Below are 71,183 nucleotides of genomic sequence, written 5' to 3'. Positions count from 1 at the left end.
AAGTTCAGATACTCAATAACCTAACATCCAATATTCAGCATCCAATAAAAAATTCCTAGACATGCCAGGAATCAAGAAAACGTGACCCATAACCAGGAGAAAAAAAAGAGTCAATAGTCAATAAAAAAAGATCCATCGATGACAGAGATGGTGGAATTAGATCACAAAACTGAATTATCTATTATAAATAGACTCAGCATATTTTTTTTTTAAAGATTTTATTTATTTGACAGAGAGAGACACAGCAAGAGAGGGAACACAAGCAGGGGGAGTGGGAGAGGGAGAAGCAGGCTCCCCACTGAGCATGGAGTCCAATGTGGGGCTTGATCCCAGGACCCTGAGATCATGACCTGAGCCGAAGGCAGACACTTAACGACTGAGCCACCCAGGCGCCCCCTAGACTCAGCATATTTTTAAAAAATATTTTATTTGACAGAGAGAGAGAGAGCACAAGAAGAGGGAGTGGCAGGCAGAGGGGAGAGGGAGAAGCAGGCTCCCCACTGAGCAGAGAGCCTGATGTGGGGCTCGATTCCAGGACCCTGAGCCGAAGACAGATGCTTAACTGACTGTAGACTCAATATATTTAAGAATCTTTAATATGAATAGAATGGAAAGAGAATGAAGATACAAAAAGAACCAAATGAAATTTCTAAAGATAAAAATTAAATTGGTGAAATGAAAAAAAAAAAACCACTGGATGGGATTAACTGCAGCTGAGACATAGGGAAAGAAAAGACCAGCAAACTCATAGATGTAGCAATACAAACAGTTCAATCTGAAACATAGAAAAAAAAGATGGAAAAAAATAAACAAGGCTTCAGTGACCTGGGGATAATATCAAGTGTTTTATTGTATGTGTAATTGGAATCCCAGAAAACTGTGATTTAGTGGGAGGGGAGGCAAGGGAGACAGAAAAATATCTGAAGAAACAATGACTGAAAAATTCCAAATTTAATAAAAACTATGAACCCATAGATCTACAAACCTTAATTAATCCCAAGGAGCATAAACATACACAGGAAATCACATCAAAGCACATTGCAATTAAATTGCTGAAAAATAGTGATGAAGAGAAAATCTTAAAATCAGTCAGAGAAACAAGGCACATGATGTACAGAGGACCAAAGATAAAAATGAAAGCAGATTTCTTTTCAGAAATGATGCAAGTCAGAAGACAATGGTATGGCATCTTTAAATTGCAGAATGAAAAAATAAAATCTGGGGGCGCCTGAGTGGCTTAGTCGTTAAGTGTCTGCCTTCAGCTCAGGGCATGAGCCCAGGGTCCTGGGATTGAGCCCTGCATCGGGCTCCCTGCTCAGCGGGGAGCCTGCTTCTCCCTCTTTCACTTCCCCTGCTTGTGTTCCCTCTCTCACTGTGTCTCTCTCTGTCAAATAAATAAAATCTTTAAAAAAAAAAAAAAGAAAAAAGAAAATCTGTCAACATAGGGTTCTATATCCAGCAAAAATTTCCTTTAAGATGTTTAACTTAAGGGGTACCTAGCTGGCTCAGTCAGAAGAGCATGCAACTCTTGATCTTGGGGTTGTGAGTTCAAGCCCCACATGGGGTGTAGAGATTATTTAAATGAATAAAACTTTAAAATAAAATGAAATAAAATAAAATGTTCAACTTAAGGTGGAATAAAGACTTTTTAAGGTAAACAAAAGCTGAGAGACTTTGTAATTGAATATCACTGAAATAATGTTAAAGGAAATTCTTTAGGTGGAAGAAAAATAAAACCAGATGAAAACTTGGATCTACACAAGGGAATGAAGAACACAACAAGTGGTAAATATGTGGGTAAATATGAAAGTATTTTATTTTCGTTAAAAAAATTCAACTATGTAAAGCAAAAATAAGCAAAATGTATGACAACAATAGCATAAAGGATGGAAGGGGAAAATGGAAGTATACTGTTATAAAGTTATTACATAGCATTCAAATTTTATTTAAAGTAGGCTTGGTAAGCTAAGGAGAAATGTTATAAACATTAGCACAACCACTAAAAACTAAAATGTAGAAGTATAGCTAATAAATCAATAGCAGGAAGTCGGTGGGGGGAGAATGAACAGAGAACAGATGGGAAGAATAGAGAACAAACAGCAAAGGACAGACAGGCAAGTTGGGGAATTGTTAAGGAAAACAGCAGACTGTTGAGATGCTGTGCACCACAAGAGAAGAACAGCTATCTTTCAGATGGGCTTATAGTTGAAGAAAGCAATAATCAACTGAAGGAACAGGTAAGGATTAAAGAATTATCATGGAACAGAAATGGGAAGCTTTTGCTTTTTGAAATATTTGGACTCAAGATCCATCTCCCAAGTTCTCAGAGTGTTAGGGGCTCCTGTTTGTGCCTACTCAGATTGATGCCCTTTCTTTCCTCAGGAAGAGAAGTGTTATTTACAACTGTTGTGTTGTGGGCTCCTATGGAAATGTACTCTGACCTCTTACACAACATTTTTACTTAAGCCAGAGCAAAGGAAAGAGTGGACATTGAGAGATCAAATGGCTGCCTTCCACTCTGTTCCCTTTAAAAATCAATAATTATTTTTTTCTTCTTAAGGAAGCTGCATCTGACTTTATAGAATTTGGCAGAGTTAAGCATCCTGTGCTAGTTATTTTGATATTTAAATATGAGTAAGATTGGTAAATGGCAACTAAAATGGAACCATTTGAGTAAGAATGGAAAACAGTGAAATGGAACCATACACATTTTGTTAGATTTTTTGTAGAGCATTTTATCCACCCTCCAATGTAGTAATGCAGATGAAAACATGAAATTATGTGATCAGACACAATTTTGCTGTTCAAACATTCGTGGAGCTTTTCTATATAATTTCTTATTTTGAAGTGTTAAATCTGATAGAATTCCTTTGTAATAGTGTTATATGGGGTCCAAATTAACACTCACCCTACAGATAAATTCTGTTATGACAGGATTGATCATATAGAAATATGTGTAGTGGACATGCATCTGCAGTTATGTGCTGAAATTAATCTTTGGATTAGATTTAGAAAGGTGGAAGATTAGATGCATACTTTTTCATTTATACCTCATCCTTAGAAATGCACCCATTTCCACAAACAATGAATCATGGAATACTACATCTAAAACTAATGATGTAATGTATGGGGATTAACATAAGAATAAAAAAAAATCTATCTAAAAAAAAAAAAAAGAAAGAAATGCACCCATTTCCAGGCCAAATCCAAGATTATGTCTCAGAAATTTGTGCCCATATGAAGCATGCTTAAGAAGACAGTCCTTGCCGTGAAGGCTGTTGACAGAATAACCTGAGTATATCCAGGGCAGGTGTCTGGGCTTCTAATGTCATGGGAGACTGTGTGCTCCCCGAATAAAATAAATTGTTTGATAATGCAATGGAATGACTTGTTAAAGAATTCAGTAATAAAAGTACCTTTCATGAATACATGAAATACATATACATGTATTGAAATACTCAATACATATATTGAGTTATTTCACAAATATTGGCTTAGTTTATCACATGTGTAATTGTTGACAAGTTTTGGATAAGGAAATGAAGTTAATAGAGGCAAGTGACTTTTCTAAGAGCTCATGCTGACTACCAGCATGTAACAATCAATCAATATATTTTGCTGACTGGACTAATAAAGTAGTGTAGCAGATCTTTCATTTCCTGCTTGAATTCTCACGAAATGTATACATAAAGGCAATCATGTCTGCCATAATATATGACAGTGTTAAAAAGAAGAAAAGCACAACAGAGATGTCACTTTTAGAAAACTTCTGTAGGACCTGGGTAGCCTTTTGAAGGGTACCTTTGAAAGCATGACCTATGTGGGGGAGCTGTCCCTGGTGCTGAACCTGCCATAAAGCAAGTAGGTCAAAGAACGGCCTTCACCAATTTTTTGTACATATTTTTTTCTGGGCTCCTCTTACCAATGACAATACTATTCTTTTTTTAAGATTTTATTTATTTATTTGAGAAAGCGAGAGCAAACGAGAGAGAGAGCATGAGCTGGGGGACAGGTAGATGGAGAAGGAGAGGCAGACTCCCTGCTGAGCAGGGAGCCTGATAGAGGGCTCGATCCCAGGACCCTGGGATCATGACCTGAGCCAGAGGCAGACACTTAACTGACTGAGCCACCCAGGTGCCCCACCAATGACAATATTATTAATAAAAATATTTATAAAACATTTTGAACATTTAAAGACAATTTTTTAGATTACAACCTTGTTATTTACACATTAAATTTACATTTTAAAGTGTAAATTCAGCATATTCTAGTATATTCACAAAGTTGTAAAATTATCATCACTATCTAATGTCAGAACATTTTATTACCACAAAAGGAAATTCTACTTCCTGTCTCTATAGATTTGCCTATTCTGGACTTTTCATATAAATGGAATCACACAAGTGTGACCTTTTGTGACTGGCTTCTTACTGTAACATCATGTTTTCAAGGATTATCCATGTTTTAATATGTATCAGTACTTTGTTACTTTTTATTGACAGACAATAATCCATTGTATGGATATACTACATTTATTGTTTCTACTTTTTAACTATACTGCTGCGAACATCTGTGTACAAGTTTTTTTGTGTGAATATGGTTTCATTTCTCTTGGATAGGTACCTAGGAGTGGAATTGCTGGGTTATATAATCTTTTCAATATCTTGAGGAACTGCCAAAATGCTTTTCCAAAGTAGATGCACTATTTTACATTTCCCGTCAGCCATGCATGGATATTCAAATTTTTCCACATCCTTCCCAACATTTGTTATTGTCTGTCTTCTTGATTTTAGTCATCCTAGTAGGATGTGAAATTTCACAGTTGTGAAATTGTGTCTCACTGTGGGTTTTTACTTGTGCTCACATTTCCCTAATGGCTAATGATGTTAAACATCTCTTTATGTACTTATTGGTCATTTGTTGTCCTCTTTGGAGAAATAACTATTCAAAACTTTTGCCCATTTTAAAAAACTTGGGTGATTTTTTACTGTGGAAGTGAAAGAGTTCTTTACATATTCTGGATATGAGTCCCTTATCAAATATGCCATTTGCAAATATTTTCTCTCACTCTATGGGTTGTCTTGTCACTTTCTTGATGTTGTAAAGGACTATTTTCAACACAGTGATCCTTCTCTGGTTCTTCCAAACCTTCCCTCAGCAACGCTACAAGGGTTTGTTAATAGAATGTAGTAAGAATTCCAATATCTGTGCTCTTAGTAGCACATTATGAAGCAGGGAACTCATTTACAGTACACTTGTTGGGAAATATCATATGAAAGAATATTTTTAGTGGCTCTCTGGTAAAAGACTTGTTTGTCAAAGTGGATGATGCAGAATATATGACATCTGTTCCCTGCAGAAGAGGCATGCCTCAAATGCTGTACTTTTCTCATTATGCTGAGCCTACTCTCTTTTTTTTTTTTAAGATTTTTTATTTATTTATTTGAGAGAGAGAGAATGAGAGACAGAGAGCATGAGAGGGAGGAGGGTCAGAGGGAGAAGCAGACTCCCTGCCGAGCAGGGAGCCTGATGCGGGACTCGATCCCGGGACTCCAAGGATCATGACCTGAGCCGAAGGCAGTCGCTTAACCAACTGAGCCACCCAGGCACCCGAGCCTACTCTCCTCTTAATAATACAAACTCTGCTTGAGAATCTTGCCAAGAAAAAAAAAAAGTAAATGGAAACATAGAACTGTTTTCTATCCTAACAAATATTAAGCTCTTATTTTCAAATTCTGTTCTTTGGCAAGAAAATACATTTCTTTTACACAATTAGAGAGAGATTAAACTATTTTTTAATTGGAAAATATTACCTTCTGCAAGAATTTTTGCCCCCTTAGTGGAAAGCAGAATAAGAAAAATAATCTAGTAAGTTAACTGAGGTCAGTTTTATGCCCTTGAAAGGTTCTAAATGCCACATTTATCCAACACTTACATTGAGTTGAAAAAATATCTTCTAACCCTCATAGCCCCGAGCCAAAAATATGTCTCCCCTCTATTGGCAGTTCTCCACTATGTGCTTAAGTTAAGAGAATCTTCTTCCTCCTGCTAAAATCAATAATTGCTATCAACATAATTGAAAAATCATTCAAACATTGAAAGCTTAATTTGTTCATAGGGTAAATTATATTTATTAATACTTATTTTAAAATGCTTATTTTGTTGGACAGAAATGAAACTGATATAGTAGTTTCGTGTACAAATATCTGAAATTCCCACTTAATTTATATAGTTTTCACTCTAGTATCCCGAAGTCATAACAGTTAGGGTCATTTATATTTTGCCCAAATAAATCTTGTGTAGATTTGCTTTTTAAAATAAATACATAGTGGAAGTCAGAAAACCTGAATTCTGTTCTTGTTTTAAGAATTTTTTTTTTAAGTAATCTCTACACCCAATGTGGGGCTTGAACTTACAACCCCCAGATCAAGAGTTGTAGCTTCACCTTCCGAGCGAGCCAGGTGCCCCTGGAGTTCTATTTTTGATGTCACCATGATCTCTAGAAGACAGTGAACTGCTGCTTTAATTTTACATCTTTTGAGGCTGCTGCATGAATGATTAACTAAAATTGGCTTTGAACTTTTCTCTAGTGCTATTACCAGAATTACAGTAAAGCAAGAGTTTTTCTTTTGTTTTGCATTGGGTTTTTTTTTTTTTTTTTTTGGTTGGTTGGTTTTTTAACCACTGTTCCCTACAGGGTTATGGGGAATTCACAGTCAACAACAAAAGCCCTGACTTAAGAGTTGCCTCAGCCAAGTCACCACTTGGGTCATTACCCTGTTCTACATAGCATCAGAGAGATGAGAGCATTCTAGAGGCCTGGGCTCTGTCAACCTCCACCCTCTCATTTGTCAAAAATTTCAGAGCAGGCACAGAGCTGATGAAGTTCGCAAAACCAAATTTTGGGAAGGATTCACTGGAAATTATTATGAGACCTGGAGAACAAATTTCCTATCACCTGGTAGTCTAGAGAATGTCACTCTGCTGGGATGTCTCCAAGAGCAACAGAGAGCATTGGCTAACTGAGTAACAATCAGACACCCCGAAATGCTGCCAGAGCTAACTTCCATTAAAGGAACAAGGAGGAAATTAAATTTCAAGAAAAATATTTTTTTAATTTCAAATGAACCAAGCAAATATTTACTTCTTACTTACTGTGTGCCGGGAACCAGGCCAGTCTTTATCCAAGGAGATCACATTATAATGGAGAGACTAATGGAAAACAAATACTGATAAAGCTGTTTTATACCTATCTACATTTGGAACCAATGGAAATGGAGAAATTAATTCTCACAGGCAATAGGAGAGTGGTAGTAGTTATAGTTTAAAAAGTAGGGTGAAACAAGTTGTGAAGAACCTAGAACATCACATCAATAATAAACAATGGGGAACAGTCATTTGAATTTTAAAAGGATGATTTGGGGGGTACCTGGCTGGCTCAGTCTTTAGAGCATGTGACTCTTGATCTTGGGGTTGTGGGTTCAAGCCCCACACTGGGTGTAGAGATTACTGAAATATAAAATCTTAAAAAAAAGAAAAAAAGGAATGACTCTGATGGAAGCATGGAAAATGGAATGAGATGGAGGAGAGACGCAGAGACGGGGAGACCGGTGAGAGGATTAATTGGAGATAGGAGGGAAAGAAGGGAGGGATTTAATATAATGAGGCCTTTTTTGATAACCTATGTAAAATGGCATATCCTATAACTCACGACCCTTTACTCTGCTTTCCCCCCCCATAGAACTTGCCACTAACACACACACACACGCGTGCGCGCACATGCATGTTAAGTATTAGCTATTGTTCATTTCACTACTGGAATATAAAATTCATGGGGAAAGGGATATCACTGTATTAACTGTTGTATCCCCATGTGCCTATCATGAAAGATGTGATATGGGATGAATGAAATGGCTAACTTACTATGTGGATTTCAATATCAACTAAGATAGGAAATGTAGAAGGAAAAGAAGGTTTGCAATGGATTCAGTGGGAAGCATGAGGATTTCAAGGTGTCACAGGGAATACATGGTCTGGAACTTGGTAGAGAAGATGGGACTGGAGATTGACATTTGGAAGTCATGGGTGCTTAGGTATCAGTAAAATAATGAATTTCTAATTAAGGAGACATGATATACTTCGTGTGGGTCTCAGAGTTCTGTGTGACTTCTGGCCACCAGAACTGTTGTCTTCATCATCTGCCTCACTACACAGCATTTGAAGATAATGCTTTACAGCTGCTAAGACCATTGGGAATGCAGTTCTGTGGCCGTGCCAAACACACAGCTGCCTGGCTATCCCTGTCTACTCTGGGATTAGCTCTAGTTTATTTCAGAGGTCACATGTATATATGTTTTCAGTCCTTTGGAGAGTTTTAATATTGTCCGCTGACCATGTCTGCTTTTCCATTAGCCACTTGAAATAACTACTCCCTAAATATAAAACACACACACACATGCACACACACACGTCCCTGACGAATCATGTGATAAACCTTGAAATGAACAATGAATACCACAGGAATAAGTAATTTGAAAACTCAAAAAAGATTCAGTGGAAATAAAGATGTTCCACAGTTCAATAGTCAAGACTCTTCAGCTGGCCGCCATGACATTCCTTGTTATCCAGGGTCAGCCAGAGCTCACATATTTTTATTCTTTAGAATAACAAGGGCATGATGATTTTGTAGTAAGCGTAACCCATGCCTGTTCCCTTCTCAAGGTATTTCCCAATGTGACTTTCAGTTAACAATTACTGGATGTGATAAGATAACTCAATTAGACTGCCGTTATGAATGTATCTTGAGCTCTCAGACTTCTCACAGTGATTTGATTTGAAATCACAACTCACAGTGATTTGATAGCTCATTTCATTAGAAGAATAAACTACAGTATAATTCACTCCACTGGCTTTTAAGCAAATCTGAATCATACAGTGTATTAAATCTCATTAGGATTTGGATATAACATTTGTTATAGGCTAAGACTATTTGTTATAAGTTAAGACTCATCTGTCAATGTACAAATTAGATGGATTATAGTGTTCATTTATTAGATGTTGTCATTACATTTCATTTACGATGGGATCATTGTTTATAAGACCATCAAAATATACTTTCCCAATGACCTCTATGGGTTATGCTCCTTTCAGGAAATGTTGCCACTTTAGAATGGCCATGTCTGTGCTTCGAGCAGAAGTAGTTCTGAACCTTCCCCAATGTCAAATGATTACTCTGTCAGATACCCTCTGACTTCCTCAGCTGCCTTCTTCCCTCTAAAGGCACCACTCACCTCCTAGACTGTGCCCCTTCCAGCATTTTTGCTGCATGTGTCAAGGTGGCTGAAATCTGAGTTGAAGGCCAAGGCTTGATGTCTAACATGCTTTATTGCTTCCCCCCACCCCCCCGCCCCACCACTTCTGGGCTTGGATGAAATGCTACGCTGTGCAGAATGGACTCTAGCCTCCCGAGTGGCCCACTGAGGGGCTGGATGATGTGACCCAGCGCAGTGGGTTAATCAGCTTTCTGTGGGGTGAATCTTGATGAAGAGGAAATAGGAGGTGGGGCTGGGGGTAGTCAGGTGGGCAGTGTCTTCCTCCCATGGAATCCTCTGAGACGGAGTTCTTTCTTGCAGTCCTTCTGGAGGCCTCCAATGTGCCAAGCAAGCATTGACTGGCCTTTTTTAAAAAAGGGATTTATAGAGGGGAAGCCAGCATGGTAACACATTATATCACTTCGCATCACCTCCTTCCTTGGCTCATTTTTTTCCTCTCTCACATTCATTCTTTTGGGTCTTCATCTTCTGTTATGGACTGAATTGTGTTCTCCCCAGAATTCATAGGTTGAAGCCTTACCCCCAATGTGACTAAATTTAGAGATGGGGCCATTATGGAGGTAATTAAGGTTAAATGAAGTTATAAGGGTGGGGCCCTAATTAATAGGACAGGTGGCCTCTTATAAGGAAGAGACACCAGAGAGCTCTCTCTCTCCATGTGTGCAGATGAAAGGCCATGAGAGGGCATAGTGAGGAGACAGCATCTGCCAGCTAGGAAGAGAGCTCTCACCAGAAACCAACCCTGACAGCACCTTGATATTGGACTTCCAGGCTCACTGTGAGAAAACAAATTTCTACCTTTTGAGCTACCTAGTCTGTGGTATATTGCTATGGCAGCCCAGCAGACTAATACAACTCCTAAATCAAGTATAATGTTCTGCTTTCTTGAAGACCTGCATTAAGACAATGACCATAGGGATGCCTGGGTGGCTCAGTTGGTTAAGCACCTGACTCTTGGTTTTGGCTCAGGTTGGGATCTCAGGGTCATGAGATGGAGCTTCTTGACAGGCTCCACATTCAGCATGGAGTCTGCTTAAGACTCTCCCTCTCCGTCTGCCCCTCCCCCCTGCACTCTCTCTTTCTAAATAAATAAATAAATCTTTAAAAGAAAAAAAGACTATGATCATAAAAGGGGTGCCTGGGTGGCTCAGTGGGTTAAGTGCCCAGTTCTTGGTTTTTGGCTCAGGTCGTGATCTCAGGGTTGTGAGATCGAACCTCTATGTCAGGCTCCATGCTCAGCAGGGAGTCTGCTTGAAGATTCTCTCCCTCTACCCCTCCCCTGACATGCCCTTGCATGAGCTCTCTCTCTCTCTCTCTCTAAAATATATAAATAAATCTTTTAAAAAACTGTATAAAAAATTGGGCGCCTGGGTGGCTCGGTTGGTTAAGCAACTGCCTTCGGCTCAGGTCATGATCCTGGAGTCCCGGGATCGAGTCCTACATTGGACTCCCCGCTCAGTGGGGAGTCTGCTTCTCCCTCTGATCCTCCCCTTCTCATGCTCTCTGTCTCCCATTCTCTCTCTCAGATAAATAAATAAAAAAATCTTAAAAAAAATAAATAAATAAAAAACTGTATAAAAAATAAAAAAGACTATGACCATAAAAAAATGTAGAGGACAATTTTAAACTTTTAATCAATAAATTCCCTTTTAGTGTGCAAATTTCAGGAGCTCAAACACTTTTCCGTATTAATGAAGATTATTTAGATCAGCATTTCCAAAATGTGGCCTGGGACCCTTTCAGTGGGTCTATGGAGTCAATATCAATTTCGATATCAGTTTTTAAATCCCAAAATGTCATTTGTCTCTTTTGTTCTCAATCTCTCATTAGTGTATTGTGGAGTTTTCCAGAGTATGGTATTGCAGCTGTTTGAACGCAGAAGCAGACCTGAAAATCCAGTTCCATTCTATTAAGCCAGACATTATTAACAAGATTTACAAACATTGAAACAATGCTACTCTTCTCACCACTTTTTTTTGGAAAATATATTCTTTTTTTTTTTAAAGATTTTATTTATTTGTCAGAGAGAGAGAGAGAGAGAGAGCACAAGCAAGGGGAGCAGCAGAGGGAGAGGGAGAAGCAGGCTCCCTACCTAGCAAGGAGCCCAATGTGGGACTCTATCCCAGGACTCTGGGATCATGACCTGAGCCAAAGGCAGATGCTTAACTGACTGAGCCACCCAGGCATCCCCAAAATATAGTTACTCTTCATTAAGATGTTATGCCAATGTATAGTGGGTTTATTTTTCAAAAGAATTAGTACATATTTTAAAAATCTATCCATTTGGGGGTGGCTGGGTCATTAGGTGTCTGCTTTTGGCTCAGGTCATGAGCCTGGGGTCCTGGGATCGAGCTCCGTGTTGGGCTCCCTGCTCAGTGGGAAGCCTGCTTCTCACACTCCCCCTGCTTGTGTTTCCTCTCTCGCTGTCTCTCTCTTTCAAATAAATAAATCAAAAATCCTTAAAAAGAATCTATTTTAATATCTAAAACAGTAAATATCAGTATATAGAACCTACATAAACAAAAGCTCATTGAGGTCCTATTTTAAAATGTGGGTTTTATTATCATTCGGGTAGGGTGAGGCCAACAGATCAGGAGATGACTGTTATTGAAGGAATAGTTCGTTCTCAAGAGTCGGAGGCATACCTTGCCAGACAAGGCCACAGGGGAAACACCAGAGTCAGTCAGGAGGCAGGAGGGAGGGGAGAGCCGAGGGGGGAGCCTTTACTGTGTTCCTTTATCACATAAAGGAACAGGTGAGTCAAGGTAAGCAGGTTTAGGTTTGTTAGTTTAATTCAGTAGGCTCTAGGGTGTAGGGGCTGTCCTGTGTTGTCCAGTGTCTGGCCCTGGGGTGATTAGGACAGGGGAATATTGGTCCAAATGTAAGAACCCTATGAAAGCCTAATAAAGGTGGGTGGCAAGGTATGGACTTTGGATTGGCTAGTTTGCATGTGAAAGGTGAGCTCACGGGTGAGTAGCTTGTTATCTCTAGAGCTAAACTAGCCTGGGCCTGCAAGGTCTCAGATGCCACAGCTTCAAGAACACAGAGAACAAATTGGTGGTTGCCAGAGGGGAGGTGGGTGGGGGATGGATGAAACAGATAAAGGAGATTAAGAGAACGCTCATCTTGATGAGCACTGAGTAATGTATACAACTGTTGAATCATATTGTACACCTCAAACACTGTTCTTAATAGTTTTAAAGAGTGTAAAGAATGTAGAGATGTTCAAAGACAAACCGTTTGAGAACAACTGGGCTAGGTAATGTACAAGAACAAAGAACCCCCTAAAGCTCAATGTCTTAACACAGTGAAGGGGATTTTTCTTTTTCTTGTGCATGCAGTCTTTACACTTTTGAAAGGCAGCATACAAAGGATAACTAAACACTAAAAAAAAAAAAAAAAGGCCAAAATGTCAGAACAAAAGAAAATTGCTTAAATTAATTACCTTAGCTTACTGAGAAACTCCTTTTTATCCTTATTTTTCTCATTTTTTTTCACGAATTAGTGAAATTTCATCACTACTTAGAAGGAGTTCCAGGACTAGATTTGGAAGTTCCTGATGCCTAGGTTAATTATGGATGGGCAGACATGAAGGGAAGACCCTACTTTGTTCACAGGCTGAGAGAAAGAACCTGGCAGAGCAGGGAAGTTGGAGACGTTGGAAAGAGACCCTCGGTGGGAATCCTGGAGGAGGTGAAAGGACAAGGGAGGGAATGGTGTGTGACAGGAGGACAGACAGACACATATTCCTTGGAACCTGGCTGCAGAGGAGGGTGAGAAGGTGCTCTTGATGATAAGTTAGTGAAGGAGAGAACCTTAGAGAGCTGCTTCTTTTTTTTAAAGATTTATTTTATTAATTTTAGAGAGGAGGGGGCAGAGCGAGAGAGAATCCAAGTCGATTCCCCACTGAATATGGAGCCCAACCCTGGTCTCAATCTCAAAACCCTGAGATCAGACCTGAGCTGAAATCAAGAGTGGGATGCCTAACAGACTGTGCCACCCAGGTGCCCTGAGAGTCTGCTTTTAATGGCACTGGTTTTCTCTGAGTCACAGGCAAGTTCATTGCTAAACATGGTGAGAGCAGGGAATGGGGAGGGCTTAAGGGCCACTGCAGGACATGGGGAAGGACGTGGACCAAGAACAGGCAACAGGTGATGGAGCAGAACTGAGGCCCAGTTGAGTTTAGACCTTAAACAGTAATAGCATGAAACCCATGGTAATTTTCTCCCACAGCTTCTTAGCTCTGACATTTAACAGACTAGGGGTTGGGGAAGTGTAGGGAACTGATGTTTATTGAAAGGCTGTGTAGTAGGATGGTTGAGGGTATGGCCTTTGAGGTTAGCTGACCTGGGTTAGAATCCTGACTCTGTCACTTACTTTCCTGTTCTGTGAAATGGGGCCAATAATAGTCTCGTGGTGGTGTTTTCATGTGGGTAATAATGGTTTTGTGGAGCTGAGTTGAGGACTAAAGGGCTTAATATACGCTATGGATTTCCCTTCCAGGTCCCCAGCTCCACCTAGCTTTTGTGGTTTTCTGCTTGGGTGAGTGTTGGGCTCTTGAAAAGCAACAAACCCAGCTTCTCTCCTGTCCTCACCCATTTCCTCTGAGGGCTTGCCCTGCTCAGGCTCTCCCTCATGGATAGTGGGTGAATAAGGGGCAGGTACACCCGGCTCTTTCCTATTGTCTTCTCAAGCTATATTTTGGCATAATCTCCAAGTCCTACTTTCCTTGGTCCTTCAGGTTTGCATCTCAATTGTCTATTTTATTTTTTAACTTTCAAAAAGATTTTATTTATTTATTTGAGAGAGAGATAGAGAGCACAAGTGGGGGCACGGGGAGGGGCAGAGGGAGAGGGAGAAGCAGACTCCCCGCTGAGCAGGGAGCCTGACACGGGGCTCAATCCCAGGACCCTGTGACCCGAGCTGAAGGCAGATGCTTCACTGACTGAGCCACCGAAGTGCCCCTCAATTACCTATTTTAGAAGTAAACACACCCTGCCACCAGGCCCACCCGTTCATCCATGTGCCCTCTGGGTAAGTACCTCTGGATACAGGGAAAGATCACAGATGTAAAAGATGCTAAAGATAAAAGCATGAAAATATATTAAAAAAAAAAATCTTGTTTCACCTGTTACCTCTCTTAAATCTATGAATAAATGTTCTCATCCCTTTAATATACCCAAGTCTGGTGCTCAGAGGGATTAATAATGTGCTCAGGATTACACAGCTCTTCATCAGTAGTAATTCAGTTCTTCATGCTCTCCCCCCTAGGTGCTCTGCATTGCCTGAAAGGGCCACGCTGGTCCAGGTGGGGGGCCTCAGGGATGGTGGCACTGGAGGGGTGGGGAGTGGGGGGGGCTGGTTGTAGGAGTTGATGAGTGAGTAGCTGCTCACTGTAACACAGAGGCAAGAAAAGAAAGGGGCTCTGTGGGTAGAGAAGGGGGAACTGATAAACAGGGAGAGAAGGAGGAATGAAGGAGCTGGAGGTCCCACTGAGATTGATGAGTGAGGGGGCGGGGGTAAGGAGAGGTGACTTCTGAGAGGGGAATGTGAGGTCGACAAGTTTAAGGGGGTTTACTTCCAGATGATGACAAGGTCTAGGGTGTAGCCATTGGACAAGCTAGCTAAAGAGAAGTTAAACACCGTTGGTGGGGAGGCCACTCTGAGCTGTGAGTTTCAGTCGTTTGAGGAATGTTGAAATGACGATATCTGGTGTCAAAGTCCTTTATAAATGTTTGAGAGTGATCTTGGAGTTGATAAAGAATCTGCAGGGGAGCAGAGACCCAGAGCAGATGCAAGGCAGGAGCCTCCCCGGAAAGAACCTTGGTTTTTAATTGTAGCACTTGGCAATTCTCATACATGACTTCCTGCAGTCCTCCTAGGAATGCTGTGGGAGGCACACAGGGCAGGAAACAGACCTTCTCCCGGAAAACCAGCCGTTAAGTGTCAGCACTGGGACTCAGATTGTGTCCTGACTTGATCCAAGCTAGGTGTAGTTTTCCGCGAGAACCTGGTTTCTCTACGTACTACTTACAGTAGGAGTTCAACCCCTTAGAAAGAAAACGTATAGACTCTACCTAGAAAAGGAAGAACATCTCTCTATGTTTTCTTCACCCAACTCTTTGTTGCAAGTGTTCAGGCTGTAAATGAATGGTGGTGGCCAGCTATTGGGTGGGCAGGAACTGGTCCAGGAGAGGTTCTTATAGTGCCACCTAGTGTCCATGAATGGACTTACCCACAAAGCTTTGGCTATAAATACATACGTATTTTTAAGTAGTCCTACACCCTATGTGGGGCTTGAATTCACTACCCTGAGATCAGAAGTCACATCATGCTCTACTGACTGAACTAGCCAGATGCCCCGAGGCTACAAATATTCTGAAAAATAATTTATTTAGGAAACTGCAAGTAACGGATTAATTTTGCAAGAAAATAGCTGTTAAAACACCTAATATTTCTTTCTCCCTACCAGATAGATTTTTTAACCTGGATTCTTGATTACCCTGAGGACCTGACCAGTTCAGTGAACTACTTCATTCCACAGAACAGAAATTATGACCTTGTGAGGTCCAAGGTTATTGTAAATTAACACTTTTCACAAGGTCTTGGATCACCTGGTGTAGTGAAAAGATCACTAGGCGTGGTGCCAGAGGTGTCTGAGACAGTCAGGTCTCTTGGCGGAGTGGTGTATGCACAGGTGCTTCACAAACTGTAAAGTGCCAAGCAAAAGTATTAGATAGAGCTGTTATTTCACCAGCACTATTCCAGGCCCTCCACGTGCCTCCCTTCTAATCCTATAAGAGACCTATAAGAATGACTATCCAGATTTTATATCTAACGAAACTGAGGCTCAGTGAGGTAAATGACTTGCTCAAGGTCCTATAGCTAGTTTTCTCTTTGCTATGTACATTGCTAGTATGATATTGATATAAGGAATTGATACTAAATTCATTCAACAAAAATTTGTTAGTGATCACTGGTACCATCCACTGGGTTAGGAATAAGGCATGTAAAGATTTATGAGCGTTATGAACTGAATGCTTGTGTCCAACTAAAATTCATATGTTAAAGCCCTAACCCCTATAATGTAACTGTATTTGGAGAGAGGGCTTTTATGAAAGTAATTAAGATTATAAATGAGGTTGTAAGACTAGGGCCCTGATCCAATACACTTAGTGTCCTTATAAGAAGAGGGAGAGACACCAGAGCAAACCACCTTCCAGCCCCATCACCCAGGCCCCATGAGCACCCCCAAAGAGGAAGCAGTTACCTACAGGCCCAGAAGAGAGCTCTCCCCAGCACTTAACCAGGCTGGTGCTCTGATCTGAGACTTTCAGCTTCTAGACTGAGAGAAAATAAATTTCTGTTGTTTAAGCCTTTTCAGTCTATGGTTGTGTTTTTTGTTTTGTTTTGTTTTGTTTTAGAGAGAAAGAGAGAGCGTGAGTACGTGAGGCAGGCAGAGGGGCCGAGGGTGAGAGAGAATCTTAAGCAGGCTCCACGCCCAGCACAGTTCAACCAACTGCACCCCCCAGGTGTTTTTATGGCCACCCAGCCCAAGCTAACTAAGACAATTGAATCTACTTCCCTCGAGGTGCTTCCAGCTTGGTTAGGGAGATCAGTAGTTACATAAAACATAATCCAAGTTCTGGTGATAAATGTAGGACTACCTCATCCTCCTAAACGATTGCTTTAGAGCAAATCCTGACAACGGGTGGGAGTCTCATTGACAGGCGACCACGGATACGTTTCTGAGACAAATACGTTTCAGAGAGAGGATCTCTTGCTCAGAGTCCCCTCATCACCAAGAAACGTGACTTTCTCACAGAACCCTGTGGGCTTTCTCTGAGTGGGAGACGGAGCCAGTGACTGAAGGTGGTCTTGGGGGGGCGCCTGAGTGGCTCAGTTGGTTAAGCGACTGCCTTTGGCTCATGTCATGATCCTGGACTCCCTGGATTGAGTCCTGCATCGGGCTCCCCGCTTAGCGGGGAGTCTGCTTCTCCCTCTGACCCTTCCCCATTTTGTGTTCTCTCTCTCTCTCACTCCCTCTCTCCCCCAAATAAATAAAATCCTTTTTTTTTTTAAGATTTTTTTATTTATTTGACAGAGAGACAGTGAGAGAGGGAACACAGGGGGGAGTGGGAGAGGGAGAAGCAGGCTTCCAGCTGAGCAGGGAGCCCGATGTGGGACTCGATCCCAGGACCCTGAGTCCATAAATAAATAAAATCTGAAAACAAACAAACAAACAACAACAACAACAACAAAACTATGAAGGTGGCCTTGGATTCTGGTTCAAGAGCAGAACTTCTGGTGCTCAGCTGCTGCATTCATTAAATGAAGGAGTTTTGACTAGCTGCCATCTAAGGCAGTCATATGAATATTTTTTGTCCACCTACTCCTGTAAAAGAGTTTTGAGAAACTGAAACCATTTCCACATTTGAAAGTTGACATCTAAAATTTTCCATTAGAAATTTAGTTGTTTTTTTTTTTTTAATTTTTATTTTTTAAAGATTTTATTTATTTATTTGAGAGAGAGAGAATGAGAGACAGAGAGCATGAGAGGGAGGAGGGTCAGAGGGAGAAGCAGACTCACCGCTGAGCTGGGAGCCCGATGCGGGACTCGATCCCGGGACTCCAGGATCATGACCTGAGCCGAAGGCAGTTGCTTAACCAACTGAGCCACCCAGGCGTCCCTAGAAATTTAGTTTTAAAGGACATGATTTTCACTGTATTATAAATGATTACTGATGTTTTAAAATAAAATCATCACACGACTTAAGTTTCCAATGGAATCTAAATAATATATTTATTAGAAATTCACTATCATCCATAAAAAAAAAAAGACTGATTTTACATCATTCCTTTTTCCCACTGGAAACTCATTTCCACTCCATTTTCCTTTCCCAGAACTTTATTTAATGCAGCATATTTTTATGTTTGAAAGCCTTTTATTATTTAAAATTATTTGAAAGTTGTATCTATACTTACAATTATTAATAGTAAAAATTTGATTAAAATATGTTCTAAAGTTTGATAATTATTACACATACTTAGTCAAATTTTATTGATCTATCCCTTTCAAAATCTATTGGTGAATGTCATTTATTGTTAGAAAGAGGTAGTTCTTTATAGATGTTGGATGCGAGCCCTTTATCTGATAAGACATTTGCAAATATCTTCTCCCATTTAGTAGGTTGTCTTTTGGTTTTATTGACTGTTTCCTTTGCTGTGCAAAAGCTTTTTATCTTGATGAGGACCCAATAGTTCATTTTTGCTTTTGTTTCCCTTGCCTTTGGAGACGTGTCTAGCAAGAAGTTGCTGTGGCCAAACTCGAAGAGGTTGCTGCCTGTGTTCTCCTCTAGGATTTTGATGGATTCCTTTCTCCCACTTAGGTCTTCCATCCATTTTGAGTTTATTTTCATGTATGGTGTAAGAAAATGGTCCAGTTTCATTCTTCTGCATATGGCTGTACAATTTTCCCAACACCATTTGTTGAAGAGACTGTCTTTTTTCCATTGGATATTCTTTCCTGCTTTGTTGAAGATTAGTTGACTAGAGAGTTGAGGGTCCATTTCTGGGCTCTCTATTCTGTTCCATTGATCTATGTGTCTGTTTTTGTGCCAGTACCATACTGTCTTGATGATGACAGCTTTGTAATAGAGCTTAAAGTCCAGAATTGTGATGCCACCAGCTTTGGTTTTCTTTTCCAACATTCCTTTGGCCATTCAGGGTCTTTTCTGGTTCCATACAAATTTTAGGATTATGTGTTCCAGCTCTGTGAAAAAAGTTGATGGTATTTTGATAGGGATTGCTTTGAATGTGTAGATTGCTCTGGATAGCATAGACATTTTAACAATATTTGTTCTTCCAACCATGAACGTGGAATATTTTATTTATTTTTAAAGATTTTATTTTAATTTTTTAAAGATTTTATTTATTGAGATAGAGAGAGAGCATGAGCGTGTGTGTGTGTGTGGGGGGGTGGTTGGGCAGAGGAGAAGCAGACTTCCTGCTGAGCAGGGAGCCTGATGCTGTGCTCGATCCCAGGATCATGACCTGAGCCTAAGGTAGATGCTTAACTGACTGAGCCACCCAGATACCCCAAAGAATTTTTTAAGTAGTTTCCATACCAAACATGGGACTCGACCTCACAACCCAGAGATCAAGAGTCACATGCTTTACTGACCAGCCAGCCAGGTGCCCCTCATTAAGTATTTTAAACCATCAGCTAACAGCTTTAGGTTCTTCAAATCTGTTCAAAACAAAGCACTAGAAACCACCTAGATTAGAGAAGGATTCATTATCCAGTCGTGAAAGCCCGTCCCTTTCTGGTTTCTAGGAAGCACCAACTCACTTATAAACATTCATTCTAAGACAGTGTCCTTGCCATGAGTTTGTCACCTGGGTGACATAAGATGCTGCCAACATTTCTTACTCATACTTTCTGCTTTGGTCTCTCGAGACTCTCCCTTAGGAGCAATGCTTTCTTTGAGCAAAGTTATCATCACCCTAATAACCCCACTCTACACTCTGAATTAACATATGGCCAAAATATTCCAGTGAAATACCAAAATACCCACTCTTTGGAGAAGAAAAGGAAAGACACCAAGCCTGAGTGCAAGTTTTTGGTGCCTTCTATGGGAGGCTTGTCCAGAAGCATTATTTAAATTGTACCTTTGTTTTGATGTTCTAGAATAGCACCATCCATTAGAAACACAATGTGAGCTTCATATGTAATCTAAAATTTCCTAGTAACATATTAAAAAATTAAAAAGAAACAGGTGAAATTAATAATGTATATAATGCAATTCATTTGGCCCTTGAATAACATGGGTTTGAACTGCATGGTTACACTTAAATGTGGCATTTTTTCGATCAATATAGTACAGTACTGTGAATGTATTTTCTCTTCCTTATGATTTTCTTAGTATTTTCTTTTCTCTGGCTTACTTTATTATAAGAATATAGAATACAATGCACAAAACATACAAAATATGTGTTCATTGATTATTTATGTTATCACTGAGGCTTCCGGTCAATAGTATGTTATTAGTAGTTAAGTTTTTAGGGAATCAAAAGGTATACTTGGATTTTTGATGGCATGGCAGCGGGGGTTGGTGCCTCTAACCTCTGCATTGTTCAAGGGTCAAGTGTATTTCCAAAATACTATCATTTCAACAGTGATATAAAAAATTGAAAATGAGATATTTTACATTCTTCTTGTTTTTTGGTCCTAAGTCCTTAAAATCCTATAGTATTTGATACAGACAGCAAACCTTGACGCTGACCAGCTACATTTCAGGTACTGAATACCCACATGGGACTAGTGGCTACGATACTGGATAGCTCAGCCCGGGAGGACACACCGTAGTAAGATTTGGGATGGATAAGAGAGGTCTTCTGTTTTTGTAAAGTAAGAATATGCTGAACAGGAAGAAGTGGCTGGAAAGGAGAACAAGCCTCTCTGTGCCCTCAGATAGCTTTGAAAGGTATTTTTGCCTTCGGACTTTTGCAGTATAACTGTACGAAGGGGCCCTGGTGTATCCCAGGAAACAGAGGTACCTCAGTGTGAAGACCACTATTTTAAGGTAGATTCTAGCTGCCAAAGTTTTGGGGCATGATGCAATGATAATGAAATTATACATTCATATCTTCTGAAGAAGGCCTAGTCAACCATCCTTCTAAAATGCTGGACCAAGTGGAAAGAAAAATTCACGAGACAAAATATTAGCCAGGAGATCCAGAAAGCCCTTGCTACTTTGTCAGCAATATGCTGGTATGGTTTTGAGGGTAAGGTTGACAAGCTATCTTATCACAAGTAGAGAGTTTTGGGTAATGTAGGGTGATGTTTTCCTCTCTTAATGTGATGGAGATAAGATGGGGTTATATGTGAATCATCAGCCTAACATCAGACGACTTGAGGAGTCCTCGTTATGGCACAGAAGTGACACAGAATGGCACAGAAGTGACAAAGAATCTCTTCCTTGCTGGGGCGCCTGGGTGGCTCAGATGGTTAAGCGTCTGCCTTCGGCTCAGGTCATGGTCCCAGGGTCCTGGGATCGAGCCCCGCATCGGGCTCCCTGCTCCTTGGGAGCCTGCTTCTCCCTCTGCCTCTCTCTCTCTCTGTCTCTCATGAATAAATAAATAAAATCTTAAAAAAAAAAAAAAAGGAATCTCTTCCTTGCCTTAATTTTCTTGGGAAACCTCTACAGTTTGCCCCTTTGGCTTTTTTAAAGTGCCAGTGTGCAGTATGAAGGATGGGCTTCCTTTCCAAAGGAACCCATATGCTTATCTTAAAAGGCAAGTGTAAGGAAGTAGTTTGCGATACTGTCTAGTCTGCTTAAGGCTAAGGCTTAGGCTGCGTAGGCTACCAGGAGAAAGTCCCACGGACTGGGGAGCTTAAACAGCAGAAATTATATCTCACAGTTCTGGCGGCTGGAGGTCGAGGATCAGGGTGCCAGTATGGTCAGGTTCTGGGGAGAGCTGTCTTCTCATTTGCATACTGCTGACTTTTCCTTGTATCCTCACCTGGCAGAGAGCAGAAAGGGGAAGCAGACTTTCTCATGACTCTTAGAAAGGCACTAATCTCATTCAGGAGGGCTCCAGCTTCCTGACCCCATTTAATTCATCTTAATTACCTCCCAAGGGCCTGCCTCCTAATACCATCCTATTGTGAAGTAGGGTTTCAACATGTGAATGGGGGAGGGGGACGGAGCACAAACAATTAGTTTGGAACACCAAATATAGTTACTTTGGGGGTTAGGGCTTCAACATATGAATTTATGGGGGATACATTTCAGTCCATAGCAGAAATTAAGGTATGTAAGAGTATGGAATTCCATTTCAGAAACTCTCTAAATAAGATTATCATCTGCCTGGATGATTTCTTTAGGATGAAATTCTATTTAGCTGGAGGCCAATGACTAGTTTAACATTTTCCAGAATCCCAAGTCTTTGTGTAACATCATTCTGTCTGTCATCTCCTTATGTAAGTTTTATTTTCATGATAAAATAAATTTCACTATGACCCATACTTCTCCCAAGAAAAACTCTTGGGGACAGTTTTGGGGCTTTCCAGGTAAATTAATACTGCTGCAAGCTATTTTTTCTTTTTTTAAATTTTATTTTATTATGTTATGTTAGTCACCATACATAACATCATTAGTTTTTGATGTAGTGTTCCATGATTCATTGTTTGCATATGCAAGATATTTTTTCTAATGAACTATTTCCCCTATTTTTTTTCTATTTAAAGTTACTTCTTCGAGTTTCAGAATTGCCAAGACACGGTAGGCACCTCACCCCCCAACACACACACCTCAATCCTGTTTAAAACAATGAGCATTTCACAATCAAGGGGTATGCTGGAAAAAAGTCTCTCAAATAAAAGTTGGCTATTCCTAGAACAGTTAATTTCTAAGTGAAACTAACAATACTTCCTTTCAAGCTTGAGAGGTATATAACTTATGAAACAAGAATAAACTAAAAAGTACCTTTCCTGTTAATACTTTTGAAATTGTTGTACAATTATACTTGAAATCTATTTTTTTTATTGTTGTGACATTGGGAAATTCCATAGAGCAAAAATGGGAGGTGTTTTGACTTTGTTGTAAAATGTGTTTGTGCTACTGAATGGGGGGATATGCATCCAACCTGTACTAAGTTCCTTACAGAGAATTAATCAAACTAAAAAACAAACACTCTTGGGGCACCTGGGTGGCTCAGTTGGTTAAGCGACTGCCTTCGGCTCAGGTCATGATCCTGGAGTCCCGGGATTGAGTCCCACATCGGGCTCCCTGCTCGGCGGGGAGTCTGCTTCTCCCTCTGACCCTCCTCCCTCTCATGCTCTCTGTCTCTCATTCTCTCTCTCGCAAATAAATAAAATAAAATCTTTTAAAAAAAAAACACTCTAAATGCTTTGGCCCCGTTCCTCCTGAAGTTATTACAAATAAGGGCTGGCGTTTTCCAAGAAAAGGAACTTGGAGCCTTTAATGAATTCACTGTTTTAGGCAAGGCAATGAAAAGGTAGTTACATCAATCCAAGGTGATTCAAAATGTAAGTTACCAAGTCGAAGGACTTACAAATTATAATGTCATCATACAACTTTTAGTTATCATATTAGGAATGAACCAAAGGGGAAGCCGGAAACTAATTGGGATTGTTCTGGTGATGTCACTATATAGGCTTTTACATAGGCTTATAGATTTTTGTTGTAATTTATTCATCTTGACATAAGAATAGGCTAGTTGTAATTATATCACAGTTCATAGGTTTACTTCTATTTCCTCTAAGAAACTCTAATTTTTGAATTATTTAGTTTAACACACTTGCTAATAATTTATAATTATTGTGTATTGTATATATTATGTAATGTCAGTAAAAATTTACATCTCCAATGTGCATATATTAAAAAATGTATGTGTACCTCTGTGTTTATTGTGTACACTATAAAACATATACACAATAGGAAGTTTAAAAAGGTTAAAGATGAAACATTGACATTAAAAATTTTATATCAAAGTGCAAAATAGGAACAATGTGACTAGATATTCTTCATTATTTTGGAAAGTCTTGGTTTAACAGTTTGTGATGTGGTGATTTGATTTTTTCTATATAATAGACTTTATTTTTTGGAATAGTTTATATCTACAGAAGAATGGAAACGATAGTACAGGGTTTCTATATACTCTGCACCCAATTTCCCCTGCTGATAACATCTTACATTAGTATGGTACATTTATTACAGTTAATGAACCAACATTGATATATTATTTTTTTTAAAGAATAGCTTCTTTATTTGAGGGAGAGAGAGAGAGGGAGCACAAGAGGGATAAGGGGGAGAGGGAGAGGGAGAGAAAGAATCTCAAGCAGACTCTGTGCTGAGTGTGGAGCCTGAGCTGGGGCTCAATCATGACCTGAGCAGAAACCAAGAGTTGGACGCTTAACTGACTGAGCCACCCAGGTGCCCCAATACATTATTATTAACCAAGGTGATAGTTTACTTGACTTCTCTTAAGGAAGGTTTGTTTTGTTTTTTTCTTTTGTTCCGGGATCCCATCCAGGACACCACATTACATTTAGTTGTCAGTCCATCTCCTTAGGCTTCTCTTGACTGTGATAGTATCTCAGACTCTTCTTCTTCTTCCTTTTTTTTTTTTTTTTAAAGCTTTTACTCATTTATCAGAGAGAGAGAAACATAGCACAGCAAGGGGAGCAGCAGGGAGAGGAAGAAGCAGGCTCTCTGCTAAGCAAGGAGCTGATGCGGGACTCCATCCCAGGATCCTGGGATCATGACCTGAGCCGAAGGCAGACACTTAACCAACTGAGCCACCCAGGCATCCCTCTTCTTGTTTTTGATGACCTTGACAGTTTTGAACAATACTAGTCAAGTATTTTGTAGGATGCCCCTCTAATGGAAATTGTAACTTGTCCAGTGTTTTTCTCATGATTGGATTGGGGTTACAGGTTTTTGGAAGATCACAGAAGTGCAGAGCCATTTTCATCAGATCACATCTATCAAGGTTACAATCCATTGACATGATTCATTGATGAGCTCAGGTCACATGGTAACTTGTGACTCATGGAGAAGTATTCCCTCTCTAGTAAGTCCAGTAGCAGGCCGAAAGCTGTTTCTCAAAAGGAGAGTCATTTCCACAGAGGATAGCAGGGTTTTAGTCCCAAATCCTAAGATTTGCCTTGTGATTCACTTATAAATGCTTGCCAAAGACTCTAAATAGCAGTTCTATCTGCCACTGCCACTTCAAGCTCCATTGGATCTACTGGATCCTATGACCCAAATGGCAGAGCAACTTGCACAATCGCCTGGACCTGTGGCAGACTTCTCTTTTCTTATTCGGTGTTGTGCCTCTTCCTTTAGTAGTTACTTCCTTTAGTAACAACTTCTCCTTCACCTTAGAAGTGATATCTTGATATACCGCATACCACTGGACCCCTAGTAGTTTCAGGAAGGCCCTGGAATTTTGGAGGATTTATCTTCCATCCTCCGATGTGCAAATATCTTACCAATATGTGTACAGTAATTGCTACTTCCTGCCTACCAAGGCCAATCAACATATCATCTTCAATATAATGGACTAGTGTGATTTTCTGTGGAAGGGAAAGGAGGTCTTTGAGGATTAAATCATGACACAGGGCTGAAGAGCTGATATATCCTGTGGTGGGACAGTGAAGGTGAATCCCTGGCCTTGTCAGTTGAAAGTTAATTCCTTCTGGTAGACTTTTTCAACAGGTATAGAGGGAAAAAGCATTTGCCAGATCAATAGCTACATACCAAGTATTAGGAAATGTGTTGATTTGCCCAAGCAATGAAACCACATTTGGAATAGCACTGCAACTAGAAACACCACATAATTCAGTTTATGGAAATCTACTGTCATTCTCCAAGATCTATCTGTCTTCTGCACACGCCAAATAGGCAAGTTGAAAGGGATGAAGTTGCCATCACAACCTCTCCAACCTTCAAGTCCTTGATGGTAGTGCTAATCTTTGCAATCCCTCCAAGAATGTGGTATTGCCTTTGGTTTACATTTTTACAGGCAGAAACCGTTCTAGTGGCTTCCATTTGGCCTTTTCTACCATAACAACCTTTATTCTACAGCTCAGGGATCAACGTGGGGATTCTAATAGTTACTGAGCATGTCTATTTTAATTACACATTCTAGAACTGGGGAAGTAACCACAGGATGTGTTCAGAGACCCACCGGGCCTAATGTGAGATGAACCTGAGCTAGAACTCCTTTAATCACTTGACCTCCACAAGCCCCTACTCTGGTTGGTAGACACAATGATGTTGTACGTTTCCACGAATCAGTGTCAAGTTAGAGCCATTGTCTACTAATCTCCCCAAGTCTGATTATTTCCTTCCCCCCAGTGGGCAATCACCCTGGTAGATGGCCCTTTGAGGAAGACTGGGAACAAATTACTAATATACATTTTTAGCAATGGAGCAAGGTACTTCCCCAAGAGGACTTGGCCTCTCCTTCATTCAAAGAGTTCTGAGTGTATAAACTGGCTCAAGTATGGAAAATGATAGAGGGGCTGTGATGCTCTGTTCTGGTGGTGCAAGTTAGGACTTCTGTTTGCTAGACCTAGAACTCTTCTGCTAATACCAAGTCTGAATTTAGGAGATTGTCCATTTCTTTTTTTCCCTAGGGACACTATGATCAACTGCCAATGTCATAGGTCTCTGAAAGTCAGACAATTCTGATTACTGCTTCAGTTCAGCTGTCCATTACAGTAACGACCCCCATCCAGTTTTTGACAATTAAGTGCCACCTCTTGGTCCCTGCCATCCTAGGATCCCATTATCCCCACTGCATTTAGGAATCCCAGTTTGATGGTGGTAGTTTCCACTAGGATCCCATTATCCCCACTGCATTTAGGAATCCCAGTTTGATGGTGGTAGTTTCCAAGATTTATCTGAATACAGAGAAAAGCAATTGCATGTCTCTTCAAAGATGCTGGGACTTCGCTCATAGATTTACTTCTCACAGTCATGAAGGGTAATGTCCTTTGGACCCTCCTGCGGTGGGTGAACAGGTCTTACATGATAAATCCACACTAACATGTCAAACCCCTTGCCCCTAAGCCTTTGGATACCTTCCTCAATAATATCCTAGGCAGTTCTGGCACTTCATTTAGTGTAGGTACTTTGGGGAGGATGGAAGTCAACTGATCAATAGGGTTTTGCTTAGGTCCTTCTCATAGTGGGCCTAGTGGGTCCCTAAACCCATCTGATGATTGTTTTCCCAGATTTACATGCATAATAGAAAAAGACATACTCAGCAACCATTCAAACAAACTGTTAAGCTTTTTCTAACCCTTGGAGATAACATGTTGTATCTAGAATATCTGCTTGGTGGGCCCTTGTCAGTAAATTCAGCCTGATAGAATTTTGTAAGTCTTCATCTTGATCTGTTAGTTTCCTAGGGCTGCTACAGCAAAGTACCACAAACTGAGGGATTAAAAAAACAGAAATATATTCTCTTACAGTTCTGGAGGATAGCTGCCTGAAATCAAGTTATCAGCAGGGCCACGCTTCTTCTGAAGGCTCTTTGGGATCATCTTTCCTTGCCTTTTCCTAGCTACTAGTGGCCCACAGCATTTCTCTGCGTATTGTTACAACACTCCGATCTCTGCCTCCATCTTCATATGTCCTTATTTCCTGTGACTATATATTTCTGCATCCTCTCCTCTTATAAGGACACCCATTAGGACCTCATCTTAACCTCATCTACGAAGACCCTATTTCCAAATAGGTCACACTGAGATTCCAAATGGACATGAATTTTGGGAGACACTATTCACCTCACTATAATCCCACATCCTTAATAGCCACTGGAAATATAACTCCTATATTCTTTTGCATGCTCTGAGTATTTTTAGCATGTGTATTTATTTTTCAAAATTAAAGGAAAAAACCCACCCTATAGTTCTTTGCTTCAAAATACAAACATTTTACCCCCATTTTTCCAGTTTTTTTTTTTTTTTGAGAAATAACGGATACACATCACTCTTATGAATTTAAGGTGTATAGCACGATGGTTTGATTTACATATATTGTGATATGATTACCGTAATTGGTTTATTAGTAACCATCTCATATAGATACAAGAAAAAAAAATCTTGTTATTAGAGTTCCTAGGATCTACTCTTAACAGCTTTCCTATGTATCATACAGCAGCGTTAGACATAGTCATCACGTTGTACATTACATCCCTAGTACTTATTTATCTTATAACTGGAAGTTTGTGCCTTTTGACCACTTTCCTCCAATATTCTTGGAGGAAGAAATATTCTTTCCATCCAGTTTCTCCCTTTGATGCCCACTACTATCTAGTCTCCCCAAACTGGACTCCCAGTCTTGCCCTTTCCCAATCTTTTCTCTAACAAAGTGATCTTTTAAAATAGTCGCCACCGGGCGCCTGGGTGGCTCAGTTGGTTGAGCGACTGCCTTCGGCTCAGGTCATGATCCTGGAGTCCCGGGATCGAGTCCCGCATCGGGCTCCCTGCTCGGCGGGGAGTCTGCTTCTCCCTCTGACCCTCCCCCCTCTCATGTGCTGTCTCTCATTCTCTCTGTCTCAAATAAATAAATAAAATCTTTGAAAAAAAAAAATAGTCGCCACCTTCCAACTTTTAGTGAGGATCAAGCACAAGCTCCCTCCCTAGCCTAAGGAAGCTTTTCTCCATCTGGTCTGCAGCATCCTTCTTCCAGTTTCATCTTTCGGTGAAATCTCCTGCTACCTACCTGTCTTGTCCCCTAATACTTGCAGGTTTCTGAACTGCCCATGGGTTCCCTTCCTCCATACCGTGGTCCTGCACTCTGCTTTGGTAATACCCCTTGCACCCCTGACTGCTCCTCATCTTCAGAGGCTTCTCCTCTATTCTCTCTCCAGAGATGAAACATTTCACTCTCTCCTGATCTTTGAGGTTTCTTAACATTTTTCCCTTTGCTCCTTTTCCCCTTACATCAAATTTCACTTTAAAGAATACAGCCCAGGGGCGCCTGGGTGGCTCAGTCGTTAAGCGTCTGCCTTCGGCTCAGGTCATGATCCCAGGGTCCTGGGGTCGAGCCCCGCATCGGGCTCCCTGCTCGGCGGAGAGCCTGCTTCTCCCTCTCCCACTCCCCCGCTTGTGCTCCCTCTCTTGTTGTGTCTCTCTCTGTCAAATAAATAAATAAAATCTTAAAAAAAAAAAAAAAAAGAATACAGCCCACACTGTTTATGCTGAGCTTGCTCAACTGCACAGTAGACCAGTTCACCCTTCCGCCCTCACAGTGGGGAGGGACCTAAATCCCAGCCCTGGAGCGACAAGCTGACCCCACACCCAAGACCAAAGCTCTCCGGGCTCCGGGGCGGGTCGTGACGGAGCTGTCACTCGGGGAAGGCCAGGCAAGCCGCACATCACTCAGTCTGCCCACATCCTTCGTTTTACGGTTGACGAAACCGCGCCCGGCTCTGAAGCCCGGACTGACACTGCAAGGTGCTCAAAAGCGTTGGCACTCTTCACACCCCGGGCTGGCCTTCCTCCTCCTCACCGAGGATGCGTTCCTCCGCTCGTCCAGTGTTTTCCCTTCCTGTCCCGTCCCGGGCGGGCCGCAACATCCACGGAAAGCCAGACGCGCTGGGAACTCCAGGGAGGACCGGCTGTGTGAAGCATGCGCAGTGTCCGCGCCCTGCAGGCGGTCCTAATCGCCCACGGCTCAGCCGGCGCAGCAGCTTGCGCAGGCGCCGCGTCCGAGGGCTCCCCCCCGCCCCGTCCTAGCGGGCCACGCCCCCTCATCGCGGGTCAGAGGCCGCGGGGCGGGCGGCGGTGACGCGTGCGGAAGCGTCCCGCGCAGCCTCGGAAGCCGGCGAGCTGTGGAGCGGCGGCGGCCACGGCCGGGCGCCCCGACGGGAGGGGCCCTGGATCGCTCGGAGGCGGCCGAACCGGTGTGTCGCCGCCGCCGCCGGCGGCCCCATGAGTCGGGGCACCATGCCCCAGCCCGGAGCGTGGCCGGGCGCGAGCCGTGCTGAGAAGCCGGCGCGGGAGGCGGGGGCCGCGTCCCCGGGCCCCGCGAGAGCCGCGGCGCCGGAGGGCGGGAAGGCGGCGGCCGGCGGGCAGCCGCGCATCGCGGTGCGGTGCCCAGCCGAGCAGTGAGTCGCGGGGCGCAGCGGGGACGGGCGGGGGTGCCGGGCTTGTTCCCCTCGGGAAGGGTGGGCGTGGGCTGGGCTGGGCTGGGCTGGGCTGGGGAGTAACCGGCGGAGAGCCCTTCGCATCCTCGGTTCTGGGTAAGGTCGTCGGCGACGGAGAGGAATTCGAAGACACTCGTATCCAGTGTCCGTACAGATATTTTTCCTCAGGGCCCGGGGTCTCACAATTCTGGTCACCCAGTGCCCCCTGGTTTTAAATCTGAAGAGCTCTGAAGTTAAAACAAAGCTCCAGGAACTTGGGACACAAACCGGAAAAGCGTCCTGTTAGAACTAACTCCCAGTGAATCTTTCCTCCGACATGGTTGGGGAAGGAAGTAAGGCTGCTTCTATCACAGCCAGAGGAAAACTGAACCACGCGACAAGTTTGTTCTTGGAAGGCAAGTCGCCGCTTGATGAGCGCCCCACCTGTTGAACAGACTTTGGACGGAGTCTGACCCAATTCTCTCTTGCCCGTTAACGGCTTAACTAGCTGTCCCCTCCCCCTTTGTTTTTAAATACGAAAGGCAGCGCTGGTTAGATCAATTATTTAGTGAATTGTAAAGGAGGCAGCATAAAGGCAGGCGTTTATGGTTTTAGCAAGGGCCTGGGAGTGAGATGGAAGCAGAGTATAGACTTGAAAGCTGAAACTGTTTCTACGGTTTCAGGTTCTAGGCACATATAATTGATGAAAGCACTCAACCATTTTGACAGATAGCTTAATTGGCTGGCAAGTTGAATTGTAAGGTGTGTTCAAATGTGATTTTGTTGTTGTTGTTGGCGTTTTCTGAAGAGGGGTCCTTGGCAGGCCTGCTATGCAGCTAGTGTATTACAACGTTGATGTGCATGGTTCTTTACCATGGGCGTTGACGTTCTCATTTATTGAGCGTCTAAGTCCTCTGGGATGGTATTATCCACACGTAACGTGTTAATGGCCACTGGGAAGGATTTGGAGTAGGCAGTCTCAAACTCCTGCCTGTGCAGGTGACCTCAGTGAGTGCAGCTGACCAGGTGTGGACCATGGGTTTCTGGAGAGCTGTGTCCATCACTGTTGGAGTCAGAGTCCACTAGGTTCTACCCTCTGCCTGCTGGATTTTCTGTATTTAAAGAGTCCAGATATCCTGAATTTTTAATGAAATATCCTGATTTTTAAAAAGTAGCATTTTATTTTTTAACTGAAACCCCTGTGCAGGCCCGTGTGTGAGCTGATGTGGTCTCTGGCTGCAGGTTTGCTCTCTGGGTTAGAGAACGACCTCAGACTCTGCAGAGGGTAAAGTAGGGTGGGCAGTGGTGGGAGTGAGGGGGTGGGGTGGGGGGGTGGTCTTCTGCTTCTGCCCCTCCACAGTCCATGCTGGTTTCTAACTGCTGCTGACTTCCTCTTGCCCTGGTGGTCAGAGCTGTGACTCCCCGGTTAGAGACCCTCCCCCTCAGAAGCTGCACCTTAGCCTTGAGTGGAGCATTCTCATGCCCCTTTGAGATGCAGAAACTTTGAAGCCAGAACCATGTTCCTAAAAGTATGCATAGTTATTTGGCAAGTTTTTCTGCTGGATGTGGTTTCCAGAGTCAGAACCTGGGGAAATAGGCCCATGGTGGGAAGGAGCACTCTTTCCTGATGAAAAGGTTTTGAGGCACATCCCTTCTTACCGCTGTCAGTAGATTTACAGACAGTCTGAAAGGAATCTAAGAAAAAAAACCAGCCTTGGTTTGTCATTTACACATAGGAAACTGAGTTGCAGATTGCAGAGGTGCTTCTTGACCAGGGAGACAGGGAGTGGGTTTCAGGGCCAAGTTCCCTGATGCCTTGGTGGGAGCCTACCTCCATCTTTTTCTGGCTTTCTCAGCAGAATCAGGCAGAGGAACATGATTTATAATGACCTCTCCCCTTCCCTCCTCTAGCTCATTTGAGAGCTGCCGTTGGCTGGCATCCCCTGGACAAGCCCTGAGGATGGCTCACAAGATGACTTATGGTCTGATTTGGAGAAGTCTTAGGTCACACCAGATTTGGTTGACTTTTCTTGGAGCTTCCTTACTGTTTCTGTGAGCACATCTGCTGTGCTCTCTCCCCTGCTCACCCCGCCCCTGCATTTGAAACTGAGACTGTGTCCACTTCTTGCCTTTAGCTAAGGAAGCTACTGTCCTTGAGGACCAAGATGGTCCTGAGACATGGTCGGTGGCCAGGCTAGACATGCTTAGGGAATTGAGAAGCAAGACTACTTCAAGGCCGGTCTTTGCCTGCCTGATGGGGGGACATGGTTTGAATCTAGGGTCCATATGCTGACTGTGTGTGGTGGGGAGCAAATGTCCGTGAACCCCTCTGAAATTGAAGGTGAAATTTTATGTGTATTTGTTTTTCTGGCCTGAGGTTCTGATGAAAGCTATGGATTTTCAAAAGGGCTGTGAGCAACGAGTTTCTAAACCATTGTTCTTGGGTGTTGCTACATGTACTGTTGTGTGAAAGTGTTTTCCCACTCGCCTCACTCCTTAGCTCCCGTGGGATATGTTTGATGGGGTACCAACCACTCCCTCTTGCCCCTTCTCCCACCTAGAAGTAAAGACTGTTTCAGACCTCATTGTTGAGGATGTCTGGGTTGTCCCCAGCTACCTCTGGAAGTCACGTGGAGTAGCATGAGCCAGTCATGGAAAGTCCACTTGCAGAAGGGAGATGGAATTTTGGCTTGGGTGCCGGTACTTTCCTGCATTTGATGTGTTGTTCACCCATCTCTACAACCGCTAAGTGGTGGAGAAAGGCTGGGTTGAGTGGTCTTTGCTTTTCCTGTGCCTTTGTGGGAAGGTACATTGGCGTCACAGTGGTTGACACTGTCTTACGAACACTGCCTGGGCCGTGGGTCTTCTAGGGTAGGCCAAGTTAAGCATGAACTACGGTGTTCAAGTTCAGAAAGCTGAACAAAGCCATAGTTAGCTTTTTTAGACAATTAGGGGGGACTTAATGCAAATGTTCATAATGGTGAGTGATTACAATGCTGTCTTGTTGGTTTTGCATATATGTTAGAATTGACTTTTTTCATATTACATGTATCAGAAATTGAAAAATTGGCTCTACAGAAATGTCTTGCTTCACTGAGCTCTGTGTTTCTAGTTGATAGCTTTTGTTCTTGGCAACGGTATAATTTTGTCTCTGTAGTAAGCATTTTTTAATTAAATTTTGAAACATTTATTGTTATACAGGTCTTTGAACAGAGCAAGAGAGGTTATAATTTGGTCTGCAGAATCATGTCATTCATTCAATCATGTTTATTGCCTTTATATTAAGAATAAAATATTTCATCTCTAGCTTAAGAGAAAACCAGACCTTGAAAATGCACACTTTAAAATAACAGCGTGCTAAACTAAGAATTTTCTAAGTAGAACTTATTAGGATTTTGGTTTTAAAATTTAACTCAGTTGTGTAATTGAGCATGACTCACATGCCATTGTCCCCAAGAAATCAAGTCACTTTTAGGACTTTGTCTTACTTTTCTAGCTATCTGTATGTTTTCTAGAAGGAAACCTTTCGCCGTAGTGATCATTTGAGTCTTTGGGTTTCAGTGGCCTCTTTAGTGCCAAATGGTAAGCACTCTCCATCCCCACCCCAACTTGACATACAGACACAAAAGGCTACTAAATTTCTGAAACTGGTCATCATTGACGATTTTATCTTACAATGCAATATCCTTTTTCTTTTCACTACCTTCCCTTCTCATAACAAAAATTCAAACCTCTAGTTTAGATATAATAAATAGACAACAAACAAATAATATATAAATATAAAATATAAATAAATATATGTTTAATATATAAATATTTTATTTTGTCATTTTCAGCCTTAATATTCTGATACTTAAAAAGGTTAAAGCAAAAGATTATTATTATTATTATTTTTTAAGATTTTATTTATTTGAGAGAGAGAGTGAGAGAGAGAGAGAGAGCACGAGAGGGGGGAGTGGGAGAGGGAGAAGGAGACTCCCCGCTGAGCAGGGAGCCCGATGCGGGACTCAATCCCGGGACTCCAGGATCATGACCTGAGCGGAAGGCAGTCGCCCAACCAACTGAGCCACCCAGGCGCCCAAAGCAAAAGATTATTGAGTGAACTATTTTCTTAAATAAAATTTTTATTTTTCTTGTTCTCACAAATCTCTCTCCCTCTCTCTCTCTCTGGTTGGTTGTCCTTATGTTGGATGACTGTTTCATTTTGGCTGTTAAGTATCTTCTTTCCTGACCATAGTAATTGAATGTATTGCTTGAACTTAAAATTTATTCTCTCTCCAAGGAATTAGAGCTTTAGTATCATTTTTAAGGTGGCCTTTAAAGGCGATATTACAGTTTCCTTAGTGGCCTAGTAAAGTTAGCAAATGTCCTTGGATACTTGTCCTTGGTGGCCAGGCAAGTTAGCAAACATTTGTGCACAGGATCTGAATGAAATCTGGTTGTGGTTAAAGTAATTTGAATGCATGCTGGCCTCCCATTTACCCATTTCTGCTTTGCTGCTTTTGTATGTCTTGAATCAGTGCTTTTTTATTTCCAATAATCTTCCTTTCTACTCTGTCTTCCCTTCACATTTAGTTCTCACGTTGATTTCTTTTCGTTCCATTCCTCCTGGCCTTTGTGGGAATTTTTATGTGTGGCTGTACCAAGAGATGCTTGTTTGGAGAACTTCCTCTGGGCACTGGTGTTGGGATTGCATTTGGGGTATTTTGCAGATTAAAAGGAAGAGGACAAAGGGGGAGGCAAATATGCCTGTAGCAGAGCCACAGAATTCGCTTGAAGTACAGTTTTTAACAACACGTAGATTCGTAGTCTGGTAGAACTTAAGACCTGGAAGAGGAACCGTTCAGATTGTACAGATCTTGTCCTCTCTTCTCACTTTGAAGATGAGAAAAACTATGGCCCAGATTAGGGAAGTGGCTTGCCTGAAGACATGCTTCTGATAATGTCAAGAAAGTAGTTCACTTCAGTGCTTGTTTTGTAGGCTCAGAGTTTCTCTCCTATTTGATAAAGCTGGGAAGGAGGCCAAAAGATAAAATGAAATTATTAAAAGAAGAACTAACACATTTAGTCACTTTTGATTTTAGGCATTTGTTGTATAGTCCCTGTGAATCTGGTTTCGGTTTGCTTTTACCTCTGGCCATGGGCTTCCTGGGTGACACCATACTTTTTACTTGGAATCTCATGGGGGTCAGGGAACATGGAAAGTACCTTTTCCTAAGAGGTTCCCTCAGCCCTACGGTATTTTAAAAAATAGGCGCACACACACATCATTACCTTTATTTAGAGAGGAAAAAGAGGAGTAAGGAATGACATTGGGTGAGTTGTTTGTTAGTACCGTGCGCTAGTGGTGTAGTACGAGAATGAGAATAGCGAACTTTTTGGAGAGCTGATACTTTACATGTGTCCATTTTCACAACAGTCTTCTGGGGTGAGTTCTCTCACTGTCCTTTTTACAGTGCTTACATTTAAGTGGTTGAATTTAGGCACGGAGAGGTATGGTTACTTCAGTTCCATGGTCACACACGCAGGGCTAATGAGGGCTGGAGGGCGGAGTGGTTAAAACCTGACCTTGTAACTTCTGGGTCTCTGCTCTGGCCATGGCATTCTATAGCCGGGTCACCCATACCGTGTGTGTCCTGATGTCTTAGGCAGTGAGCCATTCCAGCAGAGGGAATGGACTGAGCCAGTCACCAGTGTAAAAGCAGAGGCTAAGTGTTGGTCAAGTGTTTGGACTGAAGCGGGGGTGTGTGTAGGGGAATCACGGAATACAGGCTAGTGTGGTGGGTTGGGTCCACCACATAAGAGACTTCCCTGCTTATTTGGGAATTAAAGGGTTTCAGTGAGGTGGGGGAAGGTGGGTATGTTAGATTTCCCACTTCAGTCTGCTTCTCTCAGTATCCCTTCTTCATCTGCTCACCTCTTCCTTCCTCTTTCCCCCTGCTATGCTGGGCCATGTACCAGGAGCTGGGGTGTCGGGGGAATTGGGGATGGGAGTATTTCAGGTCATTCGCTTAATTCCTTATTTGTTACTGACCTTATTAACTCCTTCCTGTGTTTCCTTGCGCCTGGAGCCTCTGTCTTGTGTGGAGATTGGGCTGTGCTGTCATGGGGAGGAAGCATAGGGAATTGGGGGTCTGGTTACACTTTATGTGTACGTCGGCCAGTTGCCTCGCTTCCAGCTCTGGGGGTCTCCTGTACCCTGAGAAGTCCTTGGCTCTGCCAGTCCCCGAGCCCCTCTGGGGGTTTTTTCAGGTTTACCGTCTTACCATCCAGCAGATGTTCCTTCACTGGCATGGAGGCTCTGTTGTCCTTGGTCATTTACTGTTTCTTTGTCCCCTTTTGGACTGTTTGGGCTTTCACATATCTTGTGGTTTTAGTACAGATAGGGTTGGTATTTCTGTTTCTCCTCATTGTCAGGTTGTGGCTTATCTTGAGGGGTAAAGGCGATAGTCCTTGTCTAGCACCCAGTGGGCTTTTTTTCCTTTCTGGTACATAGCAGGTTCTTGTTCACTCACTAAATGAGACTAGAGACTTAAGAACAAAGTCAGTCAGAGTGGCAGCACTTCAAGTATGTGGGACGAGAGGGATGTGCTCAACAGAATGTGGCTGGCTGCTTCAGAGGGGGGGGTCAGGGAGCAGGAGGAGCCTTGGGAGGTTTTTGAGCTTTGGGGACTTAAAATAATTGATGTTCTCCTATCCTTGTTTTTAAAGCGGTGATTGTAAAATTGGCTTGTGACATAATAAAGCACTTGGCCTTCATTCCTGTGTAAATACTTTTATTAGTACTGTCTCCATTCTTGGAACTTGATAGGATCGTGACAGGGCGTCGTTGATAAGACACATGCTAAGATGCTTACCAACGTGGTTGAGCCCACATTAATAGATGTTCCAGTTAAAGAGGCCTCAGAGCCATGTAGCCAGTGGAGTGATGTTAAAGTGTCTCATTTAAATTAAGAAGCTCTGAAGTGGAATGATAGAAGCATGAGCATCCGAGATTTAAGATCCATATTTATATCAGATCATCATCAATGTAATATGAAAAAAGTTAAACATTTAGTGTCTGATAAATTTTTTAAGCAAGTGCATATTGTAATAGGGAAAATGTCAGTGCAACAAATTTTTGAAATGTCTGATTTGGTGTGATTTCAGTGAGGAGGACATGTATCGTGACGCGGATGAAATAGAAAAGGAGAAAGAATTACTTACACATGAAAGAGGGTTATCAGGTATGTTTGGAATTGTTTTATTCATAGAGTTCTTACTACTTACAGTAGAAAATGCAGTAAGTCGATATATTCATTTTCATAAAATGCTGAGATGTGCTTCCTAGGAAACATTCTTATGCATACGGTCTTAGCTGCATCTAATTATTCATTTTGCTGACGTATGTTTGGGGAATACTGTTTCCTGAGGTTTTAAAATCGTAACGCAGATATTCTCCCTGTGTTCTTTACATTCACATCATTTTTGCACACGTGAGGATTTGTTCACTCTCTTGACACCACCCTCTCTCAGTCCGTGATTTCCTTCGTATTCTTAGAGGGAGTGTTTGGAGTTGAAATGCACTTTTCACTTCAAACGGAAGGACTTCTTGGGAAGCTTGGCTCCCTGTGTCTTTGCACGCACATGGCCATGTGAATTTGATTGGCTTGTAAGAAAAAATGATCATGGGATCACGAATTCTCTCATCGTGTCATGACCTTTTGTCCATGTTTCTGCTCAGTCAGGCCTGCTCTTTTGCCCCCACCCCTCAGACCCCTGTACCCAGGGCCTGTTGCTGCTAGGGGGAGGCAGGACCCCGGGCCGCCTGCACTGCGGGCAGGCCCGACGGGGCTGTCTGTGGAGAAGAACCCCCCACTTCCCCGGCTAGCTCGGGCTGGAGCTGAGGGGATGCTGCACTTGGGGGATACACCATAAGTGACTTGCAAGTGGCATTCTCTCTCATGACCTGCTGCTGGTTAGTTCTGAGCACTAGCTTGTGTTTGGTTTATGGTGAACAAAAATACCGTCGTGTGTGTAGTTAGGAACAAATGGTGCAAAGTGGGGTTTTTGATCATTTTCAGGTCTTTCTTGAGTCATCCTCACAAGAATTGGCGGAACTCTTTACTGTGGTAGCCACAGCAGACCAGCTTCTCTGTAGTTGTCCCGTCAGGCGAGTTCCCGGGGCCACCTGTCCCGGTCCTCCACGAACTGCAGAGGATGCTCGGTTTCTGCTGCCGCCGTTGCACACCGTTCACTTCGGGCCGGAGTCCTTGTTAGTCGTAGTCCTGAGGAGAAAGTGCTGCCTCCGTCGTTGTGTGTCCCCGCTGCCTTTGCAGGGACTCTTGCTTTCTCTGTCACTCTGCAGGTGCTCTGCTGTGGTTCGCCCCGTCCGCCGGGGAAGCCCTCCCTCCGCAGGTGTTTTAGCTTCTGAGGGAGCTGTGTCATTTCTGGCTTTCGTCTGAGGTTGCATCTTAGTCCTTCTGGGTTGTTGCCCTTCCTGAAATAAGATCCTTTGGAAGTGCCTCTGTAAGGGTCTGTCCGTGGGAAGCTCTGTTTGCCTGCAAATTTAGTCTTATCTTTCTTTTTTAAGAACTCCAGATGAACAGTTTAATCTTACTGAAGATGGGTAGTTAACAGTACTGCAGTCAGACTAATCCTTGGTAGATGATGTGTCAGGTGTTTTTGTCTTCTCTTTGTCTTCAGTGTTCTGCAGTTACTTTCTGCTGTCTGTTAAGTGTGGACTTTTTTTTTTTTTTAAAGATTTTATTTATTTATTTGAGAGAGAGAGAATGAGAGCACGAGAGGGAAGAGGGTCAGAGGGAGAAGCAGACCCCCCGCTGAGCAGGGAGCCCGACGCGGGACTCGATCCTGGGACTCCAGGATCATGACCTGAGCCGAAGGCAGTCGCTTAACCAACTGAGCCACCCAGGCGCCCTTAAGTGTGGACTTTTAAAAATCTACTGCTTGAGGTCTTCTTTTTGAATCCCTCGATGCCTAGTTTTCATTAGTTTGGGAGAATTCTCAGCCATTATCTTCTTTTCTTATTCTCTCTGCTTACTCCTTCCAGAACTCTAAGTAGATGTTTGCTCACCTCCTTCAGTCATCTGAGTCTCTTCATAACATGCCCTTTCATAGATATTTTTATCTTGTAGCCTCTGTTCCATTCTAGACAGTTTCTTCAGGTCTATTTTCTTTTTTGGAAAAGTTTTGGGGGCGCCTGCCTGGCCCAGTCAGTGGAGCCTGTGACTCTTGATCTCGGGGTTGTAAGTTCAAGCCCCACATTGGGTGTAGAGATTACTTAAAAATAAAATCTTAAAAAAAGAAATAAAGAGAAATGCTGTTTTCTCCCAGATTTGCCTGGTCTCTTTTTGATAGTTTATTGCCTTTTGCTCATGTTTCTTACGCCTTTTATTTCTTTAAGTATTTAAAACATACTCTTCTGGGTCTCATAATTTCATTCTCTGAAAATCTTGGCAGGTCTAATTATGCCCGTTGCTGTTTCTGCTTATTTCTTGTTTCTTCAAAGTTTGAATTGTAAGCTCAGCTTTTGTGTATCTGTGTAGGGCTTGTGTAGTCTGGCTTGAGTGGGAGAGAGTTCAGCCTTATTCTTGCCAGGCACCCGCCGTGTCACCTACTCTGGGCCACGTTGTGTTAATTTCTAAATTTGAGTTTCCGGGGTCTTGTGGCTAGTCTGAATTCCCGTCCTGTCCCTGTATGAGAGCCAGCCTGTGGTTATGAATTCTCAGGGAGACTTCCTCTTTCCCAAGCCAGAGCCCAGGCCAAGGCAGAAAGTTTTCTTATGCTCTCTGTTAGTAAAAAAACACTCCTCGCTAACAAAAGGGTCCCAGGGTCAGCGAAACTATGGCTCCCTGGCCAAATTTGATATGCTACCTGGTTTTATAAATAAAGTTTTATTGGAACTTCTTATTTACCTGTTGTCTGTGGTGGCTTTCACACATGGTAAAGTTGACTAGTTGTGACAGAAACCTTATGGCCCTCAGAGCATATGTTATTTACTCTCTGGCCCATTACAGAAAAAGTGCGATTCTTCTCCTCCCCAGCCCACCCTCTGACCCAGAGGCCCAGCTTTCTGAAGTTCAGTATTAAGTTCCCATCTTTCCAGGTTCTGAATCCTTGTCTTTGTCGCCGTATGGTGGTTAAGGACCAGACCTCTTGGTTATTTGAGCTCCTGATTACCCCTCTGGTTTTCAGCTTCTCCTTTGGCTTGTTTTGGTTTGTTTTTGTTTTTGACATTAGTAATGTTCTTTCTTGGAAACAGTCAGAGTCTGTGTAGTTTGCATTTAAACAAACTGTCTGAAACTCGAAGCTGCTTGAGGTCAGGGGCTGCCTGTCCTGTGCCTCCACTTCTCTCCTAAAGGTGGGCTTGCAGGGGCTGTTGGAGCCTGCCTCCCAAAGAACAGCGCAGAACGGGACTCCCGACTATCAGTTTGGTGCTGGCAGCTGTGTGGGTACTCCGTTTCCCCGTCCTTGCTGCCTCCTGCAGGCCTCTCATTCAGCACAGGCTTATGGCTTGTGCCTTGGCCTCCTGACCGGTGAGGTCCCCTGCCTCCTCCTCTCAGTTCTGAGGCGGTGGACCTGCCCGCCTTGCCCACAGGCCAGGGCTTACCTTGGTGTGGGCAGGAATGAGGACTGCAGGCCAGGAGAGCAGGGAGGCTGCACTTCGTTCTCATGAGGTCCTTCTTGAGCTGGAAATGTGCTCTCTGTTCAGAGGGCTGCCTGGTGGGAAAACATGGCCTAATCAGTGTCCTCACTTCTGGATGTTTGCCGTTCCTTGTACTTGTACTTTGTGGGGAGGTGAGTGAGAAGACAGATACAAGGAACTCTTCCTTCCACTGAGTAGGCACTCCCAAGTTTCTTGAATTTAAACACTGATGGGTCTGTATTTAGGATTGGCTGGGCAGCATTGGTATTTGTGGTCTCTGGATATTATGCTTCCAGGGTGTGTTTCACTTGTAAGCCATGCCACAGAATTATCTGTAACCCACAAGAAGGACTTTGTGCTCCTTACTCATCCCTGCATCTGTCACACTCTGGCTTGTCAACGCCTGTAGTCTTTTCTTCTTCAGTAGTCTTTATTTTTATTTTTTTAAAGATTTTATTTATTTGACAGAGAGAGACACAGTGAGAGAGGAGCACAGGCAGGGGGAGTGGAGGGGGGAGAGGCAGGCTTCGTGCTGAGCTGGGAGCCCGATGCGGGGCTCGATCCCAGGACCCTGGGACCATGACCTGAGCCAAAGGCAGACGCTTAACGACTGAGCCACCCAGGCGCCCCTTCTTCAGTAGTCTTTAAATCCGTTCAGGACAGAATCTGGGTCTTCACTGCCTTGGTAACCCCAGTTTCTAGCTCCGTGCCTGGCACATAGTAGACGTTCAGTAAATATGTGTTGAATCGAGCTGAGTGTGTTTTTAATTTACATCTTTCCTCAGGAGTAAATACATTATAAGGTACTTCTGTGTTTATATCTTAATTTGTTTGCTAACATTTACTTCTTCATTAATTTTAAAAGGAAGTCAAGATATGCCTGAGCATTACTTCACTTTCTTCCTAAAACACACATACCCATGTGCGTGCGTACGTGTATACCACAAAATCAACCCCCAAACCTTACGTGTTAAACAAGGGAAATATAAAGCCCATTTTTTAATTATATAATTTGTCTGATTGCAAGTTGTATTTTAGATGTCTTACAAGAGTTAAGTGAGGTCTGTAGCTCAGCTAACATTGAGAGCTCCATTAGTTTCTGGCTTATTATCAATACCTTATAGCCTTTTGGGATGAGGGCAGAGTATAAATAAATAAAGACAAATATATTTTTTGTTATAGTAGGTGTTATCTCTTTATATAGTGGATATAAAAAACTACTTAAAAATCGTTAGATGTATTTTTTCATAGTTCAGGCTACTGCACGATTAGTTTGATTAGAATAATATTCTTCTTGTGTCCGTGAAGTTCCAAGTGCTAAGGACACAGCTGAGACACAAAATAAGCCCTTGCCCTGAAGGGAACTCATGCATTACTGTGTCCGTGGGTGTGGGTGTGAGTGGGGGTTTAGGGAGAAATGCAGAAAAAGAAATATGTCAGGTGTTGATCAGTGCCCAGAAGAAAAACAAAACCGTGTAAGGGGAGTAGAGTGAAGGTGTGTATGTGTGACATTATGGGTGACATTTGAGCAGAGACCTGTAGGGAGTGCCAGAGCTCCACAGTGTGTCGAGAGGTCCAGGGGAGGCTGGCTGCTGGTCGGGCTGATGGAGTCAGTGTGGGGAGGTGTGGAAGCCGAGGCCAGAGAGGCATTGGGGGGGGCGGGGCACAGGACAGGGGACTGTTGTAGGAAGTGGGGACATCGATGCCACTCCAGTGGGAGGCTCTGGAGCTCTCAGAACCCAGGAATGATGGCAGTTGTCTGACTGAAGTTTTAAAGGCATCACTCTGGCTTTCATGTGGAGAAGAAGGTATGGTGACACTGGAGATCCATTGGAAGACCTCCGGGTTATCTAGGAGTGAGGGGGTGGGGATAGGTAGTGGCGGGATTCTGGATCTTTTTGGAATGAAGTTAGAGAAAACGTAACCTGAGTAAAGCAGTACTGTTATCTTGATTATGCTTTGTTCCATTACCCACCCACCGCCCTTTCTGATTCTTCAGCAGAAGCCAGACTGAGTGTAGCTCCTGAAATGGACATCATGGACTACTGCAAAAAAGAATGGAGGGGAAATACACAAAAAGCCACGTGTATGAAAAAGGTATGATGCCTAGATACACGAAGTTGCAAGTCTTTGAAATAGTCTGTCATCAGTAGTTACATAATATGTCCTTTTATATTTTTAGACGTAGTTACTTTAGATCATGTAGACATTGGTATTCTAATTCTAGAGATGAGGAAACAGACTCCAAAGGTAAGGGACTTGTTTCAAGTCACAGTATTAATATAGGGCCAGCTTTAGTTGTTCAGTAACTTTGTTTCTTTGAAAAACACATTTAAACAACGCTGTGCTGTTTAGAGTTGGGCCAGTCATTGGTTGTCCTCTTGGGGTCATTTGGGAATGTCCTTCTGGCCTTGTGTGGTAAAAGCTTTAGGGATGGGACCAGCAGATGCCATCCCAACTGCTGTCCCTACCTGGGTCTGGTCTCCTGCCCTCCTGTCCGAGGGGCCTGGGCTCTCCCACACTCCATGTGCAGAGGGATCTGAAACTAATCCCTTCGTTTAAGGTGTCCCTGGAGCTGATCCTCCTGGTCCTATCATGTAGATTGACGACCCTTAGGGAGTGTCCAAGGCTGTGGGACATTGGGGATTCCTGTGACGTGGTCCTCCTGTGACTGGGGCCACTCTCAGTCATAGTCGGGCCCACTTTCACTGCACACTGGTCAAGCACAGCCCCCTGTTGGTTCTCCCCTTGATGTACCCTGAATCCAGCATTCCTTAGTGGGTTGAACGATGTGAAATTGCTACTCTTTTTTTTTTTTTTAAAGATTTTATTTATTTATTTGACAGAGAGAGACAGTGAGAGAGGGAACACAAGCAGGCAGAGTGGGAGAGAGAGAAGCAGGCTCCCCGCTGAACAGAGAGCCTGATGTAGGGCTCGATCCCAGGACCCTGGGATCATGACCTGAGCCGAAGGCAGACGCTTAACGACTGAGCCACCCAGGCGCCCCTGAAATTGCTACTCTTTGACCATTTCTGAGCTACAAAAATGGCAGTTTCGACCTAAAACTTCCACCATCTCTTATAACCTCTGGGTTTATTCTTTGCTCATTTTTCTCTTGGGATTATTTATATTATGGATTTGAACGTACTTTTTTTATATTAGAGATACTGACCTGTCATATTTGATAGGAATATCTATTTTGTTGTTTAGATCTGTATTGTTTAGGATTTAAAATTTTTTAATATTTGTATATATCTGTTCTTTTCCTCAGAGCTCGTTTTTATAAAAAACATTGTGCCTCTTTCACATGCCCTGAAATGGGCTGACCTTCTTCAGAATGTAGCTGCTACTTAAAGCTCTGAGAGCCAGTGTGAGCCTTGCTCCCTGCCAGTCTGAGCTGTAGTTGTGTCTCAGGCACTTGGTAGAGAGCTCAGTCATGAAGTGCCCGCGACTATGAACGTTTAATTTGTGAGGCCATCTGCTGAATGTGTATATTTTGCCCACTTAACAGGTTTTCCAAACTTGACCCCTGTATCAAACTGGATAACCAGGAGGCTGGATACCTAACATATGTTTTCTCATCTTTCCCAGAAATGTTTTCCCTGACTTGCAGTTTTACTTTATGACCCTCCGACTCTTTTAAAGGATCTAACAGTTGGCACCACAGGGTCCATAACTTGAAAGTATCTCTGAAGTTATCCAAATATTCCATATTTTGGAACTCATGCTAAAACCCTTTCTTTGTGATTTTAGTTTGAGGGAAAGATTTGACCATGTAGTCAGACTCTTTCAGTGACCAAATAATCAAAGGCACATCAGTTAGACCAGTGTCACTTTGGGACCCGTGGCAGTAATTAGAACATCTCAGGGGCCCGGTAACAGTTCGGATCTCAGTTCTTTTTTTGTCCTTATTTATCTTACAGTTTATTTTTGTTTTGGATATTCTTTTGGGAATAAGTGTGTATAAACTCAAATTTAATTTTAGAAGTTTGATTCACCTCTGAAATAGTATGAGTAACTTATGCATTTGGAAAGATGCGGTTACAGTTGGGTCAGCCATCGAGAATATTCCCAGGGTAACAGGAGTCTGCCAAAGGGCAAAGGTGCTTGATGGACCCTTAGTATGTTGCAGCGATTGGAGCGCTGAATGAAAACGCGACTCACGCCCGCTGAGAACATCATGCTATGACTTGAACCTTGAAAACTAATAACAGAGGTCCAGTGCTTAGTCAGAGTCTGCATGGCGCCCACCCCATGACGAGGGCGGTGCTCCTTCCTTTGTGTGAGGGCAGGGTAGGAAGCAGAGTTTCAAGTGACTGTCACGGATGAGCAAGATGAGCAGAAGGGCCCGCAGGACGAGGCTAGTGAAGTGCAGGAGGCAGCGAAGTTGATCCTGATGCTCGAGCCTCATCCCGCTGGAGAAATCAGGTTGTCCTGGTGCCTGTGGACCATTTTCTGGTGGCTGTTTTTGAGTGACAACACGTATGTCACTGAACATTTTCATTTCCTCGTTTCACTTCCAGACCGAATGACACTTAAATCCACTTTGTAAAGAGTCTGATAGAATGATCCAGACATCTCCTAGCATGTAGACTGTTTTTAATACATCATGGGAACTTGGGATTTTTTTTTTTTTAATTTTTTAAAATTCAGAGATATAAACTTAGTACTTCTCTCTGTTCTTTCCTATCTCTTTGTTAGAGTTAGGGTCACTTTCCACACAGATTAAACCCCTCAGGATGTTGGTTATCAGTAAGTGAGTGTTACAGCAGTTGTTTAGAAAGGGACATCTAACTCCTGACCTCGGGAGTGGCTAGTGTTTTCATAATATTTGGTGTATATCATTTATGTGTTCCTGTGTGTTGTATCGGTTACATATGCTGATGTTTTGTACAGTATTAACATTTGGTAGTTTCTTTTGACTAGTCAGAGAAGGACTTAGAGTGGCTTGTGTGAGGGACTCAGCCAGCCTGGTGTTCATTCTTCCGGGGATCAGGGGCACGTTTTTTTCCCACAGGAGTAAAACTTACCCTACGGTCTCAAGTCAGTAATGACCATTTTGAACTCTTGGATGCTTTTACCCAGGGCTACGAGGAGGTGTCGCAGAAGTTCACCTCCATCAGGCGCGTCCGCGGAGACAATTACTGCGCACTGAGGGCCACGCTGTTCCAGGCGATGAGCCAGCCGGCGGCGCCCCCCTCCTGGCTGCAGGACCCGGAGCTCACGCTGGTACGCTGCTGCCGCAGGTTTGAGTCCGCCACGTTTCCGACCGTTTCTGTGAGAAAGCGCTCCCTTTCCAGCCCGTGCCGGGTGCCGGGGCTGTCTGCCGTGCGACGCCGGCATGTGGCCTCATTCTGGTTCGTGTGGCGGGGATGATTTTGCATAGTAAAGCGACCAAGGATAATGGCTGTTTTTCCCAGAAGAGAAACGTGGTAAAATGTATTTGAACACTTCCGCTGAATTAGAGAGCTGGTGTTTGTAGTCTGTAAAAAGCACTTAGGAGCAGTTCGACTTCAGTGTTGGTGTCTGTAGTAAGTGGGCTGTCCGTTGTCCCATCTGAGAACCTGTTGGGGTTTTAGAATGCACGTTCTGTGGTTTTAGCTCCAGTTCAAGACATGAGCACCTTCTGCGTGGTGTTAAGAGGACTGGTGTAGTAGACGGCCCGTGTGCCCCAGGGAGGCTTCCTGGGAGATGAGGCTCAGGGGATGTGTCCCATGCCTGGCCTTCTTTGTTTTAAATCTGCAGTGTGGTAGTGACCCCCTAGAATGTCGTGTCAGTGTGACTTGTGTGTATGACCTACATCAGATGAAGTCACATGATAGGTTGGATGATAGAATATCTCAGAGTCTGGTGGGCGGGAATGGGCAGAACTGATGATAAGACATTAATTGGAAGAAAATTGGCAGCCCTGTGCTTAAAAAAAAAAAAACAAAACCACAAAAAACACAAACACTAACAAAACCCACGAGTGCTGGCTGCGGGAGATCTGCCTTAACGGCAGCTTACAAAGGTCATCAGGATGCATTGATTGGCGGCTTACAGAGGTCATCAGGATGCATCGATCGGCGGCTTACAGAGGTCATCAGGGTGCATCGATTGCATGCTCAGTCAGAGCCACATGACATGAGGCTGGCAGTGAGAAGCCTTGTCTTGAACGCTTCTGAACCACAGGCAGTGACCGTCCCATCTTGAGCTGGGCTGGTTGGATCCCATCTTGAGGGTTTGTGCCTGTATCCTCAGTACAGAGGGGAGTGTGACTGAGATGATTCGTCTTGCTCAGGAACTGTTGAAGGGGCTGGGGTGTTTGTCTGGAATTAAGACGACTTTTAGAGAAGGTTGGTTGCCAGATAAGCCAGAGATGAGGTACCCGAGGGATCACACGGCCTCAAAGGGCACAGGCCTGGAGGCCGTTGCACCCTTGTTCTCCTTCGGGCCCTCCGCCGGCCTTCCCTCAGAAAGCCCGCTGTGACAGGGGCCTCCCGGAGTGAGCGCGGGGCGGCAGAGCGGGGCGGGCCGCAGCAGGCGTGCGCGTGGAGGGGTGGGTGGGGCGCGGAGGCCGGCGTGCGCCCCGTGCTGCTGGGGCGCCTGGACCGCCTCGCCGCGGGAGTGGGGTCTGTGCAGCTCCAGGACTCTGTGCGACTGCAGTGAGGAGCCTCTTTCCTATAAAATACTTACTTAGTAGCATACTCACTTACGACGAGCAAATCCAGGGGTGCGTTAGTGCTGCTGAACGAGGCAGTCTTACAGGAACTGGGGGATGAAAGTCATTTCTTCCTCATCTTCCTCATACGTCAGAATAACACGTGTCCTGTCAGATTCAGCAACACCCTGCGTGCCCTTAGAGCTGGGTCTACATCTTTTGTGTTAAGGGTGGCATGGGCTTCCCATTGTAAACACTTGGAGCAGAGCCAGTGATGGTGGGTCTGTCTCCATTTACCCTGATCCTTGATCTTTCGGAAATGCTCAGGGCCTCTTCTGACCACCACCCCGTGTTCAGTGACAGTCCTCTGTCCTGGTTGGTTCGGGGCACAAGCACCTGTGGTTATTGTGTGTCCATGGGGCTTTTAGAAGTGTGGGAGCACTCACCACTTCTGGGGACACAGAAAAGCAGCTCTCAGTAGGCAGGCTGAAGGGCATCTAGTTTTGCACTATTAGGGCCTCCTGAACGGCACTGGCTCTATGTTAACCTGCGCTTCCGCTTTTGGGGGGGGGAGGGGGGGGCGGCAGAGAGGTCCCCCGGGACACCTAAGTTTGTGGTGAGTCTGTGGATTCAGAACCAGACTTGACCAGTGGCCTGCAGGCCGGGCACGCTGAGCATCTCTTGACCTCATCGAGAATTCGGGCAAGCCCAGAGAAGCCCTGTTTTGTCACCAATGACAGGCACCCTGCAGCTGGCCGATCTGCTTCTGTTTGCAGATTGAAATATGTTTTCTGTGGCATTTTGCCATCTTCTCTCTCTCTCTCCCAGAACGTCATTGGTTTCAGAACATTAAAAGGAAAGAGGAGAGCTAGACTGAGAGACCCTCCCCTTAATCTGAGCTTAGTGCAAGAGACCCTTTTTCTGCCCACGCTCGTTTCCTCTGGCCTGGCTTCGTTCTCAGCCTGGGAGGTTGAGCTTTGCCCTCGCTGCCCCTCTCGTCCTGCCCTGCTTGGGTTCCCTGTGTCCAGATCCCACTCTCCACATTTGACTGCAGTTGATCATCTGACCCTGACCCCCAGCATTGGAGTTGGCTTGGTCTGACTGTTCTTAAACTTGGGGGCAGCACCTTGGTCCCTGAGAGGCAGTGTCCTTCAGGGCAGGGATCCTTTGGTTTCCAAGTTTACTAAGTTTTAGAATGTCTCTGAACAGGTGGTACCTGTGACAGTGTTTACCAAAGCTCTTTTTTTATGAGTTATTTTTGGGGACACATCTTTGTTACCCCACAAGCCTTTTAATCATGGTGATGATGTCAAGAATTGTAGACAACTTGCTGGAGAAAACAAGTTTTATAGTAGAGGCACAAGTGAAATTCCATCTAAGCTAATTACCTACCTTATTTTGAAATATTTTCATTCATGGTTTCTTGTTTGTTTATTTTTTTTTTAAAGATTTTATTTATTTATTTGACACAGAGAGACCCAGCGAGAGAGGGAACATAAGCAGGGGGAGTGGGAGAGGGAGAAGCAGGCTTCCCGTGGAGCAAGGAGCCAGATGTGGGGCTCGATCCCAGGGCCCCGGGATCATGACCTGAGCCGAAGGCAGACGCTTAATGACTGAGTCACCCAGGCACCCCATGGTTTCTTGTTTAAATCTTGTTACTTGCTTAAATCTCTCTTACTCTGACAAAAGTCCAGTCTCTTTGTGTGTCATAGAAAAGAGTGGTTATTTATGTGTGTTCTATGCACTGTGACTCTGGAAAGCATTTAAAGTTAGATCTTCTTTTTTCTTCTGAATGAATCATTCCAAATGTATTATTCTTTCCTCATTGTTTCTTTCTCACACCTCATTTTTCAGACTTTCTCCAGGATTTCCACATCTCCCAGAAGCCTACAACCCTGAGCTAGGTCATTACGCTAGCAACACTTTGCCCGGTGCGTGGAAGGAATGAGGAGACGGACTTTTGTTTCAGGGTTTCCCTGTATGTAGTTAGAACTTTGGGGTCTTCCAAGTGATTCAGTTGTGTTTGTGACTGCTGCTGGGGTGTGTGCACAATGTCCCGTGAGGCTTCGATGGTCTTCCAGGCTTCTCCCTACCCCATTTCCCAGCTTACGTTCCGTATTTCCCGCTCTGTGCATGTCTTGTGCCCAACTGTGATTTCAGCTTATTGCCACTTGGGGGCATTTTAGGTTCTGGTGATTAACCTCGAGAACCTGAATTGAAGGTTTGCAGCAGAACCACCCACATGTTGCTGAAATGCTGGGCGAAATGCTGGGTGATGTGGGTACGGAGCTGGGGTGGTGGTAATAAGATGGGGAGGACGCAGCCCCTCCCTGACTTAGTGAGTGATCGTAAATCACTGTCACTGTGGTAACTTTACCTGAAGAGGGATTTACATACCTGCATGGCAGTTGTGTTTTTCAGAAACGGAACCACCTTTGTTTCCCATGATGGCTGTAGATTGAGAAGGTAGAGCTAGAATCACTCTTTGTACAAAGAAAGGGTGTTTAGAGCCTTAGACTCTTGGGGAACTGAACACACGTGGCTTCATTTAAAACTGTATTTTTGACTGTTAGATAAGCTCACGTTCCTCGTAGGATGCCGTAGGAACGAATTCTTCTCTAATGATGGTTTGACTTGGTGAACTTTCTTTTCCTTTCTGGGTGTTACAGCAGTGAAGGGACACGCCTGTGCCCGGCCTCATGATGAATTTTCTCCTGACACACCCGGGACGTGGGGAGTGTCGGAGTTCCCATGCTGTCATCGGTCACGTTGTGTCCCAGCTTGCCTTGCAGACTCCAGATTCTGTGGATGATTAGGGGAAACAAAATAAAACACGCTCCAGGAAAAAAAAAAAAAAAAGGAACCCAGCAAAGGAGTAGCTCAGCTGTCACTTTAATGAGTTGCCCATGCAGCTATTAATCCCCGTGGCTTCTCCACTCTGTTTTTATCTCACTGTATTGATGAGGCAGTTAAGCTAGATACACATTGTTTTTGTGACTATTAAAGCTTTTGAGGATATGTGGTGATATCGGAAGTTAGGCTTTCTTTTTCTAATCAGGAAGGAGTCAGGTTTTTACTTTATTCAGGACCATCTCGCCTGCCCGAAGCACCTTCCTAAGCTGGGCTTTAGGGAGTGGCAGGGAGGCTGTCCGTGATCCCACTAGCGACCTGGGTGGGTTTGTTAAGACACGGTGGGGACACTGCCTTAATGTCCCCTCACAAAGTGCTGTGGAATGTTCTGGCTGTGGTCGGAGCTGAGCAAGGTCGATCCTGTCTTTGTTATCTAAGTCAGAACCACCATTTCCTTCCAGCAGACAAATGTGCGGGGAATTAATTCTGGAAACAAAGGTAGGTTTTGTAGGCTTTGTGGTTTCTACAGGATCCTGTGATGGATTTCTTGGAATGTTAACACCTCTTTATCTCTCTGTTTCTTGATAATCCAGTTACCGGAAAAACTCATAAGCAAATACAACTGGATAAAGCAGTGGAAACTTGGACTGAAATTTGAGGGGAAGAGCGAGGACCTGGTTGATAAAATTAAGGAGTCCCTCACATTGCTAAGGAAGAAGGTTTGGAATCTGTAGTTTTTTTTTGCTCTGATAAGTGCAAAACTCTCACTCCTGATCTCCCCAGCAGACCACTTCTTAGTCCTCACGTAGTGTATTGCCAAATGCCCATGGCTGGTATTTAGACAACATAATTTGAAGGAACATAAACTCTTCCTGTGAAGTCTTTGGTAAAATCGAGAAATATTGATACCATTTATCGTGTTTAGTGAAATGTTTAACTTTCTTAAAAGGAAATCTTAAGTGTGGTCTTTGTTATAAGACATACTGACAAGTATCAGGGATAGTCTGTATTTAGTCTCTATTTCTTAGAGTATTATCAATGATGTGAATTCATATTTATTAAATTCTTTCCAGTTATGTTCATGTTTTAAGATTCTGTCCCTTTTTATTAGACTGGTTTTCATTTCTGAATGATTGTTAGAAACTTGTCTTTATTTTTTCTAAAGGCTTATTTATTTAGATTCAGTAACTTGTCTTCCCTTTTTTTTCAAGATTTATTTATTTTAGAGAGCACGAGTGGGAGGGGCAGAGGAAGAGGGAGAGAGAATCTCAAGCAGACTCTTGCACTGAGCATAGAGTCTGAGTCGAGTGGGGCTCGATCTCATGACACTGAGATCACGTTCAGAGCTGAAACCAAGAGTCAGATGCTTAACTGACTGCACCACTCAGGCACCCCAGTAACTTGTCTTTTGAAAACTTTCCTGAGGGTTTCTCTGAAACAGAATTATAGGGTGAACTTGGTCAGGTGATTCCCAGTGATTTGGTTATTAAAATACTCCCTTTCTGGAGTATTCCATGGGTTTTGGAGGTCCTGCTTGTACACTGGCCCACCTGGACCACTAGGTTGCTTGGCTTGGAAGCTCTCCACACCAGGAACCCTGAGTTGAGAGCCTGCTGATTACTCCAGGCTTTGTAGATGGGGGTTGGGGGGCTGGTAAGGAGGCGTCAGACAGCTTTCAGGAGTCCTTTAGCACTTACCCAACATGTTGATCTGTTTCCTCCAGTATGGTCTGCCACACAGTTAGACTTTCAGCTCCATGAGAGTCTGTCCTGCTCATTCCTTTCACCCAGTGTCGAGCACCAAGCCTGACACATAGGCATTTGGTAAATATATTGTTTAGTGAATGAACTGAGGGCCTTGACCTCCTGGAACCTAGTTTTTATTTATAAAGATAAGTGTTTCATGGAAAGTCTAGCGATTAAAAAATTGTGACAGGAGAAGGAAATAGGGATTCTGTTCTCTTTGCCTCTTGGAGTGGAGCACGGAGTTTGCAGGGGCTGGGGACCCCAGGGTCTAGGTTAGGTGAGGACTGAGAGCAGGGCTCTGGCTGTGTGGGTAAACAGGAAGGCTCTTCAGTTCAGCCACTGGTGACAATTTCTTTTTCATCCGTTTTAAGGTCTTGTGAAAGTGTAATTTTTGCTGTATTAGGTGTGTATGCTGTAAATAGATCCTCATTTTGGGGAATGTTTTAAGTGTTTCCAATTTACAATAACATTAAAATTATTCATTAATAATCTAAGCCAGCATTACTAGTCCTTCCTATGTGCCAGGCTGTGCACTAAATGTTTCATGTGTTATTTAATTCTCATAACTACCAAGATGTTGTTGCTGTTGTTATCCCCATTTTAAAGATGAGGGCATTAAGGCCCAGATGTCGGTTAGTGCCCAGCAAAAGCCACCAACTGCTTGGTAGCAAGGCCTTCATTCCATCCTGACTCTGACTCTAGAGCCATGCTCTTGACTGCCAGCTGGGTCTACTTCTGGCAAATAGGAGACGCTCCAGCTTTCAACCACATACTGAAGAGAATCCTGTGGTACAGTCATTACCATTAAAATTTACTATTGAATTTAGAATTTTAATGGCTTTTTTGAGAGGAACAATAGTTACCGGTTATTCATAAGGACTAGTTCATGTTGGTATCTCTTGTCCTCATTCACTTTTACTTAAAAGCACATATATTTATAGAGTTTTCTCGTTCACTTAAAACGTTTGCCTACGTTTGCCATATTCCTTAAGTACTCTGCTTTATTCTTAAGCAGGAGTCAGTAAAAATTTCCTTAGTGGATGTATTCATTTGAAACTCCATGTATATTTTTAGGAAGTTAGAGGGATGAGTTTAGTAAGCTAACATTCAAGAGACCTCACAGTCTTCCTTGCCCATCTTAATTTTTGCAGGTTGGCTTGGTGTTTCTGGGTGGTAAGTGCTCCCGTAAGCCCCTTGAAGGCAGGTATAATTTTAGTTACCCCTCACAGTTTCACACACAGCCCTCACACACGCACCTTATTAGCTCCTCCGTAAGTATTTCTGATTGGTCCAATTTCATTGTCTAGGAAGTTAGGGGAGGTAAAAGTTCTATTCCATAGCATCAGTGCTTCTCCTTAGTGCATTGTACTTTTTTTTCAAATTAATGGGGGAAAGGCTGAATAAGGAATTTGTGTGGTCTGAAGAGTACCATTGTTTGAGCTAGAAACTTGAATGTTGTGAGCGTTGGTACATGACCCATGGTCGCCTACTTTTGAAAATAATTTTGTGCTCCTAGTATGGAAGTATACCAGGGGTTTTTAGAACAAACATTTAATTGTTTCATAACTTTCTTGTTATAGTGGGCAGGCTTGGCGGAACTAAGAACTGCCGAAGCAAGGCAGATAGCTTGTGATGAACTGTTCACAAATGAGGAAGAGGAATATAGCCTCTATGAAGCTGTAAAATTTCTAATGCTAAACAGAGCCATTGAACTATATGATGATAAAGAGAAGGGAAAGGAAGTTCCATTTTTCTCTGTGCTTCTGTTTGCTCGGGACACATCAAATGATCCTGGACAGCTGCTAAGGAACCATCTAAACCAGGTGGGACACACCGGTGGCCTTGAACAGGTAAGTTGTGCCTTTGGATGTGTATTAGTCCAAAATAGCAGCTTTAATCATTAAACATTATTTCACAGCTTTTGTAGGTCAGGAATTCTGGAGCACCTTAGTTGTGTGGTTTTGGCTTGGGGGATCTCAGGAGGGTGCAGTCCTGTGTTGTTCAGGGCTGCAGTCATCTGAGGGCTCGACTGGGCTGGAGGATCCACTTCTAACATGGTGCAACACCTGGCTGTTGGCAGAGGCCTCATGCGTAGTTTGGAGGAGGGTTTAGTTTCTTGACACCCGGGCCCTTCCATAGCAGTGCTTGAGTGTCCTTGGGACACAATGGCTGGCTTCTCCCAGACAGTGAAGTGATCCAAGAAGAGAGCAAGGAAGAAGCCACAGTGTGTTTATGATCTCATCTTGGAAGTTACACATTCTTGTTTACACCATAGTCTGTTTATTAAAAACAAGTCACTGAATCCATCCCACACTCCAGGGGAGAGCTTTAGGTTCCATCCACCTTTTCAGGTGGGGAGGGCAAGAGAATCGTGAGCCCGTTTCGTAACCACCACGTTTATTTCAGCCTGGGCTTTCTTCTGCAGGATGCTGGATGGGATTGGTACCCTCGCGCCTGGCAGCCTACAAATAAATGAAGCAGAGGGTCTTGTTATTTAATCTTGGCAGCTGTAGCCATATTCGATAGTGTCCTTTAAAAATAGAATGGGAGTCACCTTGAGCCAGTAGAGACCAGCCTGCTCCCGGATCTTTTACACATATGCTAAGTTTGGAGTTCTGTGCAGAGACCCAGTGCAGTGCTGTCCCGTGACTCACCACACCCTGCACTATCTATCTTTGGTGGGTGCTCACTGTGTTATCTTAAAAAGCTTAAGTCTTTGTTAGTGGACTAGTCGGCTACTAAGTAGCATTTAAGGCTATGCATCCCAGGTGCACCCTTTGTGGTGTGTAGCAAAGGACAAAGGCTGATGGCACTGCCAGGTCAGGGCGGATTGAAGAGGATTGCTTCAAACAAGTATCTGCACTCAGAGTGTAGGCTCCTCCTGTCTCCCGAACCACAGCGCGGCCCTTCAGTACAGAGCCTGGGGCAGTGTTAGTCAGTCAGTCTGCATGTTAGACCGAAGTGAGTTCTTGTGGAGTCCTCGTGAAAGCTACTGTAATGGCGAGTCCCATTTTTAAAACATAACAGCTATATTGAGATATAATTTACATACCGTAAAGTTTATCCTTTTGAAGTGTGCAACTCAGTGGTTTTTAGTGTGTTTACAGAGTTGGGCACCCGTCACTGTAGTCTAATTTTAGACTGTTTTATCACCCCGAAAAGAAACCCTAGACCAGTCGGTACTAATTCTCCCTCCCCTGGCCCTAGGCAGCCACCAGTCTACTTTCTGTAGATTTGCCTGTTCTGGACATTTTGTAGCAGTGGAATCGTACAATATGTGGTCGTTTGTGACTCACTTCTTCCACTCAGCATCAGGTTCTCAAGACTCATCCATATCGCAGCACACGTCACAAACGATATTCCAGCGTAGGGACAGACCGCATTCATCCGTCAGCTGATGGCCGTTTGGGGTCTTTCTGCCTTTTAGCTATTATGAATAATCCTGTTCTGAACATTTATGTACAGGCTTTTTGTGTGGACACATATTTTCATTTCTTTGGGTAGATACCTGGGATATACTTCTTTTTTTCATTAATTGAAGTTTATGTAACATAAAATTAACTATTTTAAAGTATATGACTCAGTGGTTCTTAGTACATTTATCAAGTTCCAAAACATTTTCATCACCCCAAAAGAAAACTTGGTACATGTTAAGTAGTCATGCCTCATTATCATCTGATTCTAACTGTTCTAGTGGGTGTGGAGGGGAATCTCATTGTGGTTTCGGTGTGCGTTGCTCTGATGACTTCTCATGTGCTCATTGCCCATTTGCATATCCCCTTTGGATTAATGTCTGTTCTATTCAGATCCTTTGCCCAATTTTTAAACGGGTCATTTTTTTAAATTGTTGAGTTATAAAAGTTCTGTATATATTCTGGATACAAGTCCCTTCCCAGATATGTAGCCCACTTTCGATGATCTGCTTATTTGTGACAGTCGTGTAGGGAAGGCTGGGGGCCGGGCCCACGCGGAGGAGGGAAGGTTGTGGCGAGGCCGGGCTGCGCGGTGCCCGGGACTGTGGGCGTGGAGCAGGTGGTGGTGAGCTGCGTCTGGTAGGGTGGCTTCCCTCCGCTCACCTCTTTGCTCTCTTTCCCAGGTTGAAATGTTCCTTCTTGCTTACGCTGTGCGCCATACCATTCAGGTGTACCGGCTTTCCAAGTACAGCACTGAAGAGTTCATCACGGTCTACCCCACTGATCCGCCCCTGGACTGGCCGGTGGTGACGCTGATCGCCGAAGATGACCGGCACTACAACGTCCCTGTCAGAGTGTGCGAGGAGACGAGTCTGTGAGGGACACGCCGGGACAGCCTGGCCACACGGACGAGGGCCACAGGCAGCAGCCCCTTGGCTCGGGCCTTGGGTCTCCAGGTCTCTCAGAGGGACCTGTGGGAACTCTTGGGCACCGTGAGCCAAGCTGGACTGGGCTGTTCTGAAGACAACTTCTGATAATTAAACAAGTGTTTTCCCTCATCTTTGATGCAATATATTTCAGGGGGGCCTTCAGAGCACTTCTTTTGGAAGGTACAAACTACATCTTCTCCATAACGCAGGTCTTTTGTATCAGACGAGACTCATTTTGGAGAGGAATGTATTCTTTATGTCTCAGAATCAAACTCTTTAATTGTAAACTGGCTCTCCATTTTTCCTAAGGTAGTAAGTCTCTGTTTTGGCGGTGATGGGTCTCTGCGGTGCCCTTCCTCTGGACGGGAGTCTGTTACGGACACAGTCCTCACGTCCTCTGATAGTCTTGTTGAGCGTTGGTTTGGATTTACATATTAATTAAAGCTATTCTAAGCAGATGGTCTCATAGAAGATAAAAAACTGGGTCCAAAAAGGAGTTACTTAAAGGCTGGAGAAGGAGCCGCCAGAGGGATGTGACGGCACCTGGAACTCCTGACTCAGAATGTGACAGGTGCCTGAGGTCACGGCCACACCTGGTCGGGTGCCTCATGCAGGTGCTGCGCTGTCAGCGGGGTGAGCGCTGCTGGTAGTTGAGCTCTGGCGTCGGGCTCTTGATTCTCCGTTTCGTAGATGTGCCATTTTATAGTCAGAACAGCGCCGAGATCCCCCTGCTCTTTTAGAGGAGGAAGCCAGGGCCCGATGACTTCAGGCACTCTCATCTGAGTTCGGCGAGGGGGGGAGAGGGGGAGGGGGGCTGGACCTAGGTCTGCCTGTGCCCTCTCCACAGGCTGTTTTTGAGGGTGCTTCCACTGCCCAATTCATGTTCCTGCCAGGGGATGAGTCATAGCAAAGTGTCTTAAGATTTTTCATGAGTAAGATGAAGCAGAAGCAAGTACTAAAACCAAGTACGGAAGTAGGGCCAAGCTGCATTGGCCTGTGATTTGGTTTGGGAAGCCTGAGGGAGGAGGGAGTGTTCCTGGCAGTGAGTGAGTGCTGCCCAGAGGCCTGGTTGAACGCAGTTAGGGCCGGAGTCCTCCACAAGGGGCATGGGCTGTGTCTGTTTTCCCCCAGGGACCAGACACATCACTCCAGGGCTGGATCAGCAGCACCTGCATGGGCTCAGCCCATGAAGGTAGTATCACCCTGAGGTACCAAGCTTTATTTTATAATAAAGTCTTTATTTGATTCAATTTAATATAGTTAATAAGCTATCACATGTTTTTGGGGAGTGGCAAACCTTTTTTGAAAATGTAAGTTTTGCTTTATACTTAAAATTCTTCTAAGAAAACTCAGAGGACAAACAAAACTACGCAGACTGTTACATTAGTATTTTCCCATTACCTCATCAGTAATACCACAGTTTGGGAGGCCTTTATTCTTTATAGAGTGTTGTGTTTGAATCGGGTTCTGCTCCGAATGTGCATGAATGCGTTGGAGAGGCTTTGTGGTTTTCACTGTGAAATGTAATGGTGCCTCGAATAAGGAGGTACCTAGAAGCCAAATTAAAGTAATAATAATGACTTCTTATTGGCTTTGATGTTTCATTTTAGGATTTGTAATTGTACAGTGGGAAATGCTTACTGTTCATTCTGGAACATTTTTTAGAGCACTTAAAATGTTTCGGCACAAGGCAGTGGGGGTCTCTGTCCTCCGGGGGGTTCACTGAGTCTGACTCTTGGTCCATACCTACTATTCAACTTAATAATACTCATGACCATCTTTACATTTTGAAAATGTTCTAATCTTAGTGAACTTGAACTGAACTTTTGGGCAACTTAATTGTTTACATGCGTACTTTTTTCTTGTTCCTGTGTGTGGTATTGTTAGAGCGTGTGGAAACTGTGGTCTTCACCACCACAGTGATGCAAGTTTGAAAGCATGCGTTCAGGTGGCTTTCTGACCCAAGGCCTAATGGACTCTGCTCTCGGCCTGTCGTGCAGGCTTAGTGGGATCAGAGCATCAGAAAGGCAGAGCTTTCAAGAAACAGTATAAATGATTGGCCGACTTTAAAAAATACCGCTTCTTCATTGTAACATGCAACTTCAGTTGCCCAGAATCTTAATTCCATGAATCATTCCTGGTCATGGGCTGGTCAGGTGGCAGCAGCAGGGGATAGAAATTGCATTGAGACCAAAATGGATGCAGGATAATCTACTTAGAGGGGTCTCTAAAATGATAGAGCGTTCTAGGAAAAGAGAAAGCACCGGTAACTACACTGGGCTTACTTTCATTCTCTGAGCTTATTGCAGGAGTTCAGAGATTTGGACCCTATGGTCTTGGCAGAAAGATGATCCTCATCTTAAGCAGGCACGACTTAGATCTTTGAACTTATTTAAGGCGCACTGAAACCTGGAAGACGGTCCCTCTAGCAAGTTCCCTGGAATTAACATTGCTTCGTCAGGACCTCTTCTGGCTCCTCCCCTCACCTGCTTAGCTCCTCCTGCACACACAGCACGCACTGGTTTCACTCCTTCCTGCAGGTGGAACGGCCATGACCACGGGAGGACGAGAGGCCAAGGTGTGGGTTTGCACTTGTGCTCCCGACCTAGGTGGGGTTTGATCTGAATCTTCCTTAGAATACAGCATATCGGAGCATGTTTTAGACGCACCGGACGGGACTGACGTGCTTTCCTTGTGGAGCCATGGACACTGGTACTTGATGTTCGCTACTGAGCGGCCTAAGGTCTGATGCAAGTTGTCAGGCATTGCCTTGGGATCCTTTCATTATTCGGTTCCTTCCGGTTGTAGGGCTTAGCAGGTAAAAATCTCAGGCCACATGAGTCTTAACACCTCTGTCAGAAGAAACATCTTTTGTGGGTTTTTATGTGCTTTTTTTTTTTTTTTTTGAGAGGCTGTGTTTTCCCTCCTGTCCTGCCGCCCCTCCCACCAAGGTGCCGTCTCACCTCTGTGTCCGTGGGCCGCTTCCCGAAGGTCTCCTGGAGAACAGCTGTTATGTGCTCTCTCTCTTGCCTTTACTGCTTGGCCCTCTTGCTATTGCTGCAGATACATCAGACTCCAATAGACTTTCCTGGCTGTCTCCTCTTTCTGATGTTAAAATAACGTTTGGTTGTTTCATTTTCTCTCTTTATTAAGCAGTACTTTGTAGGTACTCCCCCTTGAAAGCCCAGAAGTATTTTCAGAAGTCTACACCTGCAGGGAATCCTGTTTGTAGGCCTCCATAGAAATAAATAACTTTTTAAAAAAAGCCCGTGACTACTTAAAACAATGAAAAGGAGGTCCTCGGTGTGAGTGAGGTGCATCTGAAAAGTGTGTGAAAAGCATAGAATCCCCATACCATTCAGCAAAAGGCAGGGCAGAGTGTCAGGTAGCTTATAAAAGTGGCCCAAGGAACTGTAGGAAGTGAATTGAAGAAGGAACTGATTTTAGAGTAAAAATGTCACTTAAAACAACAGGGGCGCCTGGGTGGCTCAGTTGGTTAAACGCCTGACTCTTGATCTTGGCTCAGGTCGTTGCCCACGTTTGGCTCTGTGCTGGGTGTTAAGCCTACTTCAGAATAAAACAAGAAGACAAATGGCCGACAGACCTCCTGGCCTGTGTTATACGTGGATGAAAATCTGAATGGGTAGAAGGACTTCTGTGTATGGATTCTGCAGATCACTTTTCCTAAAATGTATGACGTTCCCTGTTTCACGGAAGTACAATGTTTAGTGCTTAACTCTTCTGGAAAACCCTGGTGATCTCTTCTGGGGAGGTAGAGAGACCAGGGAGCCAGTGCTGAGTTGTGCAGAGAAAAGACAAAGGCAGCTGACGATTAAGGCCTTTGCCATTCAGTTAATAACGTGAGGCCTGGAAAAGCCCCAAACTAAGCTGGTCAGGCTGTCTGTGGCCGCGGTGGGGCGGGGGTGGGAGCAGTAAGGGTAAGGTGGCCGTGGCCCTGCCCGGGAGGGGCAGGTCCCTATCAGTGGGTCCGCACCCGGGTCCCCGCGGGGCCCAGCAGCACTGTGGAGGGCCTGAGGGCGGTTGTCCCACTTGTCTTGTTTCCATGGTAAATTGAAATAGTTACTAGGAATGGTGGAATGGGTTAGTCCAGTCCGGAACTATAGATGTGTTCCTTGCATTGAAGTACCATATCAGCAAACCATTTTATCACATAATGCCTCTGTTCCCAGGCCTGTGGCCACCTGTGTATTTAAATATTTTGAATGCGCCGGACTAGCCAGGGCTATTCATGGAGGAGAACCCCGGCTGGAGTTTTGTTTCAGTCACATTGATTTCTTGGGTGTAAGTCTGGGTCAGGAATGAAATCGTCAGAACATGGTTAATACAAGGAAGGAAAAGATATGGGGCTCGAAATATCTTTGGTCTTGGCGGTCATTCTTCTAGTAACCAGGGGTGGTTGAGCTTAATTGTGAACTTCAAAATCATTTTTTTGTACTTAGATTTAAGAGCTTTTCTATAATAAGAAATGCCTTGATCTGTATGCCCATAAATGGTGCTAACATATGGTACCCTTTACAGGAGCTCCCGCAGTCCGGGGGACTGTCCATCACTTCTGAGTGTTTCCATGTGGGCACAAAGCCAAAACGAATGTATTTAATGAGCTCCCTCATTTCCGTTGTTCTTCTGAGAATGTTTTGGTATTGTTACTTGCATTTTAGCAGCTTCTGACTTTCTGTATTGTGAGTTTGGAGAGGGTAAATCTTCCTTCCCCGGGGGCTGGACTGTGCACGGCGCAAGGCCGGGAGCTCGCCGGGTGAGCCTGGCCCTACTCATCTGGGCCTGCTTAGCAGTCTCCTCTGTTTACACTGTAAAATGTCAGCATTTGTCAAAAACCTGTTCTCTGAGAAACGTGCTCCTGAGGCTCAGCTCATGTGGGGCTGTGCTTCCCACCTGCGGCTGTGGTGGGGTGCCTGGCTTGGGGGTGGGGGGTTCCCCCTGTGACTTGTTGACTCAGGTCTTCACTGGTGGAGGCTGAGCCGACTCAGGGCTTCACTGTTGATCCCCTTTAGCAAACTTGGCCACTGAGGATTGTACACATAAATCACCAAAAATAAATGTAGAAAATAAAAGATCAGAAGCTTGGCTGTGTTGCTGTGTTGCCTTTGAGGACTTTGGGCAATTCGGGTCTGATACTGTAACTTTCTAGGCGCCGCCACCCCCCCCCCCAAGCCCCCCCCGGCCAGGCCTGTGGTGCCTGGGACTTTATGGTGTCAAACCCATAAGGAAGTGCTGCAAAATAATGAGGTGCCTCGTTCTGGACGTGGGTCTGGATTCAGTACCAGCCAGTCCTCTCGCCCGTGGTAGCGGTGGAGTGAGCACGCACTGACAGAGCCTCTGAGGAAGATCCGTGGGCCTGCAGGGCCCGGCCGCAGCCACAGTCCTGGCCCAGCCTTGCCGGGCGTTTGCCCAGGAGAGGCCCGTGGGGCCTGGGACGTTCTGGGTGGGTGAGAAGTTTGGTGACCGTGGTGATGGTACTTTACACGCACTGTTACAGTGTAGAATATTGTAGCTTAGGACGGTGCCTTCCACATACTTCTGGTGCCATCTCCCCAGATCAAGAACTAGAGCGTAGTTTAGGGCAGATGAAATGCGGTCAGGTTGTGACATGCTGTGCTCTTCACCGGGGAGGTGACACTCTCTGAAAATCTCGGAGAGAGCACTGAAGATAAAAGGCCAACACCTCGGTAATTGTTGGTTTATGTACCTGACGATCACATCCTAATTGTGCCAGGTCATGAGGAACATGGTATGCTATTAAGGTTTTAAAAATATCTTAAAAGCATACAGTCAACACCCCTGAATAGTTCCAGTTTTCATAAGTAGTGCTATAATAAGCATTCTCATTCATGAATCTTTTTAGGCATTTCTAGATTCAACATGTGTAAAGCTCTTGAAACCTATTTCCAGTCTACCCTTGCAAGTATTTTCGGGCTCACGGGGAGGTACTGGAGGGCCTGCTTCCTTGTTCCCCGAGTGATACTGTACTAGGTGTGATTTCATTTTTAACTTTGACGATTCAGCAAGGAAAAAAAAGTGGAAAGAGAGACATCTAGTTTTAATTGGCTTTTGATTCTGGTAATGGTGGACATTTTCCCTAGATATTTATCGGTCATTTGGATTTCTTTCCTGCTTTGCCTGTTCATGCTCACCCTTGACGTTAATCTCCCTAGTTGAGGGTGGGCTTGAAACATCTTGCCAAAGTGTGGCCTGAAGAGGTGCCTTTGATGGACATTTCCACTGGGGACTAGGGGCACCAATTTCCTTAGGCCCCTGCCAATGCTGAGCTCTATCGTAGTTTTTGATCTTTGCTGAGTTGGTAGTTGGACATCCAGTTTGCGTTCCTGTACTGAGTGAGGTTGAACCTGCTTTGGTTTGTAGAAGCCATTCATGGGTCATTTTCTGGAAGCTCACATCCTTTGCCCATCTGCCGTACTTTCTGTCTAGACTGTCATCTGTGAGGGTACCTTTGGTTCTTGTTTCAGTATTTCACAGAGATTTAGGGTAGGAAGCATCGAGAAGGGAAGGCTGACGGGTGATCGCACATCCGTGTTGAGCTCTTTTGATTGCAGTTGACAGCTGGCTTAGGTAGTCTTAGTTCACGGAGGGCTTGACCTTCATCAGCACGAAGTGGTGTTGGAGCTGAGACCCCCTCAGGAAGTGCTGCGCAGGTGTCCTGGGGGGAGCACATCCCAGGGAGGAAGTTGGGAATGCCTCCTTTTTCTCCAAAGAGTGCCTGCCCAGTTCCAAACTCCAGATGCAAGGTGAGCTGGCTGAGTCTTCCCCTCCCTGTCCTTCCGAGACCTTCTCCACCTATCCCCAACCTTCACATGGCTCACGTCCATCTGTAACAGGTGAGCTGAATGGCAGGACTCCAAGGACAGAATCACAAAGCAGTTTTGTCTTCCAGTGTTCAAGAGGTAATCAGTAGGGGAACTTACCCCACCCCTGGATGAAAACTCAACGCTGGGCATCCATGACTCTCCTGAGCACCCTCGGATAATAAAGAAAGCTTACAGGAGGGCCTGGGTGGCGCAATCACAGTCGGTTAAGCATCTGACTCTTGATTTTGGCTCAGGTTGTGATCTCAGAGTCCTGAGATCGAGCCCCGTGTCGGGCTCCGTGCTCAGTGCAGAGTCTGCTTAAGATTCTCTCTCCCTCTCCCTCTGCGCCCCCCCCCCCCCCACTCCAGCTCACTCTTGTGCTCTCTCTCTTTCTCTAAAATAAATCTTAAAAAACTTAGGCATTTTACGTTGCCAAATGTGATTCCTGTTCAGAAGTTGGGATACCCCATCTCGTCTAAGAGTCAAAGCTATGGGTAGTCCCTGATCACCCCAACTGGCCCTCCAGAGTTGGAGCAGGAGGGCAGGGGGAGCAAAGATCTTACTCTTGATGGTCGCTGTCCGAAACTGGCCTCGCTGCTGGGCCTGGCCAGGGCGTCGTTCTTGTTCTCTTGTGGTGTGGGGTACTTGCAGGGGTCACTGGAGACCCCTCTGCCCCTCCTCCGGCCTGCAGCTCAGCCTTGCATGAGCACTTCCCTTGATGTGGCTAATCCTCTCTCCTACCCACAGCTCCTCCTTTGCAGCTCCTCGGGATCCAGTGATACCTCCAGCTTCCTTCTTCTAAGCCCTGGTCACCCCCTCAAGACGACCCCAGGTCAGCTTGTTATCAGTGTAGCTCACGTCTGGCTCATGGGGAAGACTTTGCAACTTCTGCCTTGCCAACCTTGGCACTTGCCGGCCAGCCCAATGCCCCCTCTCCCTTGGCTCTCTCTTCTGGCAGATTTGACAGGGGAGTCAGACCCCAGGACACTGGGTCCCCACCACTAGGGGCCCATTTCAAGCTCGCAGTGTTTCCTGAAGAGCCCTATCACTATGCTTAAGGTGTCAAGAGACCCCTGCCCTCCCCAACTCACACATGTGCACACATCCCTGAGCAGGAGAAGGGCTCAGTATAACTTTGCAAAGAAACCATCTCTACAAATTATCTTTTTGAGTATCTGCTCTTTGTTCTTTTATGCCCTCATGGCGGGTGAGGATGAGAGAGGGAACAGGTTTTGGAATGGGCCAGGCATGAAAACACCTGGAGCAGGATGCTGGGCTCCTGCAGGAGTCCCCATCTTGTGATGCTGCCTCTCCTTGGGTGTTAGCATCCACCTTTCTGGTTGGGGCCTGTTTATGACATGTAGCCCAAGCTCAGCCTAGTGCCCACCCAGGTAAGTGTGAGGTCCTCCTTGTGGCAACCCAATGCCCAGAGTGAGAGGAAGGGCCAGCTTGGAAAAGCAAGGAGGTAGTGGGGGGAGGTGGCCAGCCTGCTAGGAGTGGTTGGGCAGGTTGTGTACTGCAAAACTCCAGGAGGTGTCATTCACTTCACAGCCCAGGGGGACACATGAGCCTGAAGGCTCCTGTAGCATCCTGCCCTGGGCGACCAGGAGCACCTGAGCTAAGCCAGAGGGACTAAGGATGCTGAGGAGGGACAGAAGTGAGAGCTACCAGGAGAGAGAACTGCCAGGGTTCGTGACTTGATTGAGGGAGGGGTGGGGCGTGGAGGAGGCCTCTGGGTGGGTGATAATGTGACTCATCTAGATGGAAGTCCGGAGGAAGCAGGGACAAGGTGGTGAGAAAGTGTGCAGGGAGGCGTGTAAGGGCCTAGGCCCCTCTGGGACCCCTCAGGTTGGCAGCTGACTGGTCTGAAATGCAGGAACATGTCCGGGCTGGAAAAACTGCCCTGGGGATCACCAGTGCGTATTTGGAACTAGAGACAGGCCCAGATTAGGTCACCCGGGAGCACGCAGAACTGAATTCCCAACTTAGGAGGCAGCAGGCCTGGGGCGTGGGGGCCCTTTGCATTCTTTCCTAGCGGCTCTGACCACCACAGCTGTGGGGGGAGGAAAGCTGATTGCCGAGCAGGGCAGCATCTGGGGCAAAGGCAGAGCGGCTGCGGTGGGACGTGGCCTTGCCTGGCGCGGGGAGAAACCATGCCTGGGTGTCTGCTGCACGAACCTGCGAGCACGTGTCCTCACCGTGTCCGGGGGCCGGGGGCGACGGGTTGGCTGCAGCTGCCTTCACAGCGCCGGTCGCACGCCGCTCGGGGGCCCAGCGCACACGCCCCTCCATCTGCCCGCACCGCCTGCTGTCGGGCCCTGCAAATCCTGCGGCCACGTTAGCTCAGACCCGGACAAGAGCTCATTCTGGAGCAGAGAAGGCCGACCCACAGGCATCCAGTAACTTGCCTGACTCAAAGCTAGTCAGCAGCCGAGGTAGACGGAGGATTCACAGCTCCTGTGTTTTGTTTTTTCCTTTTCTTTTTGTGCAAAGACCCGGGTATTGAGCTGTGACGTTAGCACGCTATTTATTGGCTTGTGTGGTCCAGATAAGAAGCCTGGAGCTCATGGGGCGAATTAAAGAAACAAGCAAAGCCAGCCTTCCCCCCCACTCAAGTGGAGCCTTAAAGAGTTGAAAGGGATAGTTTGGAAGAGGGCATAGTTTTCTCCATGATATTAACCCAAAAGCCTAGTAGATCATACCTATGAATATATTCAAACTACCCATCACAAGGGTAAACCTTTTGGAATATTGCTACCATTGTATAACATGTGGGTGTGGGTGGTTCGGGATAATTTACAGATAGGCAAAGAGATTAGAGGCAGGTGTTTGAAAACCATGAACCATCTCATGGTTTATCTGAACAGCCTCTGGATTAAAAGCTCTCAGCCATCATAAATGAAGACAAGTATGAACACTAAAAGTTCTCTGCAATGTGTGACATAGAGTGAAGGTGAGGAAAGGTGGGCAGGCTGTTGGGAATGGTTGTGCAGGTTGTGCACTGCAAAAACTCTAGGAGGTGTCATTTACATCATAGTCCGGGGGACAGATAAGCTTGGAGAAGCCTCCCATCCCATTTGGCCCTAGGGAACCAGGAGCACCTGAGCTAAGCCAGCGGGACTAAAGAGGATGCAGAGGAGGGACACAAGGGAGAGAGTGACAGGAGGGAGGAACTACTAGGGCTTAGTGGGACCCTGTTGGCATGGGATAGGAGTGTCATGGAGTAGGTTTCTGGGTGGATGGTAATGTGACTCATCTGGGATGTCAGGAGAAAGCATGGGAGGGGTGCAGATTTGCATCTCGAGGTAGTGCTGCTCCGCATGGGAAAGATGGAGGATGCTTGGGCCAGCACAGCACCATGCACTGACATTCGAGCCAGGCAAGAAGACAGGCCATAGCCCACGTGCTATGGTTGGCAAGAAAGCATGGCAGTGTTAGAGGCGGTAATAGGGAAGCGTGGTCGAGGCATGACATCGGGGATTTTAACCCGAAGACATGTAATAAAGGAGATGCAGTTTCAGGCAGGGCAGTGGGATTCTTCCAACCCTATTAACTACAGGTGTGTAATAAAACCCTTTCTGTAATCTCTCATGGGAGGTTCAAAGAATGAGAGCCATCACTCTTTGAGGTTAAGACATTACACTTTAAAGAAGAGTAATGCTTTTCACACAGCGATTGATCAGAACAAGAATCTCTTAGATGTGGGCAGGAGGGGGTTTCGGGTTCTGGCCTTCTTACTTTCCTGACGCCCGTGTAAGTTGGGTATCACCATTCAAGAAGCTGGGGGGAGAAGCTGAGGCTCGGAGAAGTACTTTCAATATTACTGCAATGATGGGAAGTAAAAATTCATTTTCATATAGAATACAGTTTGAAGCAATAGGTCATATTTAAATAAAGGAGTTTAGAGAAATAAGCCAGTGGTTAGAGGTTTTATATACTAAGGCAAAGGCAAAATTTTAATGCCTCCTGTATGTTTGACAGAAAAGGGAAATGTAGTTAGAATTAGGAAACCGTGTAATTTGGGATGTATAAATAGACTGACGGTTAGAGTTTAGAAAATCAAGAAACTAAGAGCAATCTCAATCGTATGCCAACTTTAAGCTTTACTTAAAGTAAAATTAGAGTGTGAAAACTGTTTGAGAATACATGAGTGTGAACTCCACCTCCCCAAGAAGCCAATAAAGGAAAGCATATAGAAATGCTCTTAACAATGCCAAAAGTTACATCTATTAAATACATACGCAGCACTTGTTGAAGTGCTGTATGTATTTTATATTGACCTCTGCAGTCAATTCCCATCAAAGGCTGCACAAATGTTTTAACGTGACTGGCTTCCACGAAACCCACAGTTTTGATGTGAAACTGAAGAGCTGGTCAATGGACATCATTGGCACGTGTAGGGTGAAGTCCCAGTAGACTTCATTTTGTTAAAAAAAACATTCTGGAACACTGCTAACATTCAGATCTGAGATGAGGAACGAGGTAATTTTATCTTTCCACCGCAGGATCCTGTAGCGTGTTTTAAATCCTAGATGGTACGCAGAATGTTGGCCCCGGAAGGAGCCTTAGCAGTAATGGCCTGAGCTTCTCATGGTGCAGGTGACAGTGTGTGGCGAGAAATGAGTGGGAGATCTGAAGGTCACGGCTGTAGACCCACAGCCATTTAAGCTCTCCTTAAATGACTGAGCACAGGCGTGTCCATGTCGCACAGAATCTCTTGGGTGGCTCTGTCAAGATTTCTGAAGTGCTAGGACCAGCTCCTTGGTCATCCCAGCTTTAGATATTTGTCCTCTCAATCCATCACCAAGCAAACCAACTATAGCTTGGTTCCAAGGAGCTGTGTATTTGCCTCCATGAGCCTCGTGGATGCGGCACCGCGGGGGAACTTGCCTGCTTTGTGGAGACTGGTCCCCGCTGCGGGTGCTGGGGGACTGGTGCTGATGGATACCTTATACCCCCTTTGTTCCACCAAGCTGGTCTGAACTTCACCTTGATAGCTGGTTCATCCAAATTGTGGGTCCCCCGTGTTCACGGCCCCACACTTCAGGGAACCGGAGTCCACCTGGCCATGATGTTTCCCAACACCAAAGGCAACCATTTCTTGTCCCCGGTGCATAGCTGGAGAATGTCTGCCCCTAAATCTTCCGGGGCCAACCAATCTCCATATGCCGCTGAATTTCCACGAAGCCAGACAGGCTGGTCTGTCTCCAGCTCTCTTCCACCTAAGGAGACCACTTCTACTTGTGGACACAGAAAGGGTTCCTAGCTCTTGTGCGTTTCTGTGTACACGCACGGACTGTGGTAAGTCTTGTTAGCGAAGTGCACTTAAGTTTCATAACCTTAGGAAGAGGTGTCGTGTAAAAACCTGCCCCGTCTGCGAGTGGCAGACTGCCATCTATACACGTCTCTGGCATGATCTGACGCAGACTTTTAGGTACCCTGGCTCATTGTACATGAAGCAGAGGGAAAGATATCTTTTGGAATCACCTGGACTTGGCAAAGAATGATTTAAAAAACAATGTGATGACTGAGGAGGCCCACCTTGGGTGCTCTGCTTAGCAGAGGCTGCTGATCGTTCCAACGTCCCCTCTTGGGAAGGAAGTCAGCTCAGAACTTCTGTCCACTGTTCTTCCCTTTTGAGATCAGATAATAAGCTACACACACACACACACACACACACAGCCCCCTTTTCTGACCTCTGAGTGGGGTTTGGGTTATTTTGATTACATAATAAAATTTCTCTCACTTTAAACATTAGCGCAGTTAATTTTAGACATTTAGCCTTTAAAAGGGCAGGCAACAAATGGTACATTTGTCTTGAGATTTCTTCTACATCCTGTTTAATGTGTGGTTAGATCAGCTGATGAATCATGTGATGTTTTGCTGCTTCACACGACAGAAATAGACTCAAAATCACCACACGGAGGAGCCTCTCCAATGTTTACCAAACAGGTTGCTCAAAAACCTGCTTTTCTATGGTTCACATGCTTTTTATGAAGGAGCTGGGGGAGGGTGGCTGTCTACGGAAGACGGGGGGCGCGGAGCCATGGGTTTCAGGGAATTGGCTGCATGTGGACCACAGAGGTCTCAATGCCACAAAGGGCCCTGTCCTCTGAAGCCCCGCCCAGTGACAAAAGGGGCGGGGCTTATAACAGAAGGCCCCTTTTACTGGGCTGTGCCTCACTTTGAAAACCTCATCCTATGTTTAGGGGTCAGCTCACCTGAAAAAGAAGAGGCCAGGAGCCAGGACTGGTTGGAACACAACAGTGCATGCTGTCCTGGGCACTGGTCTGCCTAGAGATTCAGGGAAGTAGAGAGATTTTTAAATACAAGAACATATTTCTCAAGGTCATGTCATTGAATTATAAGATTATAAATACTTTTTTTCTTGCAACACAGCCTCTTGGGCTCTCCCACTTTAGTCTGAATTAAGGAAAAACCCTCTGGTCAGAGAATTACTGAGTCTTTAAATTGTTTTGTTTCTAGAAACTAAGAGTACAAAAAAAAAAAAATTACTCTCTTCCTCCCCCCCCTTCCTTCCCATAAAACCCCAAATGGGGAACAATTAGGGTAGGGAGCTGTTGAGTTTTTTTCACTTCTTACTCTAAACTATCACTGAAGAACTTTTGTCATACTTGGGAAATATAATGACTATCTCAACCCTGAGAGAGATCCAGAAAAGGCTTCCTGTGAGGACCACTGAGCTGGACCCTGGCTGGGACGTGCCCTGGGGTTTGGAGAACTTTCAGTCTGATGGAGCTGGGCTATGGTGGAGCCCCTCCCTGGGCCTCCCTCCTCGTGGTCCCCTGCCCTCTGCACCTCCCAAAGTTATTTATTGGTAGGACTCAAAGAATGAAAAAGTGCATTTGATACCATACCAAAGCTTTCCTTGGGCCCACCCGATATATCCTAAACAACACTAAAAGCTATTCTTTCTGAAGGTATCAACCATCCATGGACATTTCCAAAGCCAAGCCACCTGCTCAGGCTGACCCATGAAACAGACACAGAACAAGACCTTTGGAAGAAGACAGACCCAACACAGGCAGCAAGGGACCATGCCTGGCTTCCACTCCCGTGCCCAGATGGAAGAATCCCAATCAGGTGAGGGGTTCTGGCCACCGTGCAAACCTCTCAACATGCCCCTGAGCCTCATGGCCGACAGGTCCAGCCCTATCATGACTTTCCTGGAGCAAGCCTCGCCTGGTTCTTTCCGCTCACTTCTTGGGCATCTGATGCTCTGTGCCACCAAGCTCTGAGTGGAACAGAGCACACGACACCTTTATGTTTTAGAAGGACCTGGCATAGGACCCTCAAAAAAGCGAAGAAGCCTCTGACCTGGGAATACCGTCAGTGCAGAAAGACTGCTTTGAGCTTCCCCAACTCACTTCTCAGCATTTTAAAACGGCTTTATGCCCCTGTCATTATAGATTATATTTGTCTACATGTATCACACAACATGGAGAAGGTCATGCCTGGTCTTTTCATGGTCCTTGACATGTGACTCTCCCAGGTACCACGCCCTTCTAATTATATCTGTCAGCTGAGCGACTGGCAATAAAAAAAAAACCTGTGTTGGGGAAATCTTTTTTTTTGGTCGGCAAACTCAAAGGCGTGGCCCTCCTTACTCTGAAAAGTGGGAAGGAGCAGTGTTCCTTTCCTGTCTAAGGCTGCCAATACCAGGTCTTGCTCTAGAAGCTGAGGTGTGTGTGGTAGGCCATGAATGAAGTTAAGCCGCCCATGTGAAGGAACCGTGTGAGGTACGGAGTGCTTCGAGGCAGAAGGTTTTGGACACGTCCTGCACAGCCTCTGTCATCGTGGTCTTCCCGTGTTCTCTGAGACGGGCGCCACGTATTTATGGCCCGTGATGTTCATCGTCGACGGGGTCTCTGAGGTTCTAATGACACATTCTAGTGGTGTAATGAAGGGTCTCTAGCTGATCTTTCCCCGACTTCGGAAGAGGTGGCTTTTTCAATTTGATCTTTAAGTTCCAGCCGCACAAGCATGAGCTAGTCACACATTAAAAAATACTGCTGTTTAATTTTCTAGTCATGTACTTTTAAAAAGCTGATACAATTAGACGTTTTTTTTTCCCCATCTTCTCCGATCTGCCCCTG

At 44.6% G+C, this 71,183-nt stretch overlaps 1 protein-coding gene and 1 long non-coding RNA gene across 5 annotated transcripts; one reads left to right on the top strand and one right to left on the bottom strand.

Moving 5' to 3' along the window:
* Positions 1 to 18,161: 18,161 nt before the first annotated feature.
* Positions 18,162 to 29,615, bottom strand: LOC129045419 (uncharacterized). The gene is made up of 3 exons (XR_008505132.2): positions 29,387 to 29,615; positions 21,754 to 21,857; positions 18,162 to 19,104 (listed from the first exon to the last, which is right to left on the bottom strand). It is a non-coding gene; the product is annotated as an uncharacterized LOC129045419 (long non-coding RNA).
* Positions 29,616 to 29,674: 59 nt separating this feature from the next.
* Positions 29,675 to 58,859, top strand: OTULIN (OTU deubiquitinase with linear linkage specificity). Of its 4 annotated transcripts, none has more exons than XM_045863363.3 (7): positions 29,675 to 29,984; positions 37,152 to 37,228; positions 42,647 to 42,744; positions 45,733 to 45,876; positions 50,731 to 50,856; positions 53,463 to 53,732; positions 55,979 to 58,859. In XM_045863363.3, the coding sequence occupies exons 1-7, from the start codon at positions 29,809 to 29,811 to the stop codon at positions 56,171 to 56,173; spliced, it is 1,086 nt and encodes a 361-aa protein (XP_045719319.1). In that variant the 5' UTR covers positions 29,675 to 29,808; the 3' UTR covers positions 56,174 to 58,859. The 4 variants fall into 4 exon arrangements, with proteins under 4 accessions (XP_045719319.1, XP_045719328.1, XP_054360722.1 ...); XM_045863372.3 differs by having other exon boundaries at positions 29,676 to 29,984; positions 42,650 to 42,744; XM_054504747.2 differs by lacking the exon at positions 29,675 to 29,984 and adding an exon at positions 30,347 to 30,418 and having other exon boundaries at positions 42,650 to 42,744.
* Positions 58,860 to 71,183: the final 12,324 nt, after the last annotated feature.

The sequence above is a fragment of the Mirounga angustirostris genome, unplaced genomic scaffold (assembly GCF_029215605.1).
Source record: "Mirounga angustirostris isolate CCGP_5_RB_7025 unplaced genomic scaffold, mMirAng1.0.hap1 SCAF_7, whole genome shotgun sequence".
NCBI lineage: Eukaryota > Metazoa > Chordata > Mammalia > Carnivora > Phocidae > Mirounga > Mirounga angustirostris.
Note: the sequence above shows the minus strand (reverse complement) of the source record. Positions and strands in the feature narration are given on the sequence as shown.

Excerpts from the sequence above, each read along its gene's own strand:
- OTULIN (XM_045863363.3), top strand. The coding sequence starts at position 29,809 with ATGAGTCGGGGCACCATGCCCCAGCCCGGAGCGTGGCCGGGCGCGAGC. Across the intron at positions 37,229-42,646 it reads ACATGAAAGAGGGTTATCAG|CAGAAGCCAGACTGAGTGTA; the intron begins GTATGTTTGGAA and ends CTGATTCTTCAG. Across the intron at positions 53,733-55,978 it reads ACACCGGTGGCCTTGAACAG|GTTGAAATGTTCCTTCTTGC; the intron begins GTAAGTTGTGCC and ends TCTCTTTCCCAG.